A 60948-nucleotide genomic window follows, 5' to 3' on the forward strand; every position below is an offset into this window, starting at 1 on the left:
GAGAGCCTTTTTCCCTCTGAGTGGACAGTTTAACTTCTCTTCTGATTGGATGGTCAGTGGGCAATGCCCTGATTGGCTAGTCAGCTCGGGCATAAAAACAGGGTCAAAATAAGTGCTGTGCGATTAATTGAATTTCAATTTCGGCTCCCAACGATCACCAAAATAGTGTAACCGAGAAAACACGATTATTTTGTCATGTTCTGTTTTGCAAGAACACTCTTATTTTGTCTTGTGTTCTGAATGACACGCACATCCATACGTGCACATTCGCCCCTCCCGAAGCCATAAAATCTCTCAGCAGTCGGGGGCCAGTTGTGTGCATCCACGGCATCCACTACCCCCTCCCCGCTGTAGTAGATGTTGTATTCCCACGACACGCTGTATTCACTTACTGTTTAAAACCTTTTCCAGCTTAGTGCATGGGCCTACCGCTCAAAACCAACATGAAAAAACATAGTCATGTTCCTCAGCATTTAGTTTTTTTTGTTGTTGTTGTTAACTGTATGTAAAATGAGTCAACATGAGTCCCATAACGTTATTCTACTGTGTATGTGCTGGATTTTTCTTTAGGTATCTAGTAAATAAGCCCACTCAGGGCAACATTATTGTTCATATTTTAGCACAATGTTTAGTAATGACAGTAGGCTAGTAGTGGTCATAGTAGTGAAAATGTGACGTGTGATGCAGTATTGTGTTGCTGTATATCTGGAATTGTTCATTAGCTGTGTAAAGTTATGTGTGATATCTGTAAAAGCTGAACAGACACTAGTAAAAAAAGATTTTATTCTGATCCAAAGACTCTTTCTGTGAGATAAAGGACATTTGCGTGTCCGTCGCTCACAATCTCAGATTACTCCACAAATTGTAACATCACATACACAAATAATTCTACAGCTGAACATCATTTCACAAGCACAAGATATTATTGACCCTTGTTTGATTCCATATAAAACAGACAGGTGTCTTAGCATGTAGCAAGTGCAGCATTTGGACCAAAGTCCACGTACTAATAAGGTACATCAAAACAGGTGCAACAAAATGGTTAGGAGAGAGAGGAAGATTCCAGTCAAGTTCACAGTCCTCAGAAGAGGTCTAATCAGGCAAAATAACTGGAAACACCTGTATACATATGCAGGAACATGTTCCATAAGTGTAGCATTACCATTGGAAGCTGAAGCGGTCACCACTGATGTCATTGAAATGACAAGGGATCCACATTGGCAAAACCATGGACAATTGAAGGTCCTGTTTCTTGGTTTTGGATAACAGAAGGATTACAGGCTCAGTTCCCTTCCCTCAGGGATCTTATGACCAAGGTATTTCTGCTGTGTTGCAGCTACTGTTACGAACATGCTTAACCGTGCTAATTCAGTCTACTTTAATGCTTTCCATTTATGTTCATCTAGAGTAGCTTACTGGTGTCTATGCAGTTTGAATTTGTGTTTTTTGCCTAGTAAATTCTGCACCGGTGTGAATGATAAATTGGTTGATGGCACTCAAAAATTACCATAGCTTCAGGTGTGCTGGCATGCTACAGGAGTGGGTTTTTTGTTGAGAATGTTACGTTTCCATTCATATATATATATATATATATATATATATATATATATATATATACACACACACACACATACTACAACATAAAGCCTTTGTAAAACATTACTAAATAAATACAGAGATTACATTTTATTCAGGGCTAAATTATGTGGTATCGAATCGGTGCAATGATTCACACACAAGGGTTAGCTGCCACGGTGTAAGAAAACAGTCAAGTGCTGCGGTATGGCAACATCTCTGATTTACATTAACTGTACGGTATATTGTCTCATCATATTGTCACATTGCCTACACCTAGCTTTATTTTGAAAAAAACAACAATATAGCCATTGTTAAAATTTCCAGGTACACTTTATTGACCATATTTTACAGCTTCAGTGGATGTAGCCGGGATAGTTTACCACCAATCTTTTATGTTGTGAACATCCTAAAATGTTGCTTGTGTACTGTATGCACCTGTAAAGACTGTGAATAATTTTGTAGCCACAACCACACTTGATTTATTGACCATACACCCACAATCTGTTACCCACACTCAGAAAGGTTCCTCTATTTAAATTCCACACTAGGAATGTCTGCCCTGTAATGTGGGAAAATATGTCAGAAGAACAACAGAACAGCAGTCCTTGCTATTGATGGGACTGTCGATAATCCCAGTTGTTTCATGTTACAGAGATGCTCCGCTTCAGCGAGCCTACTTTCCATGGTGGAAATTCAAGTCAGGAATTAATTCCATAAATGTCATCGTTTTTCTTGTCTTAACAAAACAATGTCGGCTCACGCTTCGACTGGGTTAATCTTGTCTCCTTCATCTCTCCACAGATGGCTGTGTCGGTGCGGGGCCTGTACTTTGTGGTGACCCTTTTTTTGGGTAGTTTTTTTGGAAGTGTCTTCATGCTGGGTCCTTTTTTGCCCCTCATGCTGCTGTCTCCTGCTTGGTACCGCTGGATCACTGATCGTATCGTCGCTACCTGGCTCACCCTGCCTGTGGTGTGTACTCCAGCTTAACCTTTACTTAGCCTACTAATGTGGGTGCCAGATGGCCTTGAGCTACCTGGGTTTGACAGACACAGTCACAACATCTCAGCCTTATTTATGCCTCCCTGTGTAATCTCATATTTTTGTTTTCATCTGAAGTATTCCTCATTTATTTAGATTGCCCTTGAGAACAATTATGCAAATCTTTTTTACAGTGACTGCAGGAATTGAAGGCATTATTTATTTTCTTCTCACTCTCATAAATGTATCTTATCACCTTCTCTCTTACCAGTCCCTCCTCTCTTTCTCTACATCCATCTCCATTTTGCTCTCTCTTACTGCCCTTTCCATTCCTCCCTCTTTTGTACTATTTCTTCATCATCCTTCCTCTGTCCCGGTGTCTCTTCCCTCTGTAGTCATTGCTGGAGCTGGTATTTGGTGTGAAGGTGGTGATAACAGGTGATGGCTTCATTCCGGGGGAGCGAAGTGTGATCATTATGAACCACCGTACCCGCCTGGATTGGATGTTTCTTTGGTGTTGTCTGCTCAGGTACAGCTACCTGCGTCTAGAGAAGATCTGCCTCAAGGCTGCCTTGAAGGCTGTGCCTGGCTTTGGTGGGTATACAGTGGGGGCTCTGTCCTTTCCTGCACGCACGCGCACACACACACACACACACACACACACACACACACACACACACACACACACACACACACACACACACACACACACACACACACACACACACACACACACACACACACACACACACACACACACATATACACACACACACACACACACAGACTTGCACACCTCTGCATACCATAATATATGCTTTGCAAAGAATTTCTTCAAAAACATTATTACACCATTGCAAAGCAGTTTACTGTGAACATAGGAAGAGATACAGCTGATTCTAAATTTAAAAGAAGAACAGTATAATGGACATTCTGAGTAGTAGAATCACAGAGTACTCTGATGGAAAAGGCCAAAGTCGGATGCTTTTCTTGGAAAACATAGGCTCTGCATGCTTTGAAAAGTCTTACCGAATCAGTTTAACGTACAAATGAATCAATTACACATGTAAAGACTTTGTATGTATTTTACAGGCTGGGCAATGCAGGTGGCCTGCTTCGTCTTTATTCAGCGTCGTTGGGAAGATGACAAGAAGCACATGGGGAACATGCTGGACTACTTCTGTGACATCAGAGAGCCACTGCAACTGCTGCTGTTCCCGGAGGGCACAGACCTCACTGGTAAGTTTTAAACAATGCAACTCTCTATCCATTCTTTGGGACAATTAGCCTACATTTCAGTTGTTAGTGCAAAGGTGAGAATAACACTGTTATGCAAACCCAATTTCCAAGTGAAAAGGCATAGCAAAATTGATGGACACACGCCCCACACAGTCATTTCTGCAAGAATGCTCTGATCTTGTCTCAATCCGAGCATCAGCGACCCCAGTGTCTAAAGCCCTTTCACACCACAAATAAGCCAATCAAAGTCATGAGTAGCTTTACTGGGATTTACATATCATGATGTCATGAAGGGGCCAGTGAAGTTACATTGTAATTGGCCAGCAGATTAAGGGCTTTAAAAACTGTTTGATGTTTTTTGCGCCTGTGCATTTTGTGTCTGCAAGCGCACACGTTTGCATTTAAGCCTCTTAAACCTCAAGGCTTAATTTGACACAAACAAGCATGCACTGTCGTCTTACGCGGAAGTCGTCCTGTTTTTTACTCTTGGCATACATACAGACCTCCATCTACAGGATCAGGTCCAGAGTGCACGTAAGCCCCTCTAAACATTTCCATGACCCCTTTTTTAAAGCTTGCAGAGCTTGTGTAAATTTAATGAAAGATTGTGTAAGAATGACATGTCACAGGTTTGCCCCCCCCCCCCCCCGCCCTCCCAAGAGAGCAGAGGCCTGATCAACAGAGTTCTGTCGATAGTCTTTTTGTCCTACAAGTTGGCCTGAAGGAGCTACTTGTTACATAATATGACTAGTGAGTCTTCATATAGTTGACATGTTCCTGGTTAATAAACAATCATCTTTCCTGTGTTGATTTCCCACTGTGGTTTTTAAAAATGTGTAAGCATTTGTCACTGGTGGATGTATTTCATGAAGGTGCTCATATCCTGTAACTAACATTTGTATTTTATTTATTAAGGACAACACACAATCAACTTTTCTATAAATGTGCCAGTGTTAGCCAGTCGGGTAATTTTTAACTGTAGTCTTTTGGCCAGATGATTTTAGGCCATGACAGCAGGAAGCAACAAAAAACATTAATACAAGTTAAAATATACACACCGTAATCAAAAAGACGAGCTGCAGAGCTGCAGAAAGTAACATGGCACTAGGAGAGATTACACATCAACAGTAGCTCCAGTTAATATAAGAAGCCAAGCAAGCATCAGGACATGTTCATACAACTCTGACACCAGTCAGCCATGAAACGCAATAACAAGCAGTAATAAAAACATAAAATAGACTATATCACTCTCTCACTCTCTCATGAGGAAGGTGTTAATACAGCACAGACTAATAAAATGGTATAATATTTAAAATACATAAAATACACAACATGAATGTTTAACTGCTATTTTTATATTAGCATACTGTTATTTTTGATATTGTATCTTTTATCTACAAAGTTCTATTTTTTAATAAGGGTGCATTATATGGAATAATTAGTCTTTCGCAGTTAATATACTTTTAGTTATATTTTAAATTATAGATTATAAATTAGACTATAAAGCTACTCAGTATTTAAGCAGCTGTAAAGTACACAGTCAAAATGAATTCAAATTATTATCAAACCTATACTGCTGGCTTGTTAAGAATCATTGAAATGAACTTTAATTATTTTCAATGTATGTCAATTTAATATGTACACATAGTTGATTGTTCCTCAATCAGAATACTTTCCACGTACAACATATGTGACATAATTTACAAGTTAAAACAACGTATTATGGTGAATGCAGTTGCCAGAGGTTTCTTTCCCTCTGCCATTACTCTACTGAATAAGAGGGGCCCTCCCCACTTGGGCCACTCACCCACTTCTCTACACATTACATAGTTATCATTCCAGTATACATCTTGCACAGTACTTTGCAATATTAATTTTTGCGCTTTAAATCATCCCACTCCATGTGTACTTGTCTGATATTATGTCTTATTTGTATTTTGTATATTATGTGCATAAATGTATATTGTTGTCTCTATTGTACCGTATGTGTCTATGTATAGAAAGTTAACTCCTACCAAAGTTAAAGAATACTTGGCCTATAAATCTGATTCTGATTGTGTATCTGTGTCTCTTGTAGAAAATACAAGAGCAAAGAGTGATGCGTTTGCTGCCCAAAACAACCTGCCGAAATTTGAGTATGTGCTGCATCCCCGCAGCACTGGATTCACCTTCATTGTGGACAGACTACGAAAAGGTTAAACTATTTCTGAAATCATGAAATGTCTACAATAAACATGAGTGATTGGCTTATTATTAAAAAAATATATATTGTTAGTGTGCAGTCAAATGGCAGCATTTCTGCTGATGGGCATTATTTGGTCACAGTCATCATGATGGAAATATTTTATCAGCAAAACCACGGGGAAATGACATGCTTACATGATGATTGTAGTAGCATCAGTGTGGAAGAGATATCATACCTGTTATTTGTCAGAGTCTCAGACCTACGTTTCATCCTACTGCCAGCCATTACAACACCGCTGAGATTCTCATGTTTCCCTATGAGCTCATTCTGGCAGTCCTCCAGAGTTCTTAAATACCACCTCTGGCCGTGCCGTCTCATCCCCCACCTGCCCTCAATGCTGAGCATGGCACTAACTCTCCAAGCAGGTGTTGTGAATCCCTGTGATGTCAACCGACTTAGCCAATTCTCCTCTCCCTCTCTCTGCACTGCTGACTGACATGCTGTGCATGTTGTCTTTGTCCCACGTCCACTGTGGCCCTGTCAGCTCTATTTTTACCTTGGTAGAGCTGAGCTGTACAGGAGCAGGCGCTGGCAGGTGTCACCCTATCCACTTGATATTTCATTCAGCTCTATGTGTGTTCTGCAGATCAATGACAATGGTATAGAGCTCATGATACTTTTGAAAGCAGTCTTTAAGTAAAATAATTGGAAAAGCAGTTTTTCAACAACTCAACCATTTCTTGTCACTTAACAACAGTTTTGATACCTTTTCAGTAGGGTTTCAGACCACAGCACTGAGACGGCTCTTGTCAAAGTCTTTAATGACATCCACCTTAACACAGATAGTGGAAAAATTTCAATCTTAGTATTACTTGATCTCAGTGCTGCATTTGACACGGTCGACCATCACATAGTACTAGACCGATTGAAAACTGAGTTGGCCTTTCTGGCTCAATACTAAACTGTTTTGAATTCTACTTAGAGAATAGGGACTACTTTGTGTCTATAAGTAATTCTGCATCTAATCATAAAAATATGACGTTTGGAGTATCCCAAGGCTCCATTCTGGGGCCTCTTCTGTTTAACATCGACATGCTTCCAACAACAACAAAATAAGTTACTAATAGTTAGGCGGATGACACACAAATTTACATAACCTTATCGCCAGGGGACTATAGTCCAATACAAAAACTGACTAAGTGCATCGAACAAATTAACGACTAGATGTGCCAGAACTTTCTTAAATTAAATGAAGTAAAAACTTAGGTGGTTGTTTTTGGAACAAAAGAGCAACGATTAAAAGTCTGCGCTCAGCTTCAAACAACAATGTTAAAAACAACAGAGAAGGCCTGAAATCTTGGTGTAATGGTTAAAGGACTTATGTCTCAGCAGGGTTTGGAAAACTTGTCCATGCTTTCTGTCCATGCTATCTTCAGTAGACTTGACTACTGTAACGGTGTCTTAACAGGTTTCCCTAAAAAATCAAGTTCTCAGAATGTGGATCACATCACTCCAGTTCTGAGGTCCTTAAACTGGCTTCCTGTGCCTCAAAGAATTAATTTCAAAATACTTTTGCTAGTTTATAAATCACTAAACGTTTTAGGGCTAAAATACATTTCTGATCTGCTACTACATTAAGAACCACCCAGACTTCTCAGGTTGTCTAGGACAGTTCAGCTTTCTGTCCCCAGAGTCAGAACTAAACGGGGAAGCAGCGTTCAGTTTCTATGCTCCTCATATCTGGAACAAACTACCAGAAAACTGCAGATCTGCTGCAACTCTGTTCTTTTAAATCAATTCTTTTTGATGTTGCCTTTCTTTAAATGGTTGTTCATATCTGTTTTTTTATTTTAACTTTTTGTGTAAAGCTCTTTGAATTGCCCTGTTGCTGAAATGTGCTATACAAATAAAGCTGACTTGCCTTGCCTTGAGAGGATGAAGCACTAAGCCCCTAGAAAATTAGAGGTACATGAGTAATGGCACTAAGAGCTGGGATTATAAATGGTGCATAAAACAGTTCCAAGAACAAGTGTGGATGCGAAAAAAGGAATAATATTAAGTCTCCCAGCGGTGTCATGTCTGAAACCGGGTAGTTTAAAATAAGCTGTGACTAAAAATGTATTTTACACAGCTTTTTCATTTATTTATGATTTTGCAATAGCAATTATAACAGCACGGGATGTTCCTGTGATCATTTAAAACTGTGTCCCTTTTTCTAGGAGACAACCTGGATGCCGTCCATGATATTACCGTGGCATATCCCAAGAACATCCCTCAGACAGAACGCCACCTCATCATGGGGTTTTTCCCCCGTGAAATCCACTTCCACGTCCGCCGCTACCCAGTGGCTTCCCTGCCTGACTCTTCCTCTGACCTGGAGTCTTGGTGTCGAGAGCGCTGGGCTGAGAAGGAGATCCGTCTGCGGGACTTCTACTCAGGCCAGCCCCGGGCCTTTGATAGGGACGGTGTTGCGCGTGTGCCACCTTGTAAGACGGAGTTGCGAGTGACCCTGATCAAAGCTGCCTCACTGCTGTACTGGAGCAGCTTCATTGCTCTGTGCTTCACTGGCCTGTGGCTGTGGGCGCCATTCAGGCTCTACTGCCTGATCATGGTTGGAGTGTATATGGGCCAGCAGAAGCTGATTGGCGGGCTGGAGCTGCTAGAGTTGGCCTGCCATCGATACTGGAAGACAATGGCTGCCAACGCGGGTGAGAAGAGTAAGGGGCTGGATGGAAAGCTGCTGTGAGGATGGCCAACAGGGGTGGCTGGCCAATGATATGTTTCCACCTTTGCTCAGCAAGGACACTGTGGACTCAGTTGTCTTGGCCTGTTCGGTCCAGGGGGCAAGAGGATCCATTTGGGGGACCCAGTGCTCCATGCCTTAGAAAGGAACGGGAGTAATGAGTTCACTTCCTGACTGTATGCATGGTCTCAGTGGAGAGAGAGCTTACCTTTCTTTTGAAGCAGAAAAAGAGGAATGTTATTTAGAGTTATGTGTTGGATTTGAGGAATTTATCACACATAATGTGTCACTTTCCCTTTGAATCCATTCCTTGTATGAACCCTGTTATTTAGCTTGCTGTCGGTGCATTTTATCAGTTAATGTTATTGGTGTTTATTGTAGTTGTTTGTTGAGAACCTCAGTGTGGTTATGTCATGATAAAAACAATGCTGTTAGTATTTGCTATACTGTTGCCATGTCTTTGTAACTGATGTTATTGTATGCTTTGTGGCCCTTGGTTTTATATTATTGTTGTGAAATATGGAGCAGAGCCTTAGTACAGACCACCTGTACGACTTGACTCTAACCAATATTGAAATCAGCACTGTAGTTAGCAGGAATAGACTGATGGGACTAGTTAAATGAATCAGTTTTGATTAGTAGTCACTAGCAACGGAATAACTAAGGAATATACAGGTATATATGTGTACCATTGTTTACCTTTTATTGGGTATAATTACCTTTTTATACAAATTGGGGAATGAGGTTTTCCTAGGAAGTCCTCGGAGATAACGTCTGTGATGATGTTTATTACTGTGTAGGTCAGGAAACATAGACTATGTTATTTTGCTTCTTTGCTCAAGTAGCTTTTGCACATAAAAGCCAAAGGTGAGAAAATCAGATGTGATTTTAAAGAGGACCAAACAGAATGTAGTCTGACTTTGTTAGGAAAGGGTAGCCTCATCCACCGCTGGTAAGGTTACCCAAAGCTGCGCTGAGGTAAGACTTCCAGTCATCAATTTATCAGGATCAAAGATCTGACTGAGATCCTGTCTGTAGAAGCAGATTTGTGCCCTTTCTGGGAAATGAAGGGATGCCTTGTAGAGGCAGGATGTGGGTGGTGGTGGTGCTGAGGTGGAAGAATGTCCTGTTGGGACAACATTACCCCTCGATGTGCAGGGTGGCATAGAGGACCAGACTTGGAGTGGAAAACTGGCCATGAACTCAACCTAATCCAAAAAAGCCCTGTAATGCCCACCTCTGCCTGTGTCCCTCTCTAGAGGATTGGCATTGATGCGCCTGCTAAACTCAATTAGAAAATGACAGCTGAGGAAGCTACTCCAATTGTGCCAAAAAAGGACAGAAAATGAAACAAGATTTGAGTGGCGCATCAACCACACTTTTAGCCACCGATCTCTCCTTGCCACTCGATACCATTTTAAACTGTTAATTCTGTGAGTCAGGAAACATTTGTGTCTTAGACAGTCTATAGCACTTTCTGTAACACTGCAATGGGGGATCTAGATGACCACTTCAACCCTATTTTGTGAGACAAATGTCTTGACAAGCGTCATTTTTTGTTTATATGAATATAGTTTATATGTAGTTTAGGTGTAAAGAGGCTGTTTTCAGTCACTGTGATCCAGCTGTGAATCTCCATGTTTTACTCTTTCACCTGTGCTGTTTTCTGTTGCTCATGTTACAATCACTTGCTGATGCTGGACCTCTTCAAAGTCACTGTCCTCAGGTAAATAAGAGTCTCTTACAGGAGGAAATGTACATCTAAATAAATATACTATATCAACTTATTCACGTTACCAGTCATTGTTCTTTTGAATTTCACACTACATACTAATACTCATTTCATATTAAACTCATCTGGCCTGTTGATTATTAATGTAATAGCTCATGTCATTAGATGTACAGCAACATCAGTTTAAAATTGTGACAGTGGGTTTTCATTACACATTACATTGACTTGTTTTAGTTACTGCAGAGCACCTTGCGTATTGTCTCAGTAGCCCTTTAATCTAGAATGTACTATACTATAACAATCACTACGCTGCAGTGAATGAGTCAACAAGACCTTGAATGCTCATGTTACACAACACTAGGGCCACAGTTTGCACACACACACATTCTAGTCTACCATAGATAACCAAAAAGGTCAGGAGCTTTGAAGGTGAAGTACAGTCACCATAGTAACTAATGTTGACTCCCCTGTCTCCTAGCAACGGGATGTAGAGTGATGTCAATGGAAAGCATGCTATTTTCTCCTGCTGACAGAATGATGTCACTCCTTTTGTGTGTGTGAAGACAGAGTGGTGGAAAGATAGAAGTTTATTTCTATGTTCTATATCTCTGCTCTCCTGAGGGCATAGAGAGGGAGTGTGATGCTGACATGGAATCAAAGGCAAAAAGGCAATGATAAACTAAAATAGCTGTCCAAAGACGGTGACTCATGGGCCAATCAAGGGTGCAATTGTGCTCCTGCTGCCTTTTTTTGGTCCCCCTGGCACCCACCTCTGCAAATTATTCTCTCCATAAAAATATAACTTCAAATTTGCTCCAATAGACTTGACAGTGGGTGGAAGTAAGATGAACGAAGCACACATCATCATGTATGAGACACAGGAGGCGAACCCTTCACTAGTGTGTGTTCTTTTTTTTCCTGGTGTTGAAAGCTGAATGGGGGTATATGATAGGTAAAACCCTCATGAGAGCTTAAGGTTAAAGTCATTAGAGAAGCACAATGTCCTGCCCAATAGCACTGTGGAAGTGCCTGAAAGGTAATTGGGGAAAAAAGCTCCTTCTGGGAACACAGAAGTAAAGACTGTGTCACGTCTAGATTTGTGCCATGGATATCCAATTGCATGCAGACTAACGGGATCAACATAGCAGTGTAATGATCTTATCTGGCCCGATGGCTTTTTCAATAAAGAGAGCAGATAATCCTGAGGTTTACGCAGGGACAAAGTCAAAGATTACTATGAATTATGAAGCAGGACAGTGAACTCTGTGGAGATGGAGCCTCCTTTTTGCCTCTAGTCATGTCCAGCATTTAAATGACTCTACATATGGTCAAACTCCAATCTTCTCAATCCATAAATGCTCTAAATCCCTAAACCAAAAGAATATAAGCAACTGCAGTGGATGCAAAAATAGCTGTGACCAGAACAGTATGTTGTGGTCAACAACCATAATTAATATTTGTCTGAGCTAACTTGAGTGCTGCGTGCTTAGTGTAGGGCTCGTCCAGAAGTGACTGCAGAAAAGCAGACCTGTTGTTGATTCCACCACTGTGACACAGACACACTGACAAAGAAGCCTTCCAACAGGATCAGAGATATAAATAACTCCACAGCAGCACTGCAATATTAGTGGGTGGATACGGAGAAAATCGTCACTGCCTATTTATAAGTCCAATGCAGTCAAACCTCTTCATTGTGGGTGATTCACAGTTAGTGCTGATTAGGTAGGGAGGGAAAAATGGAATATATTAATTAGTAATGAAGTATATTTTTGTCAAAATGTTTTGCTTTTTTCTAACAACTCATTCAGTATGTGCCTGTATTGGGGAGTTATTCAAGTGCACATAATTCAGTAGACATTTCTGCTCCAGAGAGTAATATAACTGACATGTAGTTCCAGACTGCAGTGAAGCTCTACAGCCCCTGCCAAGCAGACTAACGTCAGAGGCAGGCAAGGGAGTCAGCATCATGCATTCAAGGGAAAACATCTTCAGAAATCATCTCGTCTCTCAGGGTTCTGCTGCCACCTAGAGGTCTAAAGATCATAGACACGAACATGACACTATTCAAACACTTAGTTTGTAAATCTACATGTGCTTATTTACACATGTATCTTTCGCACAAGGTATAAGCCAAAATTTTGGAATCTAAAATACAAACATCTCTTGAGGAAAAGTGAAAATGTGTTAAACCACATGCCCTCTCCTACAGGAAGAGACTGTTGTGGAAACACAAGTTTTGCACTTGCTGACGAAAAACAAGGCATACGCTACTAAACAAGCACAAATAAGACAATTAAATGTAACCCAGCAAGACTACATGTTTATTTAGAAATCACAGAAAAAAACCTTGCTATAGCCAACCATACAGGATTTTTTTTTCAAACCTCCAATCAAGAAAATATACAGTAAGATAAATTTATCTGTCAATAAAACAATAATCATATAGAGTAAAGCAAATAAAAACAATGGACTATCAATAAAATGGTAAACAATTCTGGCACAGTGTTACACCAGGGCCATGATGCTGTGCTACAACCTACTCCAAAAATAACTCAATTATTTTCTATTTTTACAATTAGACATTTTGATTGAAACCTTCCATTAAAGTATTAAAGCTTGCATGGCTTTGTGTTTGTAAGAAACAAGTCATCTTATGACCAAATGTGCCCCAAGCATAGGATTATAAAAAGAGGATGGGTCACTATCCCGAAAGTAGTTCAACAGTAGGAGACGGCATCCAACTGATTAAATAAATGGAGTACAGGCAAACTTAAGACCTGATTTCAATCTTTTTTCAGTGTGGCGTTTCCAACATTGTAATTTATTAACTGTTAAGAGAATGTCTGCTGTTGGGTAATTTTCCAAACTTGTCTCACAGTCTCCAAATTCTGGCAACTTTCAAACGCTTGCAAGACCCATCCTCTCATCATCCTGTCTTTAAGCCGGCAGGCAGCCAGAGAATGTCTCCATCACGTCTCAGACACATTTCTCCTTTGACACACTGAAGACGCATGGCTTGAAGGTACATGCTCCTCACAAGTCACCACAGTGACATGTTGCTCTTCACACGGCACACCACACAGGCACAGAATCCATGGTAACAGATGGAGAGTGGTCAACAGAATTAAGTTATAGGTTCAATTGCACGATAGTCTGCAGTTCAGGAGATCACGTCCACACTATAAAGTGTGAAAATGGGACACATAGCCACTGTGTGTACATTTCGAGAATGTCATCAAATCAATCAAAATACATGCACATCATGTGAGCCAGATCAAAATAAAACTCCTACACATGGTCAAACACTACAATGAATACTTAAATATGACATCAATCTGTGCGGTCCTTATGGTATCATTTGGACGTGAACATAGATTTCAAAAACTATTATATTCATTAAACTACAGGCTAATGAAAGGTTACTGGTATGGAAATAACAACTATCATGGACTTAATTGCATTCAGTGTTCACCAGTTAAAGATACATTAATACAAAACTTCACAACACAGAAGCACAAGCCCCACTGAAAGAGTGATCCCTCCATCGGTTCATTTCCCATAGCTGAGGAGTGAGCAGAGGGCTGCTTGCTTTGCTCGTCTGGATGATGAACATACTCAGGGGCAGTGGCCTCCAGTTATCTAAATAAAACAACTAGGTGATGCTTTTGTTTGACCGACCACGTCTATTATCATGCATGTGCTCAACTACAATATGAAATAGTGTGGAGCCTTGTGAGGTGGTGAAAATCCTGTGTGGCCGTGCATGAAGTTGCAACTCCCTATTTGTGTCCCCAGCTGTTTTGAAGGGGTGCCCTGTGACACATAAATCAGGAAGTATTTTGGGGAAGCTTTCAGCAAAAGAAGAGCCAGCAAACCAATCTTCTAATCATCAGAGATCTAAGGTCGTAGGCCAGAGACAGGGAAGGTGGCGGGGGTCTGCAGGTGGTGGTGTGCAGCGCAGAGGCAAGGGGATAAAGGAGAGGGATAGGAGGACATGGGAGTGAGCTTTCTTACACAAGTTATGCCAAGGTTAGTGGCTCATGAATTGTCTGAGGGGACGTGCTCCTCAAAGCCCTCACTCTCCCTAACCAGCGCCCTCTCCAGGATGACACGTCCCTCTTTGTACCGCTGACTGTCCTCAGTAGCAAACTCATAGATCCAACCCAACTTGCTGTTGCAGTTCTTGCAGCTGACGTCACGCACCATGTGCCTGCCGGTTAGCATCACTCTGTCCTGCACCTCGCTATACTGGAGGTTCACCACCTGCGGAGTGGAGACACAATCATGCAGCACAGAGATTTTGAAGCAGGGAACTAGATACTGAATCTGTGTACCTCGGTTGATTCAGAAGTAAACATCATAGGTAGTTATCACTGATCTCCCTTTACCTTGTTGAAGAGGAAAGCTCTGCCTGTGGCTCCTGTGAAGCGTGTTGAGATCAGCTCAGACCTGTTGGTCAGGATGGTGTCGCAGTTTGCACAGGAGAAGAGGCGAGTTCCGCCAATGTGGTCCAAGAAGATGCGTCCCATTGTCAAATCTCTGGGAGTGACTGAACTTAGGCTAAAATAAGAGAGAGAGAAAGCAAGCTTTTTATTGATGGAAACTGCAATAAGAATCGGATTTGACCATAAACAGTGTACAGGCAGCAACATTTTACAATACAATACTAAAATTGTGACGTCTAAGATGTTTTTCCATACAGTTTATAACTGTGGCGGCTACTTCTTTAACATAGCTAGGTGTGTGAGGCTATTTTCAGTTTGTTACTGTTTAAGGTAACAGGATTTTTAAGTCAGTGAAGATTTAGCCTGACTGGGATATCTAGACCGGGTCTGAAGAAGGTAATTTCATTTAGCATATGTAAACTAGACTCTACCGAATCAATGTAAATGATTTGGTAGATTTGGCTTCATCATTATTTGTGATATTGACAGACATTATGGACTGATTATTTAAAAAAAAAAAAAAGTTTTTTCCCTTAAATTAACATTTGTGTTCCTATTAATCTCCAAAAATGTACTATATTGCGATAAATTTCATCACAATAAAATAGCATGTACTCTGATGAGAAGATTTTATACATTTGTAAACTGAATGCGAATTTGCAGCATTTGTAATGTTTCTCACCAACAATACAAGGCAACATTACGCTACTTAGCAGGGCACGCACATATCTTCTAACTTTATTGTTTACAGTCTAAAAGCAAAACTAACATTATAAGCTCAAATAGGTATTAACTTAACTATATTTTCAGGTGTTATTGTTACCTCCCCTCGTCAAAGTAGCTCCCTGTTGAGCATTTTGATGGTTATTGACTGTAGCTAGATGGCAGCTGAGCTATGAATGGTGCTGGAAATAAAAGCCGCTATAAAGAACAATAAAAACAGCCTCTCTTCAAAACACACATAACGCTACTTTTGAGTAACTGACAAAAGGGAACACGTTTGTTGGGTTTCACATGTTAGCTGGGTGGTGCTGTACTGATTTATCAAGTTAAAAGAAGCTAACGTTACGTTAGCCGTCCCAGCTAACGGCAAAAACAACGAGAGACTATGAACAAGGCGAACAACATGACGTATATTTCTGCTTAGCTCCAAATGACGGACTCCTACCTTTTCCAATTGGTTTTAGTGGCACAATATGTCCCCACCAACGATAATGCCACCGATGTTTTAGGTTTATTTTAGACGCACATATGTTGTTTTTAACCGTCGTCGTCGTCGTGGCTTTGTTGTTCTTTTTCAGCTGTTCCCGTCTGAACTATGCTCGCTCGACTGTGCTCCAAGCTAGTATCAACATCCGGTCATGACGTAGGAGCCTGTGGGTGCGGGTGCTCCACAAGGTGTCAGCAGAACGGAGGAAAACCTTCAATATACCGATAAACCGTGAGAATCTTAATGTATTTTTTTGTACCTTGCATGCAGTGGTAGTAATGTACTTCGATATTTTGCTTAAGTGAAGCAACAACCCCGAACAAAATTAGTCTAACGTTACTCTCTTACAAGTAAAAGTCGTATTGTGTTGTAAAGTAGCATCGTGCATTCGACATTTTACTTAAGTAAAAGTAGAATACAAAAGTATTAGCGTCAAAATATACTGTAAAACAACTCTATGTCGTGATGATTTAGGTAGTTAGAAAGTTTTTATTTGTCCTCGTGGGGAAATTGGTCTGCGGCATAGTCACAAAGGCATTTCAACGTCACAAAGACTCCAACAGACATACACAACACTAACCCATATTAGAATGTCACCAATAAACATACAAAAGTTACCGGTAGACATACTTGTCTTTAAGATTTTGAGCAACAAGAACCTTCTGATGCATGTACATTTATTTTGATGCAACAAAACGTCACATGTTCTGCTGGAAATCTCCACATCATGATAACTTGTTCTTTATACTCTCTCTTGACTCCAAGGGTCAGACTATCTGCAAAGTCAATCTCAGGACAAACTCATAAAGTTGGCTAATTAGCAATCTAATTGTATCGCTCATAACATCTCCAAAAGTGAACCTGTCCAGCTTCACTAAATTGCTGGTTGTTAACTTATAATAAAATAATCTCAGGTGAGCTTTATGAAACACCAGGAAGTTCCATGTATCATCACAGTTTACAAAGTATCTCATGAATGTGAAGCATTGACATGACTAGAAGTTAAAGAGCAATGTATTAAAATGATTTGAAATGAAATGCACCAAGCATGTTGTCCTTATGATTTGCATTATGTGCTGTCAATATTATTAATGATGTACTTGCTCTCTATAAACTACAATTATAAACTTTGATTAAGAGGCAGACCATTTATAGTTGAGCTTTTACACCCAAATAAATTGTATTATGATTCACAAATGTATTAATTTCCATGGAAGATCAGTCATGATTATGGTTATGATCACTGTCCAAATACTCCTGTCCTGTTCCTTGAAATTAAGGATGAGCTCCAAATTGTGTCTTCTGAGGACGTGTCTTACTGCTAACAGAGATGTTTATGTGGCCAAAATTGAAAAACAAAAACACAACAGTTTCCACCTACTACCAATTACTGTAGACAAACTGAAAATGGCAAGCTTAGAGAAGTAACACCTCATTGATATGATTTTAAAGGTTTTTGTCCAATCAACATTTATACCAATTATTCATACAGTGCTGCTCATGAGTATAGGAACTGCTGCTTACCTGCTGCTTAAGTTGACTAAAAATAGGAATAAGAAAAAATCCTCTATTGGAAATAGATCTTATTGCCTTAATTAAAAAATGAGGAAAAATCCAACCTTTAATGAAACCAATTTTCTTTGTGAATAAATAATGTATTGTAAATAAATAAATGTTCTTCCTTAAAATACAGGGGGCACCCCTATGTTAAATTCCCATAGAGGCAGGCAGAGTTTTATTTTTAAAGGCCAGTTATTTCATGGATCCAGGATATTATGCATACTATAAAGTTTCTTGGCATTTGGAATTAAAATAGCCCCACATCATCACAAACCCTTCACCGTACATAGAGATTGGCATGGGGTTCTTTCCATAAAATCATCTCTCAATGCAAATAAAACCATGTAAATCTGTATGGTGAAGGGTATGTGATGATGTGGGGTTATTTTAATTCCAAATGCCAAGGGAACTTTATCAGGATGCATAATATCCTGATCCATGAAATAACTGGCCTTTAATAATACAGATCAGATCTGCCTGCCTCTATGGGAATTTAACATAGGGGTGTCTATATTCATGCCCCCTGTATTTTAAGGAAGAACATTTATTTATTTACGTTACATTATTCATTCATAAAAGAAAATTGGTGTCATTAAAGGTTGGAATTTTTCCCCCTTTTCTAATTAAAGCATTAAGATCAATTTCCAAAAGATGATTTTTTTAATCAATTTTTAGTCAACTTAAGCATGGGTTATTGTTATTTGGATATTGTTTTTACCAGGCCCGTTGTAAGATTGGGCGTAACATAAAATGGATGAATTCGGAGGAACCAAGGCCAAAGGGAGAAGAGGTCACGGTAAAAAAAAAAAGGATTTTTAATTAACATGTTAAGGAATATCAAATTACAAAACACAAAAAGAGCTATATGGGTGCTGCCTATATAAACAAAGTAATTTCTAACCACAACTAAAGGAGCACCGCACCCATTAGCTTACCAAATTACAACTTTTGTAGAATGGAAACAAAAGACTGCCTTGTAGACAGGCTCTAACAAACTATTAACTCATTATTAACTCTTAACAGCTTGTAACAACACCTCTTTAACAACAACTCTAACAAAGGTTAATTAGACGGACAGCATGGCGGACTGAGGTCTAAACAAGAGCTTTTTAAACTCTAGCTGGGCTGATTGCAGGAAGTTGATTGGAAGGATCCACAGCAACCACACCAATCAACAGCAATGGACTGCAACATGGAAGTGGGCGGAGCCATCACACGGGCCAACCCTCTCCGGGCAGCCACACAGCTGGATTTGCATACACAAACATTTTGCACATGCTCTGGCAAGAAGCCTAAACTAACCTAAAAGAAAGGGGCCATGACAATATTATGGCTGTCAAAGTACAGAAACCCAAATATAGTTGTTTGGTTCATAAAGGATTGTGTTGAGTCTTTTTAATCCATCTAAACATGATATAAAGATTTTTTGATGATTTATGATTGGGCGAGAGAGCCATAAACATTACTTAACATTTAACTGACCTTCGATAATGTGTTAGTTCGGTCTGTTGCAAAACATGTGTGTAATGTTTAGATCTACAAAAAAATTGCAGAGATACAGAAGAGCCACAACACGTGGTTGTCCTCTTCTTCTCTTTCTAACACATTGCCCTCTTGGGAGGTCTTTTCCTACTCCAAACCCTTTACAGGTGCAGTGAACTTTTACAATCAGTGAAAGCTTGCAGTCATTCTTTCTCTGAGGCTGAGGGGAAAAGGAGGAGGGCATTCAGTGAAGTCACTCAGTGTCTCACCACAACATGACTAGATTTGCACTCCTGATTCTGGCAGCCCTTGTTGGATCCTGCACTCAGTTTCCAGGTAAAGTACTCCACATGGTTTTATATTAACATTCATTGCATTGATAAAGTTTGTACTTTCAGTTATTTGTTGTAGTCACAGACCGTAAGGTGAGAGGTGGCACAGTCAGGACGAGATCAGACTGATTTGGTAACTGAATAGCCAGTCTGCTTTTTTTTTTGAAGGATAGTTGTGGTTAAGTTCACACTGTTGTTGGATGCATGTTTTGCCTTAATTTTGCATTGATAGGCAATTTGCCACAATGTGGATGAAAGTAACTGTTATCTACAAACATGTTGTTTTACTTTTTTACAAAGTGTGAGCTTCGTATAAAGACCTTTTCAGTTACATATGCAGTAAATATCCACTATGCACAAATGAGTTTGTGATGCAAAGTCAAATTATAAAAGTAAAGTAATCATTAATTAGTACTATCCTCTGAGGTAAAATAAATTATAATAACATATTACAGAAATGTCCCGCCATGGGTTAACAATCTAAAGGAGCTTCACTATGTGCAAATAAAATGCTGTATTTTAGGGGGAAATGGAGGATGAAAGTGTTTTTTATTCTTGAACGTAATTAGCAATTTTTTTAAACTAAATGTTTCAAAGTGAAAGTGTCCCTCTTTGAGTTTATATTAGTATCTTAGAAATGGATTAAGTTATTTTTTTGTGTGTTGTCACATTTAGAGACTGTCAACGTTGATGTACGAAAAAATGAACTACCACCAGAGAAGGTACAGTATGACAGTAATTAAGGCTGGGTATCATTCAAAAGTTTTAATACTGGTACTAGCACCAATACTGTGAATTTGATACCGTTTCCTGAACACTCCTTGTTGTAATATAAATTTTATGAAATACATTATAACAAATAAGACTTGTGGTACTCAACATTAAAGTTATAAGTTGTGCAATGATAGGGTATATCATTATATATATATAATATATATTATATATATTTATAAATTAAAAAATAAAAATTGTAAATTTGATATGATAGTATGCAATTGGGCATTGTGAAGTACAGAAGGCATTGACTACAGCATGAGTTAACGGTGGGTTCTCTTCTATTCTTCTGTGAATGTGAGGGAAGGTGGGGGGGGGGGGGTGTTGTGTGCGGTTATTAGATGTTCATTGAAGCATTGGATGAAATAATGTATGATTATGTTCTGTGTAGGTTAACAGTATGTTTATTGTGTTTATATTATAAAGGAGTATCTTATCTTAAAAAATAAATTCCAACATTCTACATTACAGTACATTTAAAAAAATATATATTTTCAGCTCCTTTACACCTATGTCACGCACGTGAGCCCTCTGTGCGTGACATAGGGTTTTTCCATTTAACATTAGAAAACCAATTGCAAGCATAATTAGATCTTGGTACAACCATGCTGCATGCTTATTGGCTGAGTGACGCTGGTGAGATTTACTCCTTAGGAATTAAAATATGGTACTGAATGACATGAATTTTTTCGATACTCAATGCTATGGAGCCAATGCCTATTAGTATTAAAGTTTGCTGCCCAGCCCAGCAGTAATATACCGCATCAGTTGCAGTCTGAGAAATTGTTTCTCTGTGCTACAGACAGGAAGTTACATGCCAATACTCTGCTCACCTACACCTGCTCCCTCATCCCCATCCTCTTCAGGTACTGAACTCAGCAAACATCATCAATAATCACATTCATGTGACTTAAATGAAATTGTTTTCTAAAAAAAAATATTTTGTGTTATACCATGACATTGGTATAACACAATTCCCCCCCCTCCCCGCTTTCTCTCCATCAGTTCATACTCTCAGACCTGCTGATATCTCAGCTGTTTATAGCATGGGGATTCCACTCTCACAAAGGTAGACAGCCACAAATACAATGCACATATACTTGAGTAATACACAAATGTGGCTTCCTGTGCTGCTTCAAAGTAGAAGATAATACATTGAAACCTTTATTAGCCCTCCCTCACTCTGACAACATGTCTGTCTTCATCATTAGGGCTGAAGCATCCAGAGTGGTCAATAGAGTCGCTGGTAAGTCTATTATCTCTCACCCACATGCCTTTCTCACCACTGAGTGTTTGGACAGTCAAGTAGAAAGGGAGTGATGTATAATCATCTAAAAGAGACAGATTTTGGTGTTTGATTTGCACATAATACCTACTGTATTTTATCTATATATGGAAGATAACAATTATGAATACATCATACATAATCTGTCCAGACAAGTATCTGCACTTTCAGTATGCTACATTTTCTTTTATTGTGTTCTCAGACCTATATCAAAGTCGCAGTCAGGACCATGTAGATGTCAGATACAGAGCACACTTTGAAGAAAAGCTTTTAGAGTTTAGCTTTTACAGTTATGTTGAGTTTATCTGTAAGGATAAGACACTGGGCCATAAAAACAGGTTGTTGACCTATATTCACATAAAAGTGAGCAATGCTGGAAACGTTAGAGTTATGGATGCTTTCACCAGCTTCCTTTGTGACAGCAGTTACCACATAATGCAACACAACCCACCGTCTGACTATACTGTAAGGAATTATACATACTGTAGATTGAAGTCTATACAATTGTGTGTATGTGTGTTGAATAGAGTTGCTGTCCATGTTTAACCCTGAAGTGATCGCTCAGCACGTGGTTAAGCCCTCATTGCAACCAAGGTAACACACACACACACACACACACACACACACCACACATGTACAGTCACACATTTAAATGCTGTATAAGGATATTGCGGGTGTGTTCATTTAAATGTGTGACTCTACTTGTGTGTGTGTGTGTGTGTGTGTGTGTGTGTGTGTGTGTGTGTGTGTGTGTGTGTGTGTGTGTGTTGCAGAAGCTTGTTGGAGGAAGCTGAGGAACTGTCTCTCTCCCTTTTACATCAGGTACACATAACACACCTCTCATAACAGCACAAAAGTTAACAAGTCTCTCAATTTCAAAGTGTCATGTATTTCATCCATTTAAGACAAACTCCCCCATGAAACCACAACTTTTACACTTAAATGTTTGTACAAACTAAACAAACCAAATACATCAGGTTAATAAGTGATCATTAGAGGTGCTGCTAGGCGCTGCCTTAGGACAGAGTCTGGCTAGCTATTTTACCTTATTCAGTATGCTAAGCTAAGTTAAGCTAACTGAACTGACTTGTCAAGAGTGTACCCTGATTGATCAGCCAGTGTAAGATGGGCTAGTATATAGGCCTCCATGACCCCCACCAGGATGGGTAAATGTCATTTCTTTTCCAGAGCTTTCACCCACATCTCACAGTAGAAGGAGTTTGCTCAGTTTGCTGTCTTGTACTGTGCAGGTGACAGACTGGAAATTTGGGCTGCTGTTTGTCTCTGCAGATTTCATGTGTGCCTGCTCACCAAATGTAAGATTTCTCACTACAACAAAATCATGTTTGGTGTAGCATACATAAGAGCTGGTTAACAGTTGTTAAGAGTGTATTACTGTTTCTTTGTGTTTCAGGTTGCTGCAGATGTTAAAGCTGTAGTGCATGAAGTGGAGGAGGTTCTGCAGCTGTTGCAAAAAAAGGTATTGTACCTTTTGTTGAATACAGTTTTGCCATGAACAGGTAACAAAAAAAACCCAAAAACTAACATACTGGTTGTATGTTTACAGTTGCATCACAGTTTAGTTCACGTTGTGGTCTGGAGCACAAATCATCAGCAAGACAAGTGAGTGTTTTGAATTTGAGGTATCTCAAATCTAGCAACATACCTGGTAGAAACTTTATTTACTCATTTATTTTGACATGATGGAAACCCTGTTTTTTACATCTTTGTAATGTAGTGTTGTGATCCGGTTTACTGTCAAATGCATGTGGCAGTGATGTGCCTGCTTTCTATTTTCTAGCAGGTGTGACTGCATGAGAGACAAAAGCATAAACCAGCGATTACATAAAGCCACTCTTCTAAAAACACTGCAGGTACAATACATGTAAATGAGTTGTGTTTGTGTGCATGTGGCTCATCTAAATCATATATACCAAATTACTTGACAAATATCTATTTGTCTGGTTTTCAGGACTCTCTAAGTCATGTCCTGGAAAACCCGAAGTGGCACAGCGAAAGGGCAGACTTCACTGCTGTGCTGCAGTCTGCACCAGTTATCCTTGAACCCATCTCAGATTCTGTAAGTAAAGAAAACCTATTTCCAGATGCCACTTATAATCAACATTACTATAACTAAAAACTGTAAATGATTCAGCCTTCCTTCCCATAACAATGCATGCAAGGGCTAATGTGTAACTAGCATATATCATGTGTTCCTTTGTAGGAGAGCACATGGTCTGACCTAAACCAATTAGCTTTACAGCTATGGACAAACTTGGTAAGTTATTATTATTCAAAGTCATATATAACAATGACAGTGTACTAATGTATACATTAGGCGCTGAAAACCTTCACCATTGAGATATATCTTCTGACACTAAAATTGACCCCGACATCTCTGTTGTAAAAATTAGCCAACAGTCACCGTAATCTCTCAAAGGAAAAGTAACAATGATTACAGTGCATGTTTTAACTCTGAAGAGAGATTAGATAAGAGATGTAAAGATTAACAATGAGAGTTTCCTACAGGATGACTTTTTTCCAGCTTTGCTCATTTAACATCTATATGCAGATAAAAGAATTGTGTAATCAGCGCTTGTTTGACGCTGCACATAATGGCCCCACTGAAACTTAATATCTCAACCAATCATGACTTTTCCTCCTCCAGCTACAGCCATCGGCAGGTCAGGCAGATGCCATGGACACAAGCGTCATTGCTATTCCTTGCCCCACCCAGGTGAGGCACACCATCTCATAACACTGCTACAGGGAAATGAAAATGAGCTGCAGCCGCATTTTGTACTCAAGATATAATCAAAATCAAGGTTTTAAATCTAATACTATAATAAAATTTAGATCTACTCTACCAGAGGGATATTTGTTTTCACAGCCAGTACAACACATAGAGATACACATACAGACTTGGTTAAAACTGCAAATTCTTTTTCCCTCTCATCCCAGGAACGGCCTTTCCTGCAGACGCAGAAGAATTCCCCCACTGACACAGAGGGCAAAGTTTACAGCAAAGCATTGACACCTACAGACCCTGTAAGTCTTTCATCTCAACTTCAGAACTACAGTGTAGAATGACAGCACAGGCAGTAAACTTACTTGAACGCACTGTATGTTTCCAGGTTATGGGTACTGGGATACCTTGCACAGACCGCAGTCCATCTCCCACTACCCCCACTTCAGGTAAAAAAAAAAAAAAATCTGTTAGCTCTTTCTTTGCTACTGTATTTTGGGAAATGTAGTACAATCCAACAACTTTATTCTTTGTGTAGTTCATGAACTCAGACCTGGCGATATCAAGGTGGTGGCAGCAGTAGGCGACTCTCTTACAGTGAGTGTTTTCCCTTTTCATACTTTTCTGCTCTAAAAATATACTAATCCAAATGGGCATTAATAAATAAAGGCATAAAAATAGATTCAATCCAGATATACAGTATAAATAAAGTACAGGACGACACACCACTGGGAGTTATGACTAGATTATAAGGCCTAATTAGAAAGAATAGGTGCTCAAATTTTAACTTTAATACTGAGAAATCGACTCCAACCTGCGGCCCTTTGCTGCATGTCATTCCCCCTCTCTCTCCCCTTTCATTTCTTTAGCTGTCCTGTCAATAAAGGCCTAAAAATGCCCAAAAAACAATCTTAAAGAAATACTGAGAAATAACTTGCAGAAATTTGCTAAGTTTGTGACCCCCACACCTGCGATACGCTACTGGTTCAATAAAAACGTGTCTTTCAATCTCAATCTCACGTGATGTTCTGCAGGCAGGCAATGGCGTGGGCGCAAAGACGGACAACCTTCTGTTAGTGCTCAATCAGTACAGAGGACTGTCATGGAGGTAAGATAAGCTAAGGTAAACCTTTGTTCCAATATCGGTAGCGTAGGAAAATACTTCAACAGTTATTCTGTGAGCTGTATTGGAAACTAACAAGCTGTTTCTTCCACTGTCAGCATTGGTGGTGATGAAAACATTACCAGTGTGACCACTTTGCCAAGTATGTTTTGTATCTAATTTAATTATTTTAAATGTAATTAAAATGTTATAGCATTGCCCAAAATAAAAACATTAAATAATAAATACATTTTAGGATGCCTTTGATTATCAAAATGTAAAGGCCACTTCTTCAATAGCTGTTAACATTTTTTAATAAAGTATCAGAAGCTATAAATTGTTTAACCAATACTACAGAAATGCAACAAATCATAATACATTCAACTGGTTTTACAAAAACAATCTTTAGTTGAGGTTCAAACAAAATAAGTTAGTAAGTTGACTTTAATATATTACTGGAACAAACTTTCATGCTCAGTTCTGTACTAATTGTTCCAATATTTTCGCCACTATGATTTTAATGACTGTACATGAATATAAGAGCGTGCACAATTGTGTAATTTCCATTTTAGTTTTTTGATCTTCCCTGTGCTTGTGGTCTGCAGACATCCTGAGGGAGTTTAACCCCTCGCTGACCGGATTCTCAGAGGGAATTGGTAACGAGAACTCCCATCAAGCCTTCCTCAATCAGGCTGTGGCCGGAGCCAAGAGTGGGTCAGTCAGAGTTCTAGTACTATTTACATTTTAATTTTACTTACCTTTTGAATTGTAAAGGATTCCTCATAAATAAAACCTCAGCAGAACCTAAGGAAAGAACAAGAATTTTACTATTTAACCTTTCTATTTTCAGTGACATGGAACGCCAGGTGCGCGCCCTTGTGGAAAAAATGAAAAAGGATTCGGTAAGCAGTGGCAAACTACAGTAGAAGACATAGACATTTACTTTTATTTCTATGGTAACAATACAGGCAGATATGCTCTCATCGTAACCTTTGTCTCAATTTTATGTTCACTTTTACCAAATTAAAAGAACATTCACCTCTTATCTCCTTTACAGCGCATTGATTTCAACAACGATTGGAAAGTGATCACCATGTTTATTGGTGGCAATGACATATGTGACTTCTGCACAGACAGTGTGAGCACATTTTTGCACAAATCAAGATTTTTGCAAGGATTTTATATTTTGTACTTACGTTGGCATTATGCTTTGCTTATTTTACATTATCTTTGAACATATAGATTTAGGATCTGTTGACATTTCAAACAATGTTGTTTAAGATTTATTTCATATAATAACATATATAATACATGTCATTTACTGTCACATTGAAATCCACAACAATCCAAACAATGTTTTCTTGCTACAACTAACAATAATGATAATTTGTTTTGTCAATAAAATGTCAGAAAATACAGAAAAATGTCCATCACAATTTCCCAGACCTGAAATTGATATATTGAAAGTGCTTGTTTTGTTGGATCAATAGTCCAAAACTATCATAAACTAATACTTAGTAAACCAACAATTATTAACGTTTGAGATCCTGGAACCAGCAAATGTTTGCTTGAAAAAAAAAAAAATGGACTCACTGATTCAAAAGATGAATTCATTACCGAAATAGTTGCCTATGTATGCCTACAGGTTTCATTTGATGTGAAACATTTCTTCCACAGGTATTTTTCTCCCCCAGGAATGTGGTCGGTCGAATCCGCCAGGCTCTGGACATACTCCATAGTGAAGTATGTTTCATATGTTTGCACAAACCTCACCGTATTTTAGCAACTCCCAAGTCATAATCCAAATGACAAAACAACACCTACAAACTATGTTTTGTGTTATTTTGTATGTAATGTTATGTTTTTCCAGGTGCCTCGTGCCATTGTCAATTTGATAGAGCTGTTAAACATTGTACCTTTGCGTGATCTGCACGCTGATAAAACTCTGGGCTGTCCCACCTGGTTTGTAAAGTAAGTGGTTTTTTGGGTTGTGTAAAAGAGAAAAAAACTGACCAGGTCATTATTTAACAGTTTTGGATGTTTGTGTTTCAGTTTAGTTTGCCCTTGCATACTAAAGCCTAAAAAAGATTCCTCTGAACTTCAGAAGGCCATTGACATCAATAAAGCCTATCAGGTACAAGACTAACGGATGCTGAAAGGAAGAAAAATGCTTTTAACCCCTATTTTAGGGACTAAATCATCATCATCATCATCATCATTATGACATTGTTAACTCAAAATGACTGTCACTGTCACTGAAAAATCTACCTCTTCTTTTTTTGGTCTTTTATCTTTCCATCTAGCATGCTATGAAAGAGCTAATTGACTCTGGGCGGTACGACACACACCATAACTTCACTGTGGTGCTGCAGCCTTTCCTACGGGAGATTTTCCTTCCAAAGTTAGAGGTAACACACCTGAAACACTGCTCGAAGTTGACATTTATTTGAGTAACTTTAAAACGTCTTCCCTCCTGTCCCTTCTCTTTAAAGGACGGCCGGCCTGATCGCTCATACTTGTCACCCGACTGTTTTCATCTCAGCCAGAAGGCTCACACTCTCATGGCTCAGGCTCTTTGGAACAACATGGTAGGATTTGTTTTATTGGACGACATTTCCTACATGTGTATTTTGTCACACATGGTTTTTATTTTTTCTTATATTAAAATATAAATAAATCCTTGTCTTTCACAATCTCTAGTTAGAGCCAGTGGGCAACAAGACCTTTAAACATGACTTTGCAACTAGCATTGATCTGAAGTGTCCCTCTGAGGTGAGTCCAACAAGTTATCAACAAACTACACAATATGTGTTGTTTTCATCATTTTTGTGTATTCATGTGTTTATGGGTTTTTTTTCCAGACCAACCCATTTTTTAGGACTGCTGTCAACAGCAACTACACCTTTCCAGGCCCTCCCCCTACTCCGCCTCCTGTTACAGTAGGTCATATTTCTGTCTATTTATGCATGATGTATCAAGCAAAAGGTTATAACAAATCTTTGTCATTCTTTAGAATTGGGGCAGTGACTTTTCCTGCAGTAACACAGCTCCATCCAACTCTGTGCCCACTTCAGGTTAGCTCAACACCTGTTACTTAGGTATTACCTGACCTAAAGGGAAATAGAGAGGTTGGATGTAAAATATGCTCACGTTGATCTTTTGTTAGCTCACAGATTACGACCAGCAGATATCAAAGTGGTGGCGGCTTTGGGAGACTCTATAACGGTGGGTTAAAGCCCTTTTCTGTTTTGAAAAGGGACATCTCCTTGCATTTTTGCTAATAGACTAAATAATGTCGGAAAATGTAATAGCATCCCATTACATTAAGTTGTCAAATGATGTAATAATTACATTGAAATGTGGAATAGATTTGTTCATGCAAGTAATAGTAACGTCATACCAATTTTAATTTCTTTTGGGCCTATTAGTGCTATTGTAGCATGTTCTTGTCAAGTCAAGTCAGCTTTATTGTCAATTTATTCTCATATTCATATATATTATATATTTTAGCACGTTCTTGTCTTGTGCATCATCAAAATCCAGGTTGACATATTTTGTATTTTGTAGTTTAGATTGCATTTTAATTGTTGTGAGAAACAGAGACATTTTGGGGTAGTTTAACCATCTTTTTCTGTATGTAGGCCGGCTTTGGTGCTAAGGCAAAAAATCTCCTGCAGCTAAGAACTGAGTACAGAGGGGTGGCATGGAGGTCAGAGGCTACACACTCTATATACAGAATACAAAGTGTACATTGTATTGTAATTGTTTTATTTATTGTATGTTTTTAATTTAAAAGCATTGGAGGAGACAAAACTATTGAGACTGTCACGACATTACCTAGTAAGTCCCAAGCCTTATCTGTCCTCTTGTTGTAGAATGAATATAATCACCACTAGGTGGCAGATGTGGACTGTACCAAAATGTTGTCTCATGTGCAGTCATTTCCTTCCTTTATTTTATTATTTTTTTTATTTTTTACATCAGATATCCTGAAGAAGTTCAATCCTGAAATCAAAGGAGTGTCATTGGGACAAGGCAAATTCCGGACTGGCTTTAACATGGCTGTATCAGGAGCTAAGATATCGTGAGTCCTTTGATCTGTTATCAGGTTTGAATGGTTCCCTTTCATGTGTTATGTTTTAAGCATCTTGTGCACAAAATTTCATGCAGAGGGATCCCAGAGCAGGTCCGACGCCTGATTGATACCATGAAGAGTAACTCTGTGAGTTTTATATATGGTACTATAGTAACACATGCACCGTTTTGTGACATTTTTAAATGCGTAAGATAAAAACGACATCCTCTTTGTTCCATATCTCTTTTCTAAATGATCCTTTTTCATCATTTGAACAAAAATAGGCGGTGGATTTTGAGAATGACTGGAAGCTGGTGACCCTCTTCATTGGAGGCAATGACCTGTGTCAGTACTGCAACGACCGGGTGAGTTGCTTTTAGAAGTGGTCACAGGACAAGTGGGACGATCCAATGGATGAAGGGCATTTTCAAAGCACTCTCCTCAGTTAAACGATTCTCCTGCCATAGCACAGTGGTCAAACATCCTGTTGTGTTGTGTGATGCCCTGTGTAGCGCCGTCTCATGATATCACTGTCCTAGTGGGACTACGCACCGTAGCAGAATAATCAAGCTTTGTGAGCAGCCCTCCCCTAATTGTTTTATTGTGTCAGAGTAAGATGAGAGCAGACATGGTTTCTTTTCAATGGGCACATTCTGTCAAAACATCCCCCCCATCCTCCTCTATCTCGGCTATCTCTGTCTGCAATAAACCAGCACACGAGGCACAGGGACAGGCCTTGTTCTGTACCAGGCATAAACAACACAGAGGTCAACCCAGACTCTCTTCATCCTGTCTCTGTCTCACTCCCTCCTCCTTCTTCTCTCTCGCTTTCTTATTTTGCTTCCATTTCCTTTTTTATCTCTCTCGCTCTCTCTCTCTCTCCTTTCTTTACTCCCCTCACGCACCACTGACAGTGTACTCTTTTTTAGGGTTTGTGCTTTGAAGCAGAATATCAAAGCACAACATCAATTTAAGATGAGCTCTGAGACTGTGGTAGTGACAGCTTAGGGTTAGTTGTTGCTCGTACGCTCATACATGTTGCATGATGGTTGATTTGCACTTTGTAGCTACACACTTGACTGGTTTCCCCTTAAATGTGCCTTAATAATTATGTGGCCACAACAGAGAAGAGTTGTAAATGATAAAAAAAAACATGAGAGTACATGGATTAATAAAAAGGACTTGTATATTGTGTGTCATTTTATTATTCTTTTCGTCTCAAAACTACAGGCCTCTTTGTCACCTCAGAACTACATCCATCATATGATGACAAGCTTGGATATGCTCTACAAAGAGGTAAAATAAATGGTGTTATCTTCCAATAAATAATAGTTGGTTTTGCAAAAAAATATTGTAATGGACTGGAAAATAAATAAAACTAAAAATGTGCAGTTTACTCTCCCATATTAAAGAGGTTCACGTTACTTCCCTTAATTTATGATTGATAAAGGACTCAGTTCTGAATTTTACTCTTTGGAACTGCATTAAGGTCTTGTTTTCTTGCTCTCTGACCATAGGTTCCCAGGACAATTGTCAATGTGTTGGGGATTCTAGAAATCGAAGGCCTTCGCAGGATCAAACGAGATAGTCTCGGGTGCAGTGTGTTACAAAAGTATATCCATCCACCTACTCTTAATATTTAATATTGATCTAATAGCTCGTCAATCCAGAAAAGAAATACATAATAATCTGATGATTATTAAAGGATACCACATGAAGGAATCAATGACAAATCCAATGTGTAGATGTATGTACTATGCAAAGAGGATCGATATATATTAATTCAGTGATCATTTAACATGTATAAGAGCATTCTGTTTGCCTAGATCAGCTGTTAATTCCCCCCCGTGTCCTTAGGTATATCTGCCCGTGCTTCCTGTTAGCAGCAGAGGATTCCCCAGAGCTGGCTGAAGTAAAACGGATCAACCGGGAACTACAGGTTAGCAGACTGGGACAGTGAGGAAAAAATGTGTGACCAGCAGTATCTAGTTAAAGTCCCCCCTGCACTCAAAAATCTTTGAAAAAAAAAAAAGGTTTTGCTTGTTGTTGTTTCACGCCGATATTGGAGCTCTGCAGAATAATGTATGTGCAGAGATTGGCACTAGATGGCTGTTTTTACATTCATCTGCTGAAGGGGGGAAGTTTCTCTGTGCTAACCTTGACTCTGAGTTTAAGACGTGTGCATACGAACATCACAACTTGTTTGAAAGCCAATTATGGTCCAATTTGCAAACTACATTAGTGTGATGTAGAAGCATTATCTTTCAGTATAATAGGATATACCTTATGTTTCATAGTTAAACATTTGAGGTGAAAATGTTAGCATTTTTAATGGATTCTGTATTTTCTTTTTTTTAATGAGGGAGAAGAAGTAGATGAAAGTAGAAGATTTGAACTTGTGGTCTTTCTTTCAGACTGAGACGGAAAAATTGGTATATGGAAGCCGCTACGATGAGAGAGAGGACTTTGCTGTGGTCTTGCAGCCCTTTTTCAGGAACACCATTGTTCCTTTGAATGCTGTAAGTCTTTCACGTACCCCTGAGCCTTCACTGCACTCTACACAAGCATATGCATTAGCTTTAGGACAGTGACAAAACCTTCCCCTCAAAAAGGACACAATTCCCACTGACACTGATGTTGTATTATTTCTTCTCCAGGATGGCAGACCTGACACCACCTACTTCTCTGAGGACTGTTTCCACTTCAGTGAACGGGGACATGCTGACATGGCTACAGCTCTGTGGAACAACATGGTAAGTCCCTGTTTGACTGTGGATAAGTTTTTCTAAATGACCACATCTCACTGGAATATAGTCATGTTCTGAGCAAAGATGTACTCTGTTTTATCTCTAGTTGGAGCCAGTGGATAAGAAACAGGCATACAATAATTTCACAAATTCCAGAAATAACATCAAGTGCCCCAGTGAGGTAAGAAAGGTGCCACACGAGCATGTCTCACATGCTACTGCTAACCCTCTTGTGATTTATCTGTACAATGTGTGCATAATGGAATGAATGGTTCATAACATGGTAATCATTCACATTCATAAAGCCAGTGTGATTGAGTAGAAGTCTTTTGTGTGTTCCAGGAGCATCCTTACATCTTCACAAAGGTGAACAGCTTTCCCTCTTCAACCACCACCACAGCACCCACAACTCACAGCACAGCTTCACCTCACAGCTCCACAGCACCCACAACTCACAGCACAGCCCTGCCTCTCAGCCCTCAATGCACCGAAAATGTGCCAGTGTGGCTCGCTGCTGTGCTGGCCGTAACGGGTCTTCTGATTGGCTGGGCAGTAACCTGGCTCCTCCTCTCCCGCAGAGCCAAGAGACGCAAGCAGATGATGACGGCTGCAGTGGAGATGAAGGGCACTGTATTTTAAAATGCTAATTACCGTGTTTTTTTACACTGCACTATTCAAGGACCAAAACTACAAAACACCATTGCAATATGTAAATTAATTGTAAATTAATGGTGATAATAATGCAATTTTTTTAACGAGACATGATAAGAAAGACTAGAAAGGTATCCTTGAACCACAGAAAATATTACTGGATGCAAAGGTGGAAAAATGGATCACCAGTCTTCACCTAAGGAAAGCAATAAACAAGACAACTGGGTGACACTCCATTAGAAGTCCTGCATTCAAACCTCACCTAAGTGATGAGGTGGATGTAAATGTTGTAGCTGGTCTAACAACTGACTTAATGAGACAATGCAGTCACCAACCACTGCAAACAGTACATATCCTGTGCAGAAGTTATGACTGAAAACCAATTACTGCTGTTATATATTACATTTTATTAAAAGGGTCTAAGGATATAGTGTGTTGTATTCAGTACAGAATGTGAAGCCCCTTAAGGAAAATTTGTTATTTGTGTTATTGGGCTATATGAATAAAATTTACCTGACTCAAAACTCGAAACTGCATTTCAACATTAATCATAAATCATCATCTGATGCAACATCAGATAAATGTTCTCTAGTACACTCTTTGTAGATGTAAATATGATTCTAACATTGTGTGGCTATTTGTATCTTAATGCCTTTGATTGTAACAATTGTAATAGTGTTTGGTTATTTGGAATATATCATTTGCAAAGGTCATACAGTACAAACTGTAACCCTAGCGATGTTGTTCAATGGACATTTGAACAGCCAGACACCGACCAGTCCTGACATTTTGTAACCTGCATGTACAGGAAATCATCCCCATTACAGCTTAATGGTATTTGTTTTAGATACACAGGGAAACCAGAATATCACCATATCATAAATTACACAAACCACCATTGTGCAAATTATTCTGCTTGGATCCCAGCACACATCAGCCTGCGTGTATTACGGTCATCATTACCACCAATGAGATAGCCCACTGATAAAACATAAAAGGGGTTATTTTAAAACCTCCTAAGAGTGATGAAAGCCACCGACTGCTTCTGTTGATTATGTTGCAAGAATACAGTCATAGAAAGTACATTAACTCAACTGCTGCACTACAATTTTTAAGTATTTGCACTTTAAGTATTTTTCATTATGTGCCATATTATAATTCTACTCCGCTAAATTTCAGAGGGAAACATTGTTCTTTTTACTCCTCTACATTTATTGACAATTGAAGTTATTACTTATATTGCAGATTTAGATTTTACCAACAAAACATACTAACCAACATAGAACATAGTTAATATTAGCTCCACCTGAACCGGCTACGGCATTGAAAAGCTTCTTTACAAGTTTATGCATCATTGACTAAGCTGTTTTAGGTAACTTTTTATACTTTAAGTTAAGTGACTTTTTAAATGCATGACTGTTTACTTGTAACTTTACATTGTGTCTACTAGTTACTTACTGCTTAAGTATAGGATCTGAATCATTCTCCCACCACTGCTTATTTTTTAGATCAGTTCAAACTAAGAACTTCTATGTTGGATCGTGAGACTAGTTGGATTAAGCAAAACATGTAAAGCATGGTTGTCAGCCTAAAGTCACAAATAAATTCCTTTTAATTAATATAAAGGTGGTTAAAGTGATGCCAAATGGTGAAATTAATTACTGATAAATAACATCATTGCTTCACGGACTGCAATCGACTGCTTGTCTGTAATACCGTTATATTTTGGCTATCAAATTATGGTAAAAATGTATTTAAAATATTGTAAATAAATGCTTTACAGGCTGCAGTCGACTTTTTGTCTATTATGTTGGATGGTGAGACTAGACTAGATGTTATTAAGCATAGGATATACGGTATGTTTGTCAGCCTAAAGTCACGATCGAACTCATTTTAATTAAAATAAAGGTGGTTAGCTACTTCTCTGATTGTCATCGACAGTTAGGCCTACTGGTTTCTTGACAACAACGCCTCCTGGTGTCTTTAAGGGGAATCAACTCGGCCAACACTACCACATCAGTTTGAAGATGGCGGAGGGTGAATTGAACGTGGACAGCCTCATCTCTCGGCTCCTGGAAGGTGAACAATTTCAGTACAGTCTCTAATGTTAGACGGGTTTACCTGTTTATGTTCATTAAGCCTGGTCTGATTTGTATTGTGGAACTACCGCGGTTGCGTCTCATAACGCAGGAAATTGAAACGATGTTACCCCCGGGTAGCTCTGGCTAACGGTTAGCTAGCTGGCCGTGTTTATAAACACTGCCAGCGGTGAACGCCTACGTTTCTCAATTTTCGCGGTATTTGTTACGTTACTCTTGCCAAGTAACTTTATTGTGTCGCGGTTTTTACTTTAGTATGTAATTAGACTTTGTGCCTGAGCCTTTGTTTTTTGCTGTGTTCTGGCATTTATTGTCCAATTTGATGTAGCTACGTTACGGGGTATGTATCTAGAAGGAAGGGCTGGGACGTTTGTCCTGTGCGTTACAACAATAAAATACATCCCAGAATCATTTGTCATGGCTCTCACGGTTGTAACTGTTCCGGACATTATTATTAAGGAAGATAGTTTTTTTTTTTTTTTATGTGTCAATCAAAGGCATGAACACCGATTTTCACCAGCGCCTCTGCCCTTGACACGGTTAAGTTGTTATGATACAGCTAGCTACTGTTCATTATCTATTTATGTCACTTTGAAAATGGGGAATATTTTGACTGATTGTTTAAATCTATAGACATAGGCCTACGTTAACAATAATATATAGCCCACCCTTTCATCTGATGTCGGATGCCCTTATCACTACACCATAGACTGACTAATTTGAGTTGTGAGGTAGTTTTGCTTTTTGTGAAGTCATTTTTTACTTTTTTGTATCACTCCTCTGGGTTTGTAGGTGTGTTGCTGTGATTCAGTGCACTCATGCACATAAGGTCGTGAGCACACATTCCCTTTAAATACCTATCTGTGTTAGTATAGATACAGGTGGCAAAACACGAATTGCAACGTTCCTGCTTTCATACTTGGTAAATAAAGGACCTTTTGTGTTGTGTTTTAAGACCAGGTTTTGGCAGAGAGAGGGATGTGCAAAAATACTTTTGTGTTGGCAATCTGCTCGAGAGAAGGCAGGGAGTTTTCTGTTCCCCTGTGATATATCATTTGAGTCTGACCAGACCACTAAGGCAAAATCAACTGTCCTTGGCATACTTTCCATCGGTATCTGTGACTCTGTTGGAGGCGACGAGACATCAGCATGCCAGCGTTGAAATGCTAAGATTTGTTATTTATAGTAAATGCTGGGACATGCCATTACACTGCAGCTGGCTTGTGTTTCTTTCAATTAAATTGTTATGTTAGCATTCCTACCAAATGGTGAAATTAATTAAAAATAAATAAGTAATATCACTGCTTCACATCCTGTTATCAACTTCTTTTCTGTTTTCTACTCGTGAAGCTCTTTTTTTCTCAGCTGGAGGGCTTGTTAATCCTTTACACACTGTGTTTATTTGTTTCTCAGCTTGGACTGCAGTGACTTGTTGATTGGGTTCATATTTCAAATATAAGTTGGACTTGGCGTTGGTCGTAAGTATTCAGTTTTACCGGGATCTTGTTGGCGCAAGATGGTTTTCATGCTGTTAAATAAAGTCACTACACGTGACTAATTGATTTGATGGTATTGTTTCGTAGGCTTCTTACATAATAGTTTAGCTTTGTTATTAATGGTGTGAACTCACACACATATGTAATGATTAGGATAAATGGACGTTATGCATTGCATCCTTTTTGATTGTCTGTACTGCAGATAAGAAATGTCTCCTAGTAAAATGCCACTGCCAGTGTGGAACTCTGCTTCTTGGTGACTATGACAGGGGTGTGGATTTTGCTTACTAAATTACTCTGGATCAGTCCAAATGTATGCTCAATGTTTACTGGTACTAGCCAGGAAAATGCACCCTTTAACTTAGCAGAAACCAAAGCCAGGCTTTCAAATTGTCTTGTACCTTTCATTAACCCTGGTTCCTATTTTCCTAGTGTCCAGCTATCGGTTTGTGTCTGTTTTGATAAAGCGAGTATTCTATTCTTTTGAATCTGTCTGTTTTTAATGAATGCATTATAATTTGAAGCTGTAACAAAACCAGCTTTGGTCTTAAACACATGCACGTATTTTTGTTGATGTTTCTAATGTTCAGCACAGACTTACCATAACAAGAGACCAATAATTGAAAAGGTCTTGAGCCCTTATTTTGCATCTCAACATCACATAATAGCTTTTTGTATGTTTTGCTGTCTGAGAAAATCCAGTCTTGAGGAACAGCCAAGTGGCGGTGAGAGTGCTTATTCATTAGAATTAAAACTTCAGAAACACTTTGGGGCTGCCTCTATCTCACCCAGTAAGAGCGTTCACCCCATGTGTGCTGAGTCCTGTAGCGGCCCGGGTTCAAAATCCGACTTGCAGCCCTTTGCTGCGTGTCAACCCCCATCTCTCTCCCCCTTTCATGTCTATCCACTGTCACTTTAATAAATGGAAAAGCCCCAAAAAATAATCTTAAAAAACAACAACTTAAGAAACACTGGGCTGCTTTCTCCAGGGATCTCGTACAGTCACACAGACACAAACGGTGATCTGGTTTATGATGGTTGCAAATCCTTGTCATTGCTTTATTTTATCCTTTGGCCCTCAGTGTTCTTAAGAACATAATCTTTTTTTAAAGTTCCAGGCTGCAGAAGTGCGAACAGTAAAAGTTCAGTGTTAAAGCCGGGGATGATAAGCATCCAAGCTTAATTCGCTGAGCTATAATGAGGCCTGGCCGTTGAGTGAAGAGTCCTTTTTCTGTAATGTTATGCTTCACACAATGCGTGGCGCGTGGATATGAAGCACTGCAGATACAGTCGATGGATGATAAAGATGGTGTAAAGCAACACTTGATTAAGGCTGGTGGAGCCCTAGAATAGCTTTTGGCACTCAGATTCACCATCTGTGAGAATCCATATTCCGCTGGTTCTCTCACTTATCTCAGATTTGTTTGGATTACATTACTAATGACACGTTGACAGCAAGGTAGTATGAGTGAGTAGCATGTGAATAAGTAAGTAGCATGTGAATGCACACATTTTCGTTATGTATGCACAAAAAAAATGCATGCCCTAAACTTAGGGAATTGCTCACCATACATCAGTTAATCCATTTTGAAGTGCTCCTTGTTTTGTCATTCTATAATGACAAAACAAACAAAAAGGCAAATAGAAAAAAAGTGTTCCTCTCAAACTTCCTCTCTCACTAACGCACATGTGTTTTGCTAGGCTCAGCTATTAGCTTTAGTGGGCGTCTAGCTTGAAGTCAGCATACCAAAATGGTTAGTTATTACATAATTCTTCAGTCATGGATTTGTTCATCACTTTTGTTTCCATCGCCAATGGTTCATCTTTACGTAATGCTTTGATTTGCTTTGTGTGACGCCAAACTGAGACAGAATCGAAGATGGCTATTTAAGTGCTGTCCAGTCACTATTTACTCTGTTAATCTAGGGACAGAGCACAGGTAGCTACTGTTGTCATTGCTATATTAATGATAACAATAATAACTTTATATACCTTTTCAAACAAAGTTGCAAATCTTTACAGTTAAAACAATTAACAAAAGTAAAGAACATCCCCAAAAATATAAAAGAATTTAAATAATTTAAAAAATACCATTGGTTAAGGAAAATGGGGTGAAGTAAAATTGAGTTCCAAAAAGAGGATACTGAGTTTTCCCAGAGGATCTCAAGCAGCGATCAGGCTTAAGTTAGCAGATCACAGATCTAGGCAAGAGCCAGACCATTCAAGGCTTTAAAAACAAGCAGTACAGTCTTAATCAATCAGTCAAATTTTTAACCAAACCGCGCAAATATATAAAATGCAGACTGTTGAAAGTAGATGGAACTTAAAATAACTTACACAAGCCACAAGGTACCGTCCAACTGCTATTTCCTAGTTGTAATATAGTGACACAGCACACTTATCAAACAGATCAACCACTGCACTAACCATGCAAATATATAAATTCCAGGCTTTTAAAACTAAATGGAACTTCACTCGAGTCTTATGCAAACCACAAGATACTATAGCAAGGAAGCTGTTTTAATGTGTAATCTCACTTTTCATAGGTCTGATTATTTCAACTGCTGACTGTAACCAACGTTTGTAATTCTCACTCCTCTTTTCATTGGAAGATGAATCTGCTCCCAAAGCTGTGGCCAAACGCCACAAAGTAGGCTTAAGCTAACAGTGCAACTACACAGCCAATAAGCCCACACCAGTGCTGAAGATGCAGGCTGCTAAGGGCTCATAGTCTAAGCACTGGGTTTCTTAAATGTGTCAATGATGCTAACAGATGTTGATAGCGCTGACAGTGACTTTTCTCTCCTCTCCAGTACGGGGATGTCGCCCGGGGAAGATAGTCCAGATGACAGAGGCAGAGGTGCGGGGTCTCTGCATCAAATCCAGGGAGATCTTCCTCAGCCAGCCCATCCTTCTGGAGCTTGAGGCACCCCTGAAGATCTGTGGTCAGTGTTGTACATTTCTGGACTTGTTTTAGGCCATTTTCTTACAACCTCATGTTTCACTCTCTCATAACCTTCTGTACTGTATAACCTACTCTAACACTACTGTGACATTTCCTCTGAAGCATGTCTGAACTGAAAGGTTTACTTATGTAACCAGGGCGAAAAACACTGCCTCAGCTCAGCGTGGGTCATATATTAAGTCACTGTTACCCTCTCGACTTGACTACCCTGTGTATGTTATTGAAGGATACATAAAGGGGAATTGCGAATGTATAGTTTGTGTAGCTCTGTCTTACACACTCAATATGGACAGACCGAAGGAGAGCAAAGCAGTGCACATATGCAGGTGAACTCCCTCTCAGCATTCGAAATTCTACCACTATCACAATCTCTAGCTGGCTCCTGCCCATCTCTGTTGGCACACTCCCACATGCTTTATCTCTTCCCTCCAGTGTAGCGCGGCAACGGCAAACAACTCAGAACTGTCTAATTTATGTGCCAGTCCTTAATACAGTACACAAGCTCACATATAGGCTCAGGCCTACACACAGTTCATTTGTGGCTGTCCTCATACCAGTTTCCTCCCACACACATTGGCTTTGAGTTTGTTGTTGTGTAGGCCTAATACTGTGTCAACCTCAGATGGCAGCATTTGTATTTCAAGTGATAAACGTGATAATGGGAAACCATAATTAATTTGATGAAGTCCAATCAATATTGTTCCTTGTCAAATTGAGGGTTGAGACAATGATGCTATCCATATGTCTGCCTTTATCCATATAAACCTAACCTTGACACATAAAATATGCATGAGTTTAAGTTGGTGTTATTAGTTTCCTTGTTGCTCCTTTACTTTCTTTGTTTGTTTTGAAACTTATTGCCAGACTAATTACTTGCCTTTAACCCATGGCTGTGACGCCTTTTCAGGGCACCAGCACTGAATATAAAAACCGAACAATGATTGCCTTTAATTATTAACTAGGGCCACATGGATCAGGCTCTGCACTTACTCTTTCCCTCACATGGTAACTGTAATCCCAATGCCATATTAAACAGAATAATATAAAACTGAATTTCTTTACTACAATGTTGTTGACGGTGTTTTTTCTTGTGCAGTCACATGGGTGATAATAATCAAATCCTATATGTGAGAATGTGTTAAATTGGCTGTAGAAAGACCACAAGCATGCATGCTATGTTTATATTTGGATGTGTAAAAGCTATCGGTTTGATATTCTATATTCATGCGTTTTCCCATAACTTTTCTGTTTTTATATATGTTTAGGATAATTGAAATGAATATCAATATCGCAATATTCATGCTCATTATTGCAATATCTCATTTGGTCAATATTGTGCAACCCTATCAAGAAGTCTCTTATTTTAAAGTTAATGATCTAATAGGTGAATAAATAGAACACCTTTAGCTACAGTTTAGCAGAATATCCAAGGCAGCCTGTTTTCACTTTTCACACTGAAGTAATTTGTATTAATTTTTAACATTCCATCACGTTATATCAGTACTCAGACACTCTTGGTAGGGGTTGTTATTGTCTATTTTGCTTGACTTGTGCATCATAAGTATTCATGAGGAGATTGTTTTTTTAAATTTCAAATAACGCTTGAAATAATACTGGATATATAATTTTGTTACGTAGTATTTTTTTTTTCCTTGAGTAGATCTTTTGTTTGAATATGATTTTAATGCAAGTGTCACGCCATCTAGAACAGCAAAGACAGACTATATTACAGTTATGGCTGTAGGCTGTCTGCTGACTGTTTCTGTGTTTGTTGTTTTTCATCTTAACCTAACCCTGTACCACACGTGGGCTGTACCACACATGGGCTGTACCACACGTGGGCTGTACCACACATGGGCTGTACCACACGTGGGCTGTACCACACATGGGCTGTACCACACATGGGCTGCATACGTGGGAGTTGTAAGATGCACTGCTGCATCCTTTTTACTGTTGTAGGGTTCTATTATCACCATAGCTTTTTTGTTTTGTGAGACAAATCATGCTCATTTGTAACACTGACCTCAGGTCTAGCACTCTTTTTTTTTTTTTTTTTTTGTCCTCCAACTCTCAGCCTTTTGCTCTGCTTTTTAAACCGTAAATCTCTGTGCTGCTATTCTCGGACTGTTTTGACACTGCAGAGGCAGTGCTGAGTAAATAATTCACTGTCCTCCTACAATTTCTTGTGAGAGGGCAGGCAGAGGGGGGTGCCACCATAGAGAGCCAGTCTTGGTGAACAAAATTTGCAATCAGTCATGCAGCAACTCTTGTGTGAGTGTGTGTGGAGTTGAGGATAGTTATGATAGTAAAGCTAACCTGATAGGCCTTTCTGACTACATTTTAAAAAACAGACACCCAATCAAATGGTGGTAGTTAATCCAGTTTTTACTATAGAACTACAGCTCAGCTGAAGTTAAACCTGCTCTTACAAAGTTCACTCACCTCCAACTGTATCTGAAGAGATTACAGTCCATGGTGCCTTGTCTCTGTGTTTACCATTGTAACCAAATGTGGCTTCTTTCTGCATTTAATTTCCATTTCTGAGTAAATTACAATATAAATGAGCTAAGCTAGCTAATTGGTTATTCCTCATGTCCATTTCTGTTTTGGTGCAAGCACACGCAAGATTAATTGTTCTCTGCATGTTGTCCTCTGTATTTACTTCCCCGTCTGTATTTACCAGTACGTGTTGCTTTCAGCCTGCCAAGACAAAACAAATCTGTTTGTCAAAATCATTGTTTTCATTATTATATACAGTGTTTGTAGTTTACAGATTTTCAGTCTTCAGATCTGTTCCCAGCTGTACCTAGATTAGCAGATTTAGGATGCTTTCAAATCTTTATTTTGATTCATTTGGTCCGGACCAAGGGCAAAAATTATGATTGTAGCATTTTTCAGTTAATGTTTCTTGTTTTGGTTCCTTTTCCAAAAAATGCATTTGGTCTATTAGAGGTCGGATCACGTTCTCACCGCAAATGAAACGCTCCAGTCCAGAGTTTTGGTTGAAAGCGTACAGAGGTGGTGGTCTCAGTACGCTTGTTCTGTCCGCCTCTCATGCTCATCCGAGTGCGATTGCTGCATTCACACCTGCCCAAACGAACCGCACCAAGGGGGAGAACGAACTCTAGCGTGATTCAACCAAACTAAATGAGGCAGATATGCAAGCCCCCTTACACTGTTATGAATGCTCATAGACAATGTTAAAATGAAGATATGGCTCATTTTCAGCTATTGTGGCAGACTAACATTGAAACTAGAAAATCCATTTCCTGAAGAAAATGTGTGTTAAAGCTGAAAAGTTACATTGCTAAAGCAAAATTGAATTGCTGGCTTAAACGCGTAAGACAAAAGGTAAAGTAGTGAGAATAATTTATAATAATTTAGTTAATAATAAATGATTTAATCAAGTTTTAATTAGTATGAGTTTCATTGAAATGTTATATAATACCAATAATGTATGAAACAAAAGTGAAACATTTCAAGGTTTTCTGAATAGCTGTCGCTACACTGAATTCCTGGCTTAAATGTGTAAGAAAAGGGTGCAGTTGTAGGAAAATGTGGAGAAGTCGAAATGGTTCTAATTAATATAAATGATGTATAAAAAAAAAGTGAAATAATACCAGTATTGTATGAAAGTTGTGGTAATTTGTGTTTTTGTAAAAGCTGATGCTAAACTGAATGGCTGGCTTTAATTTGGATGAATAAGTAGCTGAAAGAGTAAAGCGTTGTCTCACAAGGTGAAAACAATACCAGCGTCACTGTTGCGACTGGTATAAAACCTATAATATTTATCATCTATAAAACAGACATCTTGTAAAATACTTGACACATGGACCCCAACTTTCCACCTACTGTCCCACAAGTAGTTAAAACTCAAATAGGTTTTGTACACACCAACTAAAGTCATATATAAGACACTTAAAAAGCTTTCTTAATATCATACTGAGAGCTTGTAACCTGCACTATGTTGCTGGAGCGCTTCATTAATACTTTGACTTGTTTCATCAAAGTTTTGATAGTGTATTATTAATGTAAAGGATTGTGAAGTTGTTAATATTGCCAGCACTTGCATCATAACTCTAGATGGCAAGCTGGGGCTGCGAGTCCAGGGCAAAGAAAATGATTGATGATGAAACATAAACCACCCAGCTAAGCACAACATGAGCACTGGGTAAAAGACAATGCTAGACTTCAAACATCAGAACTCTTCCTTTAATCATTCACATGCAAGCGAAAAGTGTGTTTTTGCATGCCATCCTAAGACACATGCAAAAGTAAGTATAGGCCTGCTGCCATATAGGTTAGATGCCAGTCATGGTTTGGGTTTTGGTGCCTAGATCCCTGATGGACACCATGAAATAGAAACAAATCGTGCCAGCCATTCTTATGATATAAAGTTGTAAGTTTTGGTGGTCATTTTAATCTCAAGGCCGAACTCTGCACGTCTGAACAAGGCCTACTATTTCATTTTAATTTGTATTTGGTGCCATCTTGTAATGAAACATTGCCATATAAAGAGTGTGGCACATGAATTTACTTTCTGTTTTGGTCACGATAAAACCTGTGATTATTGTCCTTGTCTTTCTGTAATGCTCTCTACAGTCATCTGTGTCTGAAGAACTTAGCCTAAATTAGAGCAGCTCTTAAATTGGTGATAGAGGATATAAAAGGAAGCAGGTCTTGGCTAGGTGATGAAGTGGGCCTCCCCTGCAGAGATTCTGTGCTTTGGTAAGAGCTGCTCCAGCACATCACTGCCTGACTGAAATCAAAAAGAGACAAGTTTGACCCTGAATCCTTGGAGAGTTGTTCAAATTAAATTTAGTTGGTGTGGATATGTGTATGCGTGTCCTGTGTTTTTTGTGATTAACCTGGATTGTCAGCATTCTCTCCTGCTGTAGCTCATTTCCCATGGGCCACGCCCTTGATCTGGTGGCAGTTGTAATGGCTCATTTTAGGTGTGCATGCTTGCTGCTGTAGTCCCACTAAAGCGTAGGCACAGTCATATATCCCCACTAACCTACATGTCTGGCTGTGTTTTGAAAATCAAATCAAACCCGCATTTTCTTTGATGGTATTCTAGCATGTTTTCAAGATTTCTAAGTCTTATTGTTTGTTCCACAAACTTCATCACCAGTGTTTTTGATAATCTCCTCCCTTTCGCTCCATTTTCTTTACCGTATATCTTTATTGTTTGAATGGTTTTTTTTCCTCTAAGACGTTATCTCTGTAATCAATGTAAGTTAAGCTCTAGGGCCAATTTGTGGCACTAGTGTGACAATTTTTTAAATCAAATCTTTTTCCTAGAATTGAAAAAGAAAATTTTACCAGTGATTCACCTAAATATTGTCTTTCTATACGGTTCCGCCAACAGCAACTACATCATATCTGTTTCCAGCTAAACGACTGCAAAAATAGATGTTATGTATTTATTTACAAATGATATGAATGTTAGACTGACATGTGATGTGCAGTTTTTAGAAATGGCTCATGATATATTGCCCCTAGAAGTGTATTATTCAACTTTTGTTTTTGTTAAAGTAGGGGAAAAAAATCTCAGAACTCAATACTATCGAATCGCAATACAAATCGAACTGGCACCCATGTATCGTGAAATAATCTAATTGGGACAAGAGCATATTGTCCCAGTCTAATTAAGCACCCTGTCCTCGTGACTGCATAGTAAATGGTCAAACTAACATCCTTGCCTCCAACCTGCTTTTTTCAGGTGATATCCATGGGCAATACACAGATCTACTGAGGCTGTTCGAGTATGGTGGTTTCCCTCCAGAGGCAAACTACCTGTTCCTGGGCGACTACGTGGACAGAGGGAAACAGTCCCTGGAAACCATCTGCCTTCTGTTGGCCTACAAGATTAAATACCCGGAGAACTTTTTCCTGCTCAGGGGCAACCATGAGTGTGCTTCCATCAACCGCATCTACGGCTTCTACGATGAGTGTGAGTTGAAGTTAACTCCCCCTGGACACAGTTACTCAAACAGCCCTGAAGCACTTATATAATTTGGTTTTGTTAATGTGCGTTTGTGTGCTCCACCAGGTAAGCGCAGGTTCAACATTAAGTTGTGGAAGACCTTCACCGACTGCTTTAACTGCCTCCCCATTGCTGCTATCATTGATGAGAAGATCTTCTGCTGCCATGGAGGTATAAGATGAGATAAGAAGCCTTTATTGTCATTAAATTACAATGAGTACGAGAGAACGAAATTGGAAGAGAAATGTTGGCATGTATTTTCTTCCCTTGTCCCAAATGTAAACCGGAACTTTTTGATGCCCTGGTTTCCAAATACAATCTTGGTAATTTCAAAGAAATGTAACCTCTTTATTTTCTATTTTAGGGTTATCGCCTGATTTGCAGTCAATGGAGCAGATTCGCAGGATCATGAGGCCAACAGACGTGCCTGACACAGGTACTGTATTTATGTGATTGCACGTACTTGCATGCTCATACTCGTACATGTTTTCCCACTGAACGACCATTACATCGGTAGATCTTCTGTGTTGCATCAGCAAAGTCAGCTGGATCTTTAGCACATTTGTGCCCCCAATGCCTGTCTATGCTCTCCCTCCAACTCTTTTAATCTCCTTCTCTCCGTGTGTCTCAGGCCTGCTGTGTGACCTGTTGTGGTCAGACCCAGATAAGGATGTACAAGGTTGGGGAGAGAATGACCGCGGGGTCTCCTTCACTTTCGGAGCAGACGTGGTCAGCAAGTTCTTAAACCGCCACGACCTGGACCTCATCTGCAGAGCCCACCAGGTGACTATGACGGGAATGAAGGTAGAGAGCCAGGATGTGGAGCGGGATTGCAGGAAATGTATGGCAAGCAAATTGATCTTTTTTTTTTTTTTTTTTTGAAGATTGGTTGGCCGTGCTCTTTATTGATAGCTGACCTCAATTAGTTTGTGTCTTCGGCACAAGTAATTACTGGGGCTGATTCAAAGACACAGACACAAGAGCTATACCACATATTAATAGACCTTGTGTAGCATAGTGGATGTCTTTTTAATCCCCCATTCATTGTAAATTTACTGTAGCTCTCAGTTCTTATCTATTCATGTTTTTGCTAATGGAAAATAATATTACACTGAGAAAGAGAACCATTTGCAGTTAAGGCCCTAGCATCAGATAGATGACTAAAATCAAGTGATTGTCAACATTGGAATGTAAATCCTTTCTGTTACACATTAGATGTTTTTGCTCTGCATTTAGCGTTTCATATTGATTCAGGTGTAGGTGGTTGAAGATCTGTTTCTTGGTATTGATCGCTGTAGGCGGTGGGATAATGTAATGTGTCTTCTAACAGGTTGTGGAGGATGGATATGAGTTTTTTGCCAAACGCCAACTGGTCACACTTTTCTCTGCTCCGAACTACTGCGGGGAGTTTGACAATGCAGGCGGCATGATGAGTGTTGATGAATCCCTCATGTGCTCCTTCCAGGTAGTCTGAAATGATCAGGGACACATGTACATTTGGGCTTTCGATAACATTATCTCGAAAAACTCACACATGCATCTTTTCTCTGTGTGTCTCTGTGTTTGTGTTTCTTTATTCAAAGATCCTAAAGCCCTCAGAGAAGAAAGCCAAGTATCAGTATGGTGGTGTAAATTCTGGTCGGCCTGTCACCCCACCCCGCACCACCCAAGCCCCCAAGAAGAGGTGAACGTGAAGCTGTGGCTCCCCGCCCCCCCCCCTCCACCCCCCATTACGGCAACCCCTGTAACTCCCCTGTATAGTGAAGATACAGGGCTTATCTAATTGCCCCAAATCTTTCTCACCCACCCACCCCCTCCCCAACTCCACTGATAGCTCTTTCTTAATGTGTATGTGTACATACATTTGCTGTGACCAATCTGTTTTCTTTTTTTGTTGCCTGTTTGTTGGTATTTTTGATATTATTAACCGATGATCTTTTTTGTGGTTTTACTTCCAATGCCATTTAAGGTTGTCTGAGGTTCTGTGTCGTCTCTGTGTAGAGCGCCAAAGGGACTGAGTTAGAGGACAAGTACACATAACAGATTGAACATTGTTTTTGCCTCGATCTCTCTTAAAGTAGAGGGACTTCTTCCAAAGTGTTTCAATGATACTAAGGTCTACATCTGTAGACAAATAACATTTCTAAGGGTTCCGTTTAACAGTTTAAACACATCACAGCATATGCAGTGTTCTTGTGGTTGTTGTGCAGGCGCACATTTTATATATTAAACCAGTGAAAAAAAGTGCACCTCCCAATGAGTAGCAAAGAATGTGAAGAGACTGGCTTGATCGGATGCTGCTGGCAGTGGACACGCTCTGTCCAAACACAACGCCCTCTGGGCATCGATTCTTCCACTCCGTTATGCCTCCCTGTGCCTCGACTCCACACCCACTCAAAAGCATGCCCCTCCTCACACAGAGGTGGTATTAACATTTTTTCTGGGTCTATTTATTATTTGTTCTCATCAAGATAATTTCCCCCATATAATCCTCTTGATTTGTAGTAAGAGATGCTGAGAGATTAATGTCCATGCACAGACGTTTAACAAATACCATGAGTCACTTGTGGTCAGTATTTTACCTGCAGGCATACTGGATACATGGTGTACTTAAAGTGCTTATAAAGTTGTCCTTTCCTCGTCATTGTATGAAGAAGCACATAAGGGTAGAAAATATCTAACACCACTGGTTGGCAATTTTGCAGATGTGTAATGTATCTAAGTAAAGCCGTACACTGTTTTAAAAGGATAAAATAAATAAAAAGCAAGTTTCAAAAATTGTTCCACAGTATTTGAATTGTTTAGTGTTGTGTTTATAGCGCACACAACATTACAAAATGAAGGAAGTTGGCTCTTGGAAAGTAAAAGGCCAGCTATCATCTTATCACATGGTCCAATCTGTTCTGGTACTGAGTATGCGAACTGGAGAAGTGGGTGGCAGGACCCTGCCATTCTGCTGTGTGATAGTGATGCCACCTGGTGTATAAATACAGTAGTACAGTACAAAGTATTACAAATCCAATGTGTATTTCAAAAAAGACAGCTCAGGATGGGACTTTCATTGCATTGCTACTACAAAATGTCAGTCACCACAATGACACAACTTAAGTCTACTGTAAATGAGATGCATTTGACTCCGTAGAAAACAGTTGCTTCTTTCTTTCTTTTTTGCTCTTTGTGGTATTATTCTTTCTGTTCTATATTATCTATTCACATTGTTTACTTTCTAATCACTAATTTATTTCCTCATACTGATACAAAAAAATTGAGGTGTTACCAAAAGCTGTTTTGCAATTTGTACAAGTTTGTTTGAAAGTCTATGAATTCAATAAAATGGATGTAAACCAAAATGGATGTTGTGTTTACTGATGCCTTTCCATGAATGAATGTCGTTGTACTGTCAAGAAATTTAAGACCTTGCAAAGTTGTGATTCCTTCTACACTTATTATTTTTTTTAATCTCAACATTCAACTGATAGTGTCTTGACTGGTAGTATTCTTGAAAAGCAGAGGAACTCTTTTTCTTTTCTGCTTATGTGTCATTCGACCCAGTGTGACAGTTATCAAATCATGGTTTATTGTCATTGCGTGTTATAAAACAACTGAATGCATCTACGCATGCATGCATCTAGATATACGCTTCTTGGCCCAGTTCAGAGCTCTGTGCATCGGCCCGGAGTACAACCACAAGATCAGTGGCAGGAGAAAACATGGAACGCCCAGGTGGAGATAGGACAAGATCCAAGCAAAAGTGATCCACAGTCCCACTTTTAGAAAGAGGAGAGCGTAGTAGATGATCCTCTCTGAGCTAAATGTGGAGTTGTCCTGCGGAAAGCATTTAAATGTATTAATTTTAACATGTACTTTTCTTTCTGCAAAAAAACGAGTAATCATGTCTGTTAAATGTATGCATAATGTGAACCAATAGCCTGTCTTGCAGAAACCTGTCCATCCTGTGCTTCCACTGCATCTGGAATCATCACATCATCATCGTCTTCAGACATCAGAAAGTAGGGGGTCTGGTAGGAAAGAACCCTTCTTGTCTTCTTTATGCGCCCAGAAAACTTCAGTGGCTGTGGTTTTTCCATTGTCAAATGTGAGTCTGCATAAGATATTTGGTTTAGAACTCTTCAAACAACTATGGAATATTATAAACAGAAATATTAAAACAAATATGATCCATCAAATTGTTCAATCAAAAAACCCTATTGGCATGATGTTTCATGATTGCCAAAGGTCAAAGACATATTGAGCATTAACGTTTTTTATTTGAACAAGAAGAAGAAAAATTATAAGACAAGAAATGCTTTAGATATACACTAACAGAATAATAAATCAATCTAGAAGGAAGAATGACACTTCTTTTTACTTAGTTTGTGCAAACAAATATTTTGTGTCCATATGTGTCTATATTAATTTGTAATAAATTTGCAGTCTGCTTCACCTACCGTTGTGCCTGATGATGGAGATGAACATGTTATTTTCAGTTGTTGTTAGCAACCACTGCAAAAAAAAACTTGAAATGTATTTTTTTGAAACAGGAATGTTATAATGCTAATATACAAACAATAATATACACATGTACAAAAAAAATTCAATTTGTTGGTCCTTTTGGTGAGGATGGTTTCGTACAATACACCTTCCCAGACGAATGGGGCGCCGTGTATCACTGTGATTCAGTTACACTGCTCCTGGGACTGTTGTTGACGGAACAGGACGCAGCGCGTGACATCAGCTCCATATCCATCATGGATGGGACACAGTCACTGCGCGGTCCCTGCCCTCGAAGCGTTTACAGATCTGCGACGTTTTCCGGGACAAGCTAAACCGAACCACAAGTGCAGGTTGTGTCCCGTCCTCAGCATTTTCATAAAACGAAATAATTCATGAAGGGTCGCCCGAGCTGATAGGACTGGTTGGGTTTAACACTAGAGACTGTATTTCAATGCAATAGGAAAACGAGCGAAGTGTTTGACAGTCGGAGGGTAACTACAGCTACTGCTACTGCTACTGCTATTGACAAGTCTAAAGTTCATCAATACAGGTAGCGTTGCGTTAGCTAACGTTGTTAGCTTGTTCATTTTGTCTTTAGGCATCGCTGAACTGTATGCTAGTAGCTATAGCACAGTTAGCTTTGTGTAACTGGTTTGTTTCTGACTGCACTTCCGCTAGTGTGCAGTCATTTAACACAATGTAGCTAGCTCTCTCTCTCTCTCTCTCTCTCTCTCTCTCTCTCTCTCTCTCTCTCTCTCTCTCTCTCTCTCTCTCTCTCTCTCTCTGCGCCTCCTTTATTCACTGCTTTTTCTGATGGATGCGTATCACTGTGTAATACATACAACTATTAATCAAGAAAATAATAATAAATAAAAAAAATACTAGTTCAGCCCTCAAAACATAGTGGGGTTTGGGCTGACAAACAAGGTAGTTTAAGGCCTTTTTAATAGACCAAATGCTTAGGTGTTTCATCAAGAAAATCTTTGTAAGTTGCAGTCCTAATGTTCATTTATACCATACTTATGTCTCTTGTTTCTTCAAACCTTCCAGGCAGAACAAAAACTCACTGACAGAGCTTTGATGGCATCCTGTCCGACAACAATCCCCCACTGCTGTCTCGGCAATGAACTGTGGAAAGCCTCAAACACTAACTGAAGAATGGCAAGGTTTAGGCGCAAATCTTGCATCACATTATTTGCTTTGGTGTTGCTTGTGCTCATAGTAACGGTTGTCTTGAAGTCGCTGACGCCAGAAGACTCTCCGTTCAGCAGCCCTGTTGGTGCGGAGCTGTTCCTGGACAGGAAGAATGACAATCAAATCCAGAAGGAAAACGACAATAAAGCAGACCAGACCAAAATAAATGACTCTGCTCAGTCTGAGAAACTGGAAGCTTCCCTGAGGAAGTTCCCTCCTCCAAACTACTATCTCCATGCCTTCTACTACTCATGGTTTGGGAACCCCCAGTTTGATGGCAAATACATCCACTGGGACCACCCGCAGCTGCCCCACTGGGACGCTAAGGTGGCTCAGGGGTATCCACAAGGGAGACACGTCCCACCTGATGACATTGGGTCCAACTTCTACCCGTCTTTAGGGGCTTACAGTTCTAGGGATCCCTCCATTATAGAGTCTCATATGCAGCAGCTGCGCACAGCAGCCATTGGTAAGACATGGCCGGACATTGTTTCAACATTCTCACTTGTCTTTTTCTAACGAAACCATTACTGTGATATTATGATGTGGTTTCGAATCTGACCTCATTTATTCACATTAAATACAGTTTGTTCATCAACATCATAAGTTCAGTTACATTTATTCAGCTAGTGCCACTGCATTTCCTGGCCTCATGTTACCTTGTTGGATGACAAGGGAGCACTGGTATGAGATCAGAGCTCTGTAATGGCAGATACCGTGACTTAAGGTAACAGAATCTAAATCGTGAGGGGGGGAAAAGTCGGATTGGAACGTCCTTATTGAAATTACTATTGCATTATGTTCCAGTGATACAATGCGTTACGATACCGTAGATGTGTGCAAAGTCATGTGTAAAATAGATTTTCATGACAGTTAAATGTGTTGACATCTATCTACAGTAGAACACAAAAAAGCTAATTTTGTTCAATTTCATTTTTAACATCACTAATGGCTACGCCGAAAGACAATAATATGCCCTATATTATGATACATAATGCAGTGATGATCATCGGCAAACTGGTTGTACAACTTTTCAGTGTTTTTGTTATCCATGCTGTTTCACGTCTAATATTTAATTAAAAATTGACTGATATCAGGGAATATGATTGCCGCCATGTTCCATTTCTGCCCCTACTGTATATCACTACAGTGTATATAATAAGAATAACCTATCATTATGGAGCGTTATGTGTGTTTTTCATGTTTAAACTGTTATTGCGTTTGTTCTCAGGTGTCATTGCTGTTTCCTGGTATCCTCCTAATATGAAGGATGATAATGGTGGTCCAACGGATGACTTTGTGCCTTTACTGCTGGAAGTGGCACATAAATACCATATTAAGGTCTGTATGAAGATAGTCGTGTTCAGTAGGCTTTTGTTTTGCATTTAGCAGCAGACTAATTGTACAGAGCTTCTTAACCCTTGTGTTGTCCTCAGGTTAAATATGACACTTTTTCAAAAAAATAAATGTTTATATCAGAAATATGGGTTTCTTACAACCAAATTGCCCCAAAATAACCTGGATGTATGGATGATGTATGGGTTCCATACAAAAATCCTTGCAGGTAAAATTATTCATTACTTCCATTGAATTTTGGTTGTTTTATTGAATTTTATCGCATTTGATAATTCTTTCTTAAAAATGGTTTTAAAACAGTATACTGACTAAACTTTGACATAAACCATTCTCTGACCTTTAACTTTTAGTCAAAATAATAAAAAATTTAGGTAAAAAAGTAATTAGGTAATATATATATATATATTAATATATATATATATATATAAACCTAAAAATTTAAAAAGAGGGACAAAAAAAGTGACGAAAATGTCAGAACGGATCCAAAAAAAGTAAATTTTGCTATGTGTCCCCGGAAAGAAAACAAGTTCATGACCGACGGGAAGACAACACAAGGGTTAAAAACTTCTAATATTCGGAATATCTTAAGAAATTCTCTGAGAAATGTATGTCTATATGAATGTTTACAGGTAGCCTTTCACATTGAACCATACAAAGAAAGAGATGAAGCCAACATGTTCACTAATGTCAAATACATCATTGAGAAGTGAGTGTTTTTCTTTAGTGTTGTCAGTCAAATGTCAGCACCATAATCATACACTCCCTCTGGAAATCCTTCTTTCATGATTCATCATCAATCAATAATCGCCATGTTTGCATCTTTTTTTTTTTTCCTTTGACATTTTCCTTTCTTTGCTTGTTTATCTTGTGTTGTGTATGCCTTCTCCTCTCAGATACGGAGAGCACCCTGCTTTCTTTAAGTACCGGACAAACAATGGCAAGCTTCTTCCACTCTTCTATGTGTATGACTCATATCTGATGAACTCGGAGCAGTGGGCCAAACTGCTAAAACACACAGAGAGTAACAGCATTAGGGATACCCCGTATGACGCCACCTTCATTGCCCTGCTGGTCGAGGAGAAACACAAGAGGGATATCCTGACGTCCGGTTTCGATGGTATCTACACCTACTTTGCTACTAATGGGTTTTCCTATGGGTCCACTCAGCGAAACTGGGACTCTATTAAATCTTTCTGCGAAGATAACGGCCTGATATTCATCCCAAGTGTGGGCCCTGGGTATATTGACACGAGCATTCGACCCTGGAACTTCCAAAACACTCGAAACCGCATCAACGGCAAATACTATGAAACCGCACTGAGTGCTGCTTTAAAAGCCAGGCCTGATTTCATCTCGATAACATCTTTTAATGAATGGCACGAGGGGACTCAGATTGAAATGGCAATTCCCAAAACGAGTCAGACTGTGTATCTGGACTACCTGCCCAATAAACCTGCAATCTACCTGGAGATAACCCGCAAATGGGCTGCGATATTTGGTGGCGAGCGACAGAAATGGCAGGATTGAGCCGACTAAGAGCCACAGCAGTGTTTATTCACGGTGGTATAAAATGATTTAAATGGAAACTAAATGAAGTTCTAGTTGCAGAATGCACAACAAAATGCAAATGATAAATTATTGTATGAGAACAGCCAAATTAAATTTGAAGCCACAGGCAAGTGAACTTAATTATCTGAATTTTGGCTGCAGTGATGTATGTGATTTTTATTTTTTATTTTACACTTGGGTGAATTCTTGTTAATTTAACTGATGTCTTATTACTTATGTTTACACAGCCTTGTACATTTTAGGATTCCTAACGTAATCAGCATGTTTAATCTCAGACTCCACGGTCTCCACCGTATCCTGCTAAGTCTTTTAGGCATGTTTCTCCGTCCTGTAATCTGAGCCTATATTGAACCCCGATAGAAATAAATAAAGTGCGTCCTGGAAAACAAGGAAAGTACAAAACTATCGCATCACTCTGCTTCCAACTCTGCTTCAGCCCAGAAACAATATCCAAAAAAGCATAGATCTTGATATTTGAGTGGCGTGTCAAACTAAAATCTGAGATGAATCATAGTGATGGAATGGTAGGGAGATGACATTCATAGAAGGGTCAAAAAGTGGTGATATCTCAGCCTCCGGTCCTTTGACTTGGACCGTTCTTTTCTTCTCCTTTCTTAAGTATATCTCTCAGTCCCACAACTTTATGGAAGTGCAATAATAAATCCCCATGAGTGCCTCTTTAAATGATTAATGAATGACTTAATAGGCATAACTTGCTACGTGGAAGGTTTAATGGTGTTTATGGTCACATTTGGAGTCTCAAGTGCCTCTTTGTTATAAGTAGAATAAGTGAACCCACCTTGTGTGCCGAGGCATCAATAGTTCACATCAGCAAGTGTTGTACATTATGAAAAATTGACATACATTACTCATTTACCTGACGTTGGATTTAGTTAGTGGTTGTGGTGCATCATTACTGGCTCGCGGTCATGGGTCAGCCTTTTGGCGTACCGCTACATCACTATAAAGGCAGCCATGTACCACTTAGAGCTCCCGCTATTGTGTTAGCCTGTAAAGAGTCGATACAGGCCAAGAGGGAATACCTTTTGATCCTCAGCAGCGATGATTCACCTGTTTATTCACAGGAGAAGCGCAAGCAGATGATTGAAGTGTGATATGCACAAACGTTGTGTCTCAGCATCCCCCCCCCCACACACACACACACACACACACACACACACACGCTCCGCCACAGCCTGCAGCTGCATTGACGGTAAACAGAGCAAGGTAGCGCATGGACAGACAGCAGGGAATTATTCCACATCGCATCAAATCACTGAGCATCCATGGCGTCCTCACACAACGAGCCATGAATGTAGTGTGCAGGCTGACGGCGTAGCCGCCAATTCTTTTTTTTCTTTTCTTTTTTTTTTTGCAGCCATCATTCTTTGCGTCGGTGTGCATCAGCGAGGACGATTCAGCGCACATTGCTACAGTAGGTATTTTTTTTGGATCAAGACGATGGATGTGGGCTCATCCGGATCTATTCCTGCAAATACGGCGGACGGGCGCGATTTTTTATTCCAAACGCATCCCCATCTTCCTTATGTTGCAAGGTGTCTTTGAAAAAGAGTTTACGGATCTCTGGAGGAAATGAGAAGACAGGTCTATTTTGACTCACGTCTGTCGAGATGGTGAGTGAAATGCATGGCTGTGTGTGTGTGTTTTCTCTCCCTGCACCCCACGGCTGAGCAGCGGTACCTGATTTTGACGGCAAATCCTCGCCAGCTAATTAGAAAAAGCTCTCCCACTGTAAATTCACTGACCGGCACTTTCACATTTTTCCATGCACTGGGCTGTTTATAGGGCCATATATGTTTGGTTGTCTTTTCTCCAGTAAATGTGACCCGTATTTTAAATCTTACATTGCACTGCCAGCTGTGTTTGCATCGCCTATACACTATACTGTACATTTTCGTCAGCATCATCCTCTACGCTATTATTTGTACTCTGCGCGTTTTTGCTGCGCAAAAGGGTGCCATGTAAGTCAACACATATAATATCCCAGTGAATATGTTCTCATCAACTTAGATGCAGTGGCACGCCTAAAGACAACCATTTTAAATAGTGTGGCTCGACTATAGCATCGCGTTTTATAATGACCTTCAGTGCTCGGTGGCTAGAAATGAATTCTCACCTGGGATGGACTATCATTTTACAATCAGTGCTGTGGCCCACCTGACAAAATACACAAACTTTGTGTGTGTGTGTTTGTGTGTGTGTGTGTGTGTGTGTGTGTGTGTGTGTGTGTGTGTGTGTTTGGGAGGGGGGGGGGGGGGGCATTTTTGCAGGACATGAGCCCTCTCCTTTTGCCCTTTAGCCTACCTGTTATTAAAGCCACGTCAGGGATTTGATGTAGTGACTGATTTGCGTTGCGTTTTTTCTGCCTCTCCAGTCATATCTAACGTAGCCTCGCTGCAGACTACTCACCCATGCGGTGCTCTTTTCGTGTCCCAAATACATCACAATGCGTTTGACAAAAAACAGTGATGTTTAAAATCTGAATGTATTCTTGAGCTGCCCATGCTTCATTCCGATCCCATTGGTTGGTGCAGAGATGGAAAGAAAAGAGGGAAATAACGAGTGTGTGAGAGCCATATTACTCTCAATCTGACCTCAGCACCATCACCATGGAGACACTAACTTTATCACACACTGCATATTTAATAGGCATGATTTTGATTTCTGCACTACTGTACAGTTCAGCCTTTCTGAATCTGTACTGTGTCTAACACATTTGATGCCACTACACCATATGAAGGTATGCACAGGCTGCATCCTCTGTAAAGCAGGGAGCTTATCACTGCTGCTCACAAAAAAACATACAGCTGTGTAAGAGGATTTGCATACATGAAAATGTATTGATAACACAAGCCTTTAAAAGGACTACACTCATCTGGCTCCGGCCCATGTGGCCTTTGGGCACAGATCTCTAAGTCACAGATGGGAGAGATGAAGGGCCACTGTCATACATACAGCTAATATCATTCCCCATATGTCACATTGGACACATGATGTGAGAAAAATCAGTTATGGAGCTTGTCTTATTGGTTTAAATCTGCTTCAGTGACGTGTGGTTGAGGACTATTTCTCTTTGTATAGCCTCTTTATGCAACATGCAGGTGTGTTGAGCCCCAGAAAGCTGGAGAGTTTGGGGGCCTTTGTACTCTCCTCAGCCTTAAGATGGCAGAATTCTATCACAATACATGGTACGTGCCAAAAAGTAATAGCAAGCTGGAAGCTTGCATCCATGCTTAACAAACAAATTTTAAATAAGATCCATGATTAGCTGGCTATTTTGCAATAACCTTAGTGTTTTCATTTTATTTCCAAGCTCCTTGAAAAGCTTATCTCTGCATGTTGATTGAATTTTAACTTCACATGCATGCTTTTTCTGTGGTGGTGATCAGTCTTTCTAGCTCTAATTGATTCTCTCTGATTCTCTCTCCCTGCTCACGTGAAGGAGGCGTCATTAAGAAGACCTGTACATTCAAGATCAAAAGCACCTCATTAGATCATTAAGGATCATTGTTAATCTGCGTAAAAGCAAAGGGACATCTCTTAGCTGTGACCTGCAAAAACAAATTGTGTCTATGAGCGCTGAATCACAAAGAAGATTGATCCCACCGTCGACCCAATGTAGGATCTGCTCCTTCCGATGCCCACAACCTCTACTTTTGCTTGGATTTCAACATTCAGTCAAATCCACCAGGTTTGTATTTTAATGAGCCTGAGGAATTCAACACATTTCTCATTAAGAGTATTGATCCAAACTAGTGGGTGCCTTGCGCGTGGCAGGGTGCACATTCATAGGTTATAGCAAGAAAAGGAACACTGTGTTCACGTGCAGATGCTCAAAAGCCAACTGTATTGAGGCACAAATGATGTTCAGAAGCAATGATCCAGTATAAAATACACAAACATGGTTGTAAATGTGCAATACCGTTGCATTTTGAGGTAATTAGTCTGGATGTTGTATAGTGTTGATCATTACTTTATTCTGGCTGTTTCTTCTTTGGTGTGCCCTTTCCAGGACAGAGTATGCCATCTGCACCTATTCACAGAATCCTACGACCCCTTCTGCTCGGCACATTCATACTGGGATGTTTTGTGACTCTGTTTTTGATGTATTTTAAACCATCTACCAGCTGGTTATCAGGTCCTGTAGAGTCAACAGTATCCACAGACCGGGTCAAAAACCTCTTCTCCATCAAGAACGATAAAAACGTGACCACCGTGCTGATATGGCTCTGGCCCTTCGGACAAACCTACGACCTGGGCGTATGCAGCTCCCTCTTCAACATCGAGGGCTGTTTCATCACAGCGGACAGAAACCTCTACAACAAATCGGACGGGGTCGTCATCCATCACCGAGACATCTGCACGGACCTGTCCAACCTGCCGCCGCTCCAGCGACCGTCCTTCCAGAAGTGGATATGGATGAACCTGGAGTCGCCGTCGCACTCCTCCCAGCTGCCTGGGATCGAGAACTTGTTCAATCTGACTCTCAATTACCGTCAGGATGCTGACGTGGAAGTGCCTTATGGGTCGATCGTAGCAGCGGAGGGTGAGGAGGACTTTGTCCCACCCAGCAAAAACAAGCTGATCTGCTGGATTGTGAGCAACTGGAACCAGGACCACGTGCGGGTCAAATACTACAATGAGCTTTACAAGCACATTGAGGTTCACGCGTATGGACAAGCCTTCGGGGAGTACATCTCTGACCAAGACTATTTCCCCACCATTGCCAGCTGCAAGTTCTACCTGGCTTTTGAGAACTCCATCCACAAGGACTACATTACTGAAAAACTGTACAACCCGCTCTCTGTGGGGACAGTGCCAGTGGTTCTGGGCCCGGCCAGGCAGAACTATGAGAACTTTATCCAGGGAGACGCCTTCATCCACGTGGACGACTTCACCTCGCCCAAGGAGCTGGCCGATTACCTGCTGCTCTTGGACAAGAACGAGGAAATGTACCTCAGGTACTTTGAGTGGAGGAGGCACTTTAAAGTGAAGAAGGCCTATTTTTGGGCAGAGCACACATGTCTGGCATGTGATTACCTGCGTAGGCACAAGGAGTACAAGGCATTCAATAACCTTGACAAGTGGTACTGGGGCGGATAGTGCTTTGAGGGCTATGCAGTGCTTGTTTTGTTGTTGAAGGCAGTGCTTTAAGATATCTTTCCTTCGGTTAACATGAAGGTTCATTACTGTTCTGTCCAGAGCTCCCGAATGATGTTTTTCTATTGGTTCAGTGGCCCACTGAGACATCCGTCTTGTTTATTTTATTTGCAAGCCAATTTTGCCAAGCCTTACTTTGCTTTTTGTGTTATTCATGTATTAAGTATTTGTTAATGAATTACAAATGCACTACATGTTTTATCGTTAATTTAACCCATGTTTTGCTTAACATGACATTTGCTGCTATTTTTTATGTTTTTAATTCCTATCATTTGTATGATTGCTTGAATGTATGGATGTTCTTTTATTACAGATTAACATTCATGGTGCAAGGTTGTTGTTCATTTCTTTAAGTATCGTCTTTTCATGAAGCGGACGCTGGAACAGTGTTGGCTGCAGGAGGAGATTAACATAGAAAGCGCAAATATTTATGTAATATTTATTCAAGTGAGGCATTATATGATAAAACAATCTCATCTGTGCTAGTGATACGGTCACCTATGCAGTGTTTACTGAACTCAAATGTGAAAGTAGTTCAATTGTGTCATGTACATATTGTGTATTTTTGGAATTATGTAGCTGTCATATTTTCTCCATATTTTTGTAAGTTTGCTTTTGCACTGCTAATCCAACTGTTACCTATCTTTACATAATGTACAGTAAAACAGACGGATATAGTGTTACGTGGTCGTAGATGGCACACGGTAATCATTACCCCGGTAGTCTCCGACAGCAGATGTGTCTCTGCTCTGGGAGAGGGAGGTTACTATTTTAATCATGTTGTGAATTGTTCATTGTCACATGTGATGTGTCAGCACAGTTAGATTGTGTATGGATGATGATAGTACAGTACAGTACAGGGACAATGTACTGCAATATGTAACTCCTAGACACTTCATTATGCATTCTGATTTGAAATCTGTAATTGAAGAGGAGAGTGACGTAAAACAGCACAAAATGAACATTACTGAATTTTTATTTCAGTCATCTGACAATGTGACACTAACTATTTACACTGATGTTTTCAACTATTTCAGGAGACGTTACCTTTACTGTATGGGTGAAGTGGTTGTGAATTAGATAATATCAGATCAAGTGAGATCTACCCACATGTCTGGGACCTGTTAAAAAAAAGTGAAAGCTGTGAAATTTTCAAGATTATCCATATACTTGTCTTTGAATAATCACACAGCAGTGTTGTGTGGGCAGCATGCGAAAGATATTGATATTTTTTACAGTCTTTTTTTTTTTTTTTTTTTTTAACAGTTGTGTGGCTTGCAAGCCAACCTACACCACTTGAGAGCACAGTACAAAAAAGCATCTGCATCTGTAGATATCACATCACTTTTAAATGCAGTCAGTACAGCTAATCCATTGAACAATGCATCTTAACAGCACTCAGCAGCTATTGACATGAAGTTTTTACAGAAAGAACTGTGCAAAACCAAGTCAACATTTTATGCAAGATGAGCCATCGTCTTCTAGCTCAGAGTACTCAAACAGGTGATTATCATTTTGATATTTCTTCACAGTCAAAGGGACCATTGATGTAAATTAGGATGAATTCAATTATTTTTCTTATGGAATATGGTTCCAAATGCCATAATGAAACCTGTATATAAACCTTGAAGTGAACTGAATAATATTCTGGATCAAACCAGCCCACTAACACAGATCATTCCTGTATGTGCACCAGACCAATGGAGCTCCAACAGTATTTTCATTTATGGGGAAAAGAACA

The 60948-nt window shown here is 39.6% G+C and overlaps 6 protein-coding genes across 14 annotated transcripts in view; 5 read left to right on the forward strand and 1 right to left on the reverse strand.

The window, feature by feature from the left end:
• The window catches only part of LOC116679813 (lysocardiolipin acyltransferase 1), a 19061-nt gene extending 8553 nt beyond the window's left edge, over window positions 1–10508 (forward strand). For 4 of the 5 annotated variants that reach the window (XM_032509267.1, XM_032509268.1, XM_032509265.1 and 1 more), the window contains exons 2-6: window positions 2380–2547; window positions 2952–3150; window positions 3649–3795; window positions 5873–5989; window positions 8200–8726. In XM_032509267.1, coding sequence (XP_032365158.1) covers window positions 2380–2547; window positions 2952–3150; window positions 3649–3795; window positions 5873–5989; window positions 8200–8726 — 1158 coding nt within the window. Of the gene's footprint in view, window positions 1–2379; window positions 2548–2951; window positions 3151–3648; window positions 3796–5872; window positions 5990–8199 lie in introns of all 5 variants that reach the window. The other variant, XM_032509263.1, reaches the window with a different exon arrangement.
• Window positions 10509–12755: 2247 nt separating this feature from the next.
• On the reverse strand, window positions 12756–16285 carry LOC116679814 (protein yippee-like 5). 3 transcript variants are annotated; one of them, XM_032509269.1, is made up of 3 exons: window positions 16069–16285; window positions 14844–15015; window positions 12756–14718 (listed from the first exon to the last, which is right to left on the reverse strand). In XM_032509269.1, exons 2-3 carry the CDS (start codon window positions 14982–14984, stop codon window positions 14494–14496), a joined length of 366 nt encoding a protein of 121 aa, XP_032365160.1. In that variant the 5' UTR covers window positions 14985–15015; window positions 16069–16285; the 3' UTR covers window positions 12756–14493. The 3 variants fall into 3 exon arrangements, with proteins under 3 accessions (XP_032365160.1, XP_032365162.1, XP_032365163.1); XM_032509271.1 differs by having other exon boundaries at window positions 14844–15016; window positions 16170–16231; XM_032509272.1 differs by having other exon boundaries at window positions 16166–16223.
• Window positions 16286–19309: 3024 nt separating this feature from the next.
• On the forward strand, window positions 19310–33299 carry LOC116679816 (phospholipase B1, membrane-associated). 2 transcript variants are annotated; one of them, XM_032509273.1, is made up of 43 exons: window positions 19310–19488; window positions 20160–20206; window positions 21061–21124; window positions 21264–21327; window positions 21470–21504; window positions 22071–22137; window positions 22317–22365; window positions 22794–22859; window positions 22958–23023; window positions 23111–23166; window positions 23345–23417; window positions 23516–23623; window positions 23768–23821; window positions 24212–24280; window positions 24505–24591; window positions 24678–24738; window positions 24828–24886; window positions 25324–25397; window positions 25511–25554; window positions 25997–26105; window positions 26242–26293; window positions 26449–26529; window positions 27069–27134; window positions 27262–27362; window positions 27444–27525; window positions 27695–27799; window positions 27884–27979; window positions 28092–28163; window positions 28253–28330; window positions 28405–28465; window positions 28558–28616; window positions 29033–29100; window positions 29188–29231; window positions 29376–29475; window positions 29562–29613; window positions 29751–29831; window positions 30697–30762; window positions 30984–31078; window positions 31324–31405; window positions 31881–31985; window positions 32124–32219; window positions 32320–32394; window positions 32556–33299. In XM_032509273.1, exons 1-43 carry the CDS (start codon window positions 19428–19430, stop codon window positions 32850–32852), a joined length of 3327 nt encoding a protein of 1108 aa, XP_032365164.1. In that variant the 5' UTR covers window positions 19310–19427; the 3' UTR covers window positions 32853–33299. The 2 variants fall into 2 exon arrangements, with proteins under 2 accessions (XP_032365164.1, XP_032365165.1); XM_032509274.1 differs by having other exon boundaries at window positions 23348–23417.
• A 1521-nt stretch (window positions 33300–34820) lies between these two features.
• Window positions 34821–48669, forward strand: LOC116679804 (serine/threonine-protein phosphatase PP1-beta catalytic subunit). The gene is made up of 8 exons (XM_032509249.1): window positions 34821–34943; window positions 39273–39404; window positions 45150–45380; window positions 45480–45584; window positions 45778–45849; window positions 46045–46196; window positions 46744–46878; window positions 46997–48669. The coding sequence occupies exons 1-8, from the start codon at window positions 34892–34894 to the stop codon at window positions 47099–47101; spliced, it is 984 nt and encodes a 327-aa protein (XP_032365140.1). The 5' UTR covers window positions 34821–34891; the 3' UTR covers window positions 47102–48669.
• Window positions 48670–50032: 1363 nt separating this feature from the next.
• Window positions 50033–54420, forward strand: LOC116679802 (glycoprotein endo-alpha-1,2-mannosidase). Of its 2 annotated transcripts, none has more exons than XM_032509246.1 (5): window positions 50033–50257; window positions 50958–51570; window positions 52333–52442; window positions 53087–53163; window positions 53351–54420. In XM_032509246.1, exons 2-5 carry the CDS (start codon window positions 51066–51068, stop codon window positions 53982–53984), a joined length of 1326 nt encoding a protein of 441 aa, XP_032365137.1. In that variant the 5' UTR covers window positions 50033–50257; window positions 50958–51065; the 3' UTR covers window positions 53985–54420. The 2 variants fall into 2 exon arrangements, with proteins under 2 accessions (XP_032365137.1, XP_032365136.1); XM_032509245.1 differs by having other exon boundaries at window positions 50166–50457.
• A 636-nt stretch (window positions 54421–55056) lies between these two features.
• On the forward strand, window positions 55057–60135 carry LOC116679803 (alpha-(1,3)-fucosyltransferase 9). The gene is made up of 3 exons (XM_032509247.1): window positions 55057–55660; window positions 57490–57738; window positions 58060–60135. The coding sequence occupies exon 3, from the start codon at window positions 58068–58070 to the stop codon at window positions 59148–59150; it is 1083 nt and encodes a 360-aa protein (XP_032365138.1). The 5' UTR covers window positions 55057–55660; window positions 57490–57738; window positions 58060–58067; the 3' UTR covers window positions 59151–60135.
• The last annotated feature ends 813 nt before the right edge of the window (window positions 60136–60948 follow it).

Source organism: Etheostoma spectabile, unplaced genomic scaffold (genome assembly GCF_008692095.1).
Source record: "Etheostoma spectabile isolate EspeVRDwgs_2016 unplaced genomic scaffold, UIUC_Espe_1.0 scaffold00018250, whole genome shotgun sequence".
Classification (NCBI taxonomy): Eukaryota; Metazoa; Chordata; class Actinopteri; order Perciformes; family Percidae; genus Etheostoma; species Etheostoma spectabile.

Excerpts from the sequence above, each read along its gene's own strand:
- LOC116679814 (XM_032509269.1), bottom strand. The coding sequence starts at position 14,984 with ATGGGACGCATCTTCTTGGACCACATTGGCGGAACTCGCCTCTTCTCC. Across the intron at positions 14,719-14,843 it reads GAGCTTTCCTCTTCAACAAG|GTGGTGAACCTCCAGTATAG; the intron begins GTAAAGGGAGAT and ends TCCACTCCGCAG.
- LOC116679816 (XM_032509273.1), top strand. The coding sequence starts at position 19,428 with ATGACTAGATTTGCACTCCTGATTCTGGCAGCCCTTGTTGGATCCTGC. Across the intron at positions 24,281-24,504 it reads CTATTCCTTGCCCCACCCAG|GAACGGCCTTTCCTGCAGAC; the intron begins GTGAGGCACACC and ends CTCTCATCCCAG. Across the intron at positions 27,800-27,883 it reads TTTTCCTTCCAAAGTTAGAG|GACGGCCGGCCTGATCGCTC; the intron begins GTAACACACCTG and ends TTCTCTTTAAAG.
- LOC116679804 (XM_032509249.1), top strand. The coding sequence starts at position 34,892 with ATGGCGGAGGGTGAATTGAACGTGGACAGCCTCATCTCTCGGCTCCTG. Across the intron at positions 34,944-39,272 it reads CATCTCTCGGCTCCTGGAAG|TACGGGGATGTCGCCCGGGG; the intron begins GTGAACAATTTC and ends TCTCCTCTCCAG. Across the intron at positions 46,197-46,743 it reads TCATCTGCAGAGCCCACCAG|GTTGTGGAGGATGGATATGA; the intron begins GTGACTATGACG and ends GTCTTCTAACAG.
- LOC116679802 (XM_032509246.1), top strand. The coding sequence starts at position 51,066 with ATGGCAAGGTTTAGGCGCAAATCTTGCATCACATTATTTGCTTTGGTG. Across the intron at positions 51,571-52,332 it reads GCTGCGCACAGCAGCCATTG|GTGTCATTGCTGTTTCCTGG; the intron begins GTAAGACATGGC and ends GTTTGTTCTCAG. Across the intron at positions 53,164-53,350 it reads GTCAAATACATCATTGAGAA|ATACGGAGAGCACCCTGCTT; the intron begins GTGAGTGTTTTT and ends TTCTCCTCTCAG.
- LOC116679803 (XM_032509247.1), top strand. The coding sequence starts at position 58,068 with ATGCCATCTGCACCTATTCACAGAATCCTACGACCCCTTCTGCTCGGC.